General features: G+C 48.0%; 1 protein-coding gene across 1 annotated transcript; it reads right to left on the reverse strand.

Annotated features, from left to right (window-relative positions):
- Positions 1 to 1110: 1110 nt before the first annotated feature.
- On the reverse strand, positions 1111 to 49599 carry DGLUCY (D-glutamate cyclase). The gene is given in 15 exon segments (XM_060162564.1): positions 1111 to 1339; positions 2418 to 2591; positions 9634 to 9785; positions 23608 to 23730; positions 26766 to 27044; positions 27544 to 27578; positions 27756 to 27807; positions 32128 to 32388; positions 35939 to 36142; positions 38445 to 38567; positions 39712 to 39739; positions 39742 to 39864; positions 42581 to 42779; positions 44891 to 45044; positions 49497 to 49599. Coding segments are annotated over 14 exon segments (1986 nt in total). The 3' UTR covers positions 1111 to 1339; positions 2418 to 2441.
- Between the last annotated feature and the right edge of the window lie 13316 nt (positions 49600 to 62915).

Consider the following 62915-nt stretch of genomic DNA (forward strand, 5'->3'; position numbering starts at 1 on the left):
CAAATGACTTAAATCTCTCCCCATAAACTTCTGTCCACAGGGAAGATAACCTATCACAGTTATCTTCAGTAACTGAAGCCTATTACAGTCAGGCTTCAAACTTCTTCATGCCAGAATAGAATTCTGCTATTACTACTGCAAAACCAAAGGCCCGTTAGTGTGTATTCCCCAAAAATATGAGTCAGGGAAGTCCCGGGAGCCTTAGCAGATGATGTTTCATCTCTCTCTAGCCATCAAGATTTCAGCAATGCAGGATGCACTCTCAATCAGAGGCCCCCATTACATGGAGCTCTGCAGACCCAAATCAGGGACACGAATTGGAACTGGAGGAGACCTGGTCAGTGAGGCTTAGAGCTGAGGTGGGTTCACCGATCTGTGAGAAGTCACAAATGGAGAAGGACGGTGAGCACATTACAGTGGCCCTGATGCCACACCAGCAGGAGCACAGACACGTAGGTGGGGACTCTCCACCAGAATGACAAAGGGATGTCAGGACAGCACCCACCCCAGCTACTTCTGGCCAAAGGCTTCACCACACCGTGTGTAGGGAGCATTGGAAGTTAACCCCAGATCATTGAACTACACACTTAGGTTTTGCTGTTGAGTGTACAATTTAATTTCTATAGTATGTGTTCCACGCTTTACAACGTATGCCCCTAAAAGAATCAAACTTGACATGCTTAAGGAAATAAAACAGGCACAATAAACATTTGCGGCCATAGCTGGGAAGCAGGACAACTATTTCTTTTTTTTTTTTTTTTTTTGCAATACGCGGGCCTTTCACTGTTGCTGCCTCTCCCATTGCGGAGCACAGGCTCCGGACGCACAGGCTCAGCGGCCGTGGCTCACGGGCCCAGCCGCTCCGCAGCATGTGGGGTCCTCCCGGACCGGGGCACGAACCCACGTCCCCTGCATCGGAAACCACTGCACCACCAGGGAAGTCCATGGACTACTATTTCTGAACTCATGTCCAGCTGCTCGCTGCTCAAAAATCAATACTCGAGAGACAAGTGTTGGTAGAAATGGAAAATGTTGCTTTTAATCAGAAAGCCTGCAATCTGGGGAGAAGGTGGACTAGTGTCCCCAAAACCAGCACCAAAGATTCTGCTTGGCCTTGAAAGTTTTTAAAGGGAAAAGGGAAAGTCATCTCAGGTAATCATTGAGTTAGGGGATCAAACTCATTGACATCTCCCACTGCGTGAAAGGCTCGCTGACTCCTTGTCATCTTTCTTTAGATGCTACCTCGTTCACATAGTTTGTTCTTGAGATCACTGAAGGGGAAGCTAGAGAAGAGATCTGGTCGTCTGTTAATTATATTCTTCATTTTTACTTCTTTGATCTACAGAAAGAACCAACATCTTAGGCATGGTATTGTGTGAGCAAAAGATTTGAAAAGTGTGCTTGGGCCATAGATGAGTAGAGCAAGGGGGTGCCTGGTTTAAGTTAGTTACAATATAATTTTGCTAAAGTGACAAGACAAAAGCTCTTTCCTGCCAAAAGCTGCTTCCATCACCCCATCTAGATGATCCAGCACAAGATACTGTACTGGTTCAGTACGTGAATGTAACGGGACGTGGTCAGGGATTCTGCTTCGGATTTCGTTGGGGAACGTACAGTGGGAAGTTGTGAAGGAGATAAGGGCAAACCGATGAGTTGTCCAAGAGGACTCTGTGAGTGATCTAAGCCCTGGAAGGTCCTGACCCACCCCCGGGCTCCGGGAATGTGGCTGCCCTTTTATGCAAGGAGGGCAGAGTCTGGCTCTGGTGTGGGGGGTGAGCAGATGGGAAGGAGGTGGGAGAGGTGTCAGGCTCTGCGGCGGGGGATCAGGATGTAAGGGGGTAAGGGAGGGGGAGGGGCACAGGGGAAGTGATGGGTGGAGATAAATCTTTTGCCTAAATAAACAGGATGTTGTTTGTAAAAGAGAGCATTTCGAAGGTATAAATATTTTGTTGGTGGTGGTGATGAGTAAACCTTTAGTGAAGCCCCAGAGCTTCGTAATATACACTACACATTTGTACATTTTGCTGTTTCTTAATTAGCCTGGGGGGTTATTCAGGACCCTCTGTGTCTGCCTGGAAGTTCATTGCTCACTGGCGTCCCCGTTAGTGATTGGTCAGAAGACTCTCAGAGCAGACTGCGTGGGTAACCTGAAGAAGCCAGGGTGAGGAGGTTGAAATCAATGCCTCCTGGCACTTAGGAATAAAAGCCGAAACTGGGGACCCCAGAGGACTGTTTTACTCGGTCCACATCACCTGCATTACCCGCTGCCCCCAACCCCGACCCAGGAGGTGGGCACGCGTGACCCAGGCCAGTGTGGAGCACGTTGCTCACCCAGGGCCAGTGGTTATTTGCAAGGCTGTTGTAGAAGAAAGCCGGGGCCCTCAGGGAACTCCTCCCTAGATCCGTCTAGTACGCACCCCCCATGCCTGTAATTTGCATGGTCACCCTTGCGCCATGGTGACGTCTACCAGCTTCTGGATCATCTGGGCGTGAGTGCCATGGAAGGGCAGCCCGTCCACCTCCATGCCTAGGGTGCCCGAGACTCCGCTCCGGACTCCACGCTGCACCAGGATGCCCAACATTTTTTCTTCCTGGAGAGAAATGGGGCAGAGATAGAAGCAGTGGAGGGGGAGGAAAAAGAAAGAAATCCATACATTTATAAGTGGAAAAAGAACGTTTGACTTGACATAGTCTCTTTTTTAAAAATAAAATGTTTAAAAATACTAACGCCACTGGAAGACTCATAGTGAAAAGTAACAGTGTCCTACATCACACCTCATGGGCTCCCCAATCCACTCCCCGGAAGCTGCTACTTTGAACAGTTTGGGCTGTTTCTTCATGTAACTATATAGTATGTTTTTTATGGAAATCTGCATTTTCTTAACAGACGCTAAAGATTCACTTCTGCAGGGGCAGCTTGGCTACTTCCTGCCAACCTAGCCCTGCCCAGCTCTGCATTATCTGCCAATGGCCTTCGTGCCAGGAAGGCCCCTGTTCCTCCTGAGAGCTCCTCCTCGCTATCAGCCTCTGTTAGCCCTGCTTCAGTCACCTTCTAGACTTTACCCCTGGAGGGAGCAGAGCCACGGAGAAAATGCAACCCCATCCTGGGCCCAGCAGGCAGAGTGGTTTAGAATCAGACAGATCTGACTTGGGTCTTTCCTGGCAGGTGTGTTAAACCTCTCTGTGCCTCAGTGTCCCCATCTGTATAATGGGGAGGTGGATGATAATAGCAATGCCTCCTTAGAAGGTTGTTGTGAGGATTCAATGAGAAAATGCTGGACTTCCCTGGTGGTCCAGTGGGTAGGGCTCCACGCTCCCAATGCAGAGGGCCTGGGTTCAATCCCAGAACTAGATCCTGCATGCATGCTGCAGCTAAGAGTTCACATGCCACAACTAAGAAGTCCACATACCGCAACTAAGAAGACTACACACCACAACTAAGAGTCCGCATGACGCAACTAAAGATTCTGCATGCCGCAACTAAAGATCCCGCATGCCACAACTAAGACACAGCACGGCCAAAATTAATTAATTAATTTTTAAAAAAAGAGAAAATGCAAGTAAAGCACCTAGCACGGTCCTTGGCACACAGTAGGTGCTCATGAAATGAGGTGGATTATTATTGGCAGGGCTGGGTCCCCTGGTCTTTAGCCCAGAGCTTTCTTCCTTTGACTTGTTGATTTTTTTTAAAAAGTGATCTGATTTGCTTTCTTCCATCTCCCTCCAAAAACAAGGTGCCAAAGAACCACTTGTCTAAGCCACTAACGTGTCTGTCCCTTGTTGAGCAGTTCAGGTCCCCCTGAGGAAGTTGGGTCTTAGGTGAAGACACAGGAGAGAAGATGGTGCCTGAGGGGCAGAAGTCAAGCACAACCTCCTTCTTCTCCTCTACAGACAAAGGAAGGGGACAAAAGGATCTAGAGCAGGTGGATCATGACAGACCAGAGGAAGGTTCTCATCTTCCTGCTCAGGCATTTGCTCATTCATTCCATCACCCATCAAAGTTTTATTGAGCACCTGCTTTGTGCCAGGACCTGAACCAGGGATACAGTGGTGAATGTGATGTGGTCCCTGCCCCCCACACTCCCGGGGGCGTCACATTCTAGATGACTGATCAGGCAGGCACAGTCCATGGGGATCACGGCACAGAGCAGGGGCCCCCAACCCCATTTATTGAAGTGGCTCAAGAAGGACTTTCTGGAGGAGGGGCAACTAGGACCATAGGTGACAAGAGCAGGAGCGAGACAAGCCAGGGGCTGTGGGGAGCACTCACTGAAAACTTTTCAGAACAAGGGAGAAAGTGTTGGCAAATATCACCTAGGACCTGTCTCTACTCGCACTTGGCCTGAGAACCTGCATTTCCACTCTTCCCTGGGGCCCAAGGTAGGAGGGAGGCCCAGAGCATTTCCAGGCAAGCCCTTTGTCCAAGAGCCCCTTCCCAGGGGTACCCAGCCCAGAATGGCATCTTCCGTCAATTGTCTGGACTTTATTCTCCCATTTCTCTTCTCCATTGGGACATATCCTCTCTTTATGGGGCAAGGCTCCTGGGACCACAGGGCCATTTCCCCCTAGCACACTGCCTGCCCCCACCATTCACATCCTCCTGGGTCCCAGTAGAGCCCTGGGGGTCCTCAGGGTGCACGAGATCAGTCAACAGCTTAGGAACTGGCTGGCACTCAGCCTCCAAGAGCCACAGGGAGCAGCTGGGCCAACAGTGATTGCCGGCAAATTCCCAGGAACCCCTAAGCAACCAGACCATCTTCAAGGAGGCCCCACCAAGAGGAGGTGGTGGGGCGGGGAGGAGAGCTGACCAGGGAGTGGCTGGAGACACAGGGCCTGGGGGCTGCCACACCAGTCCAGGCTGAGACGGTGGGGCCGGAGGAGAGGGACAGAGGACTGAATTGGGCAGAGGGGGCGGGGCCTGGGGCCTAGTTCACTGTGGATGTGGAAAGAGGCCCCGGGATGAGTTCTGGATGTCAAGGTTGAGTGTGTGGGTGTCACTATTGATTCATGCTTGGAGCATAACGGGCTGATTTTTCAGGCGATGCTGCTGTTCAGAGTGGGGTGGGAGAAAGGGGCCTCCTGGGAAGTTGGAACTGCTCTGCACTGTGACCTTGGTGGTGGCTGCATGGATGTGTACGTGTGTAAAACTTCACCCACTGTACGCTGAAGCTTATGTGCTTTACTCTGTTAGTTGTACCTCAATTTAAAAAGTATAAAGAAAGTGGAGTGGGGTGAAAGTGCTGGAAGAGAATGTAGTCAGGATGAGGCAGAAGTCATGTTCCTGCCTCTCTGTATCATCCATCCAACCATTATCCATTGATCTATCATATCATTCATCCATCCAGCTAGCCAGCCTACCAGCAGTCTGTCCATCCATCCATCCATCCATCCATCCATCCATCCATCCATCCATCCTTAGTCCCTCCTGTAAGGTGTCATCAATCAGCTCTTGGCTCCTGATAAGCTCTAGGAAATGTCCTCCAACAATTTGTTTTGCCCTCAAGGAAAACCCCTGGGGCACAGCCAAGGGCCAGAGTGGGCAGGGCGTGCCCTGGATGGTGGTGGCCACCTTCCCTGGGCTCCTCAACATGGTGCCCACTCCTGCTACAGTCGTGATCACATCCGCGGAATATGGAAGGCCCTTCTTTTTTTCTTTTTTTTTTTTTTTTTTTTTTTGCGGTACGCGGGCCTCCCACTGTTGTGGCCTCTCCCGCTGCAGAGCACAGGCTCCGGACGCACAGGCTCAGCGGCCATGGCTCACGGACCCAGCCGCTCCGCGGTATGTGGGATCTTCCCGGACCGGGGCACGAACCCGTGTGCCCTGCATCGGCAGGCGGACTCTCAACCACTGCGCCACCAGGGAAGCCCCTGGAAGGCCCTTCTTATAAGCAACACACAGAACAGGGTTGAGGGACATTCCTCCGCTCCTAACCAGCCAAACTTCACCAAAACTCAGGCCACAGTTCTGTCCGGCATCTCTTGATGACCCAGGGGTCTCCATGGAGTGACCCACTGAACTCCAGTAGGACGACTCTAGTTATCCCCTGCACAACGCACTGCTTCATGTCTCTGCACCTTCACTTCTGTGAGTCCTGCTGTCTGGAAGGTCCTTCCCACGCTTTCTCACCTGGCTCCTTATATCCTACTCACCCTCCAAGACCCAGTTCAGTGCCACCTCTTCCAGGCAGCCTTCCTTGAGCTCTCTGAACGAGCTAAGCACCTGTTCTCTGTGTCCCCACAAGCAGTATTCACAGTTCTATCCCAGCTCCTGAAATTAGCCCCCCCCCGCCCCCGTGGACCCTGGGTTCTTTACCCCTCATCTCCCAGAACAAGCCTGGGCCTGGCCCAGAGGAGGGGCTATACAAAAATGTGTTTGTAATTTTGGTTTAATGATGTTCCCTTTTATTTTCTTTATAAGGGTGGTACATTATTAATATATTTATGAAGACTGGGTGGAAATGTGGAAGGAGAATTTCCATCCCCAGAGGGTAAGCGTGGGGCTGCATGAACTTGTTTGGCTGGGTTCAGCCTTTTGTGTCTGCATGAATCAGGAATCATGTGTGAGGCGGCCCTCTGAGTGTTTTTTTCCAATTCAGATCCAGGAAGTATAAAGAAAACATAGAAGGCTCTCTGGGCCCCTTTAGGGCAGACCATTTCCCCTGAAAATGTCACTTTAGCTGCGCGACTCCTCCTTTCCCCTCCTCTCCTGCACCCTGGCATTGCCGGAAACTAGGAAACTGCTGAGCCACATCAGGAAGAACTCAGAGTATGGAGTCAGAGAGCCTAGACTCAGCTCTGCCTCTTAGTTGTGTGGCTTTGGGCAAGCCACCTTCCCTCTCAGAGCCTCAGCCCCCTCCTCTGTAAAGTGGGGATAACAAACCAATCCGGGGAGGTGTTGGAGAGAAATGGGGGCGGGTGCAGGAGGGAGACAGACACAGAGGCAGAAAGAAAAAGGGAGCAGAAAGGGTGCAAGACAATGTAAAAGAAGGACAGGAAGGAGGCAGGGAGGGACTCTGGATGCAGATGCTTCGCACAAGTGAGGGGCCCCAGGACCTCAGCTGCTGGCTGGCTGGGGGACCTGCAAGCAGCCCCACCTCAGCTGCTGTCTCCAGGCTCAACGCTCAGGAACCTTCCTGTCTCCTGGATCGCCTTCCCATCTCCCCACACCAGCCTCTGCCACGACGCTGGGAACCCACCCTCTAGTCCAGGGTCTCAAATGTGGTCCCCGCAGCAGCAGCAGCAATATTGCCTGAGAAGTTGTCAGAGGTGCAGATTCTCTAACCCGTCTCAGACCTACTGAATCAGGAGCCCTGGGGTGGGCCCCACTGTGCGCTTTAAGATGCCCCTGAGGTGATTCCTGCTGTCTGGAAGGTCCCTTAGATGCCTCTAAACTTGGAAGAATCACTGCTTTAATAAGCACGGCATTCATTCATTCATTCATACACTCATTCATTCAACAAGGATTTACCAAGCACTGGGTTTCCCTCCACTAGTTGCTGGGAAAGCAGATACGAAAGACCTGGTCCCTGATTTCCAGAAGGTTTTTTTTGTTTTGTTTTTTCCTCATTTAGCAAATCTATTTGGGGAGAATAAGACTGGGGCAGCCTCAAGTTGCATGAGACTGTTTGGACTGTCTGGGAGTGGCCTTGTGGTCAGCCTGACGGAACTCGAGAAACTTCTCCCCTGACACTGACCCGCTCCCTGTGTCCGGGAGCTCCCTCCTCGCAGGCTTGGGCAGTAGCTCTGAGGAGAACAAGCTCTTCCTCACACTGAACCAGAACCTCTGTCTTCTGGCCTGCTTGTGTCTCTCACGCGGCCGAGGAGGGTATCTGTGCCCCTCCCCCAGGAAGCTGTTGCGATCTCAGGCCCCCCCAAATCCTCTCTCCAGAAGACCAGACACCCCAGCTCCCTCGGCTGTTCTCCAGGTGTCCCCAGCCCTCCCCCCCTCCTGCCTGCCTGCCCTCAGGCGAAGCTGTCCGCTCACAGGTGAAGTCACCTGTGACCTGGGATTTAGATGTAAAGTCTGGGCTTTGGCCCCAATTTCCCGTGATCCAGTTACTCTGGAGAATTCCCCTAGAAGGTGCCTGGTAGAGACTGACACGCCACCAGCTTCTCTCCGGGGTGGGCGGGTCCCAGCTCTGCGAGGGGCACCCGCTGGGGAGGGGGCTTGAGGCTGGAATCGGTGTCACGAGAGCCGTGGGAACTGAGGCCTGAGGTAGGAACAGCCGAGTCTCCAGGGGCCCATCTCGCTGCCCGGGGTCCAGGACCGGGAGCAGAATGCTGGAACCACTTAGAGGACTGGCTGGCCTTCTCTCTTTTTGTTTTCCCTGCACGTATATGTGAGTTCACGTAAGTCAGCCATGTATGTGCATGTGTGTGTGTGTGTACGTGTCCGTGTGTGTCCTGCCTCTGCACTGGTCTATGGGGAATGCCTGGAACTGCACACAGCCCTTCACAGTTGGCTCTGCAGTCAGAGGAGCTCACTCAAAGCCACCCAGTGGGACCCCGGTTCCTCGCTCAAAGCCCTCGCGTGGCTCCCTATTACTTCTCGGGTAGAAGCCTCAGTCAGGAGTCGGGTTTGCTTTGATCTGGCTCATGTGACCTCCCTCTGCCAGGGGTTCTTAATGGCCCCAGACTACTTGGAGACTCTGATGAAACCAGGGCTTCTTGCCCAGGAAAATCCATGTATGAAACAATTTTGCAAAATGTTTCGGAGGACTTGCGGGCCCCCTCTTTGGGGACCCTGGGGTCAGAAGCCCTCCTCTGCTCCTATCACACCCTGGCTTGCTGCTGCCAACCTCAAGAGTAGTCTCCCCAAACCAGCACTAAGCTGGTCCCCATCTCCCAGCTTCTGTTCCCTCCGGTCTTCCTGCCCAGATGCCTCCCCTTCCACTGGCTTTATCCCTCCCAGCCTTCAGCCCACAGGGTCCTCTTGCCACCCTGGGCCCTCACACCTTAGCACCGTGTAGGATGGCTGACGGCGCCAGCGGGGGTGTGCCCTTGCCGGGTTGTAAGCTCCTTGGAGGGAGATGCTAAGGACACCTCCAGCTACCGCTAGGAAGTGTCTACCATGGGCCAGGTATTCCGTCCTTCCCAGAATGCTGACTGCCCCTCTTTCACAGAGGAAGAAAATGAGGTTCAGAGAGGCTAAGCAACCTGCCTACAGTCAAATTAGAAGGAAAATGGTCATTTATATGAGATCTTTCATAGTGATTTAGAGTCCCTAGTAGGTCAAAGTCCAGTCCAGTGGTTGCCTGATGGGAGACTTTCAGTTTTTTTTTTTTTTTTTTTTGGCGGTACGCGGGCCTCTCACTGTTGTGGCCTCTCCCGTTGCGGAGCACAGGCTCCGGACGCGCAGGCTCAGCGGCCATGGCTCACGGGCCCAGCCGCTCCGCGGCATGTGGGATCTTCCCGGACCGGGACATGAACCCGTGTCCCCTGCGTCGGCAGGCGGACTCTCAACCACTACGCCACCAGGGAAGCCCGAGACCTTTGTTTTAAGGCAGGCTCTGCCTCTGGCTTCTGATGGGCAGCAGTGGTGCTGGCCCCTGGCTTATGGATTGAAATACCATGTCTACTCCTCATCCGGGGAAAAAGTTGCATCCGTGAGAGTTGCCTGCTGGGCTATGTTACCTTAGTGATGGATGGGAGGGCCTGAGTCCAGTTCTGTTCTCCAGGTGCTCTGAAGGGCCCAACTGCCTTCCTCAGATAACGTCTGTCGACCTCACATGAGTTCAGGATGTACAGAGCACAGGCCAAGGCATATCCTCCCCAGTTAGAAACGCCTGGAACAAATAAAAAACGATTCCATCATAGGATCGCAAAAGTCATGTCATTTGCCTGGGAGGAAGAAATTTTCCTCTACTTTTCTAGGTTCTTCTGGCTGGTCTAACAATTAAATTGACATGAGACAGATTAACAGGAGAAAGTCAAACAAAAGTTTAGTAACACGTATACACAGGAGAAACCCAGGAGAACAGAGAAACTCACCAAAATGGCTGAAGCCCTCACCTTAAATACCATCTTCAGCTAAAGAAAAAAGGATTTTAGGGGCATTGGTTTGGGACCAAACCAGTAATCAAAGACCTAATAAAAACAACATAGGAAATTATTTTGATAAAACATAAAATCCTTTCTCTATAGGCAGACTAATCAAAGGTAAAGAAAAACATTTTATAAATTATCAAGAGCAGACTTTTGTCTTCTTAACACAGAGAAAACAAGATTCTAATTTTGTATCAGCTTACTTTTAATATTAAAATTCATTCACTCAATTGAATGTATTCTAATCTTTGCCAGTCCTCACCGTACACAAAACTCTTTTCTCAGAGTTCCTTTTCCATAAACCTGCAAATCCTTTTCTTTTTCCACATTCAAACTTTGTCCTATGCTTTTCCTCTTTTTTTTAACTTTTTTTTTTTTTTTTTTTTTTGTGGTGCGCAGGCCTCTCACTGTTGTGGCCTCTCCCGTTGCGGAACACAGGCTCCGGACGCACAGGCTCAGCGGCCATGGCTCACGGGCCCAGGCGCTCCGCGGCATGTGGGATCTTCCCAGACCGGGGCACGAACCCACGTCCCCTGCATCGGCAGGCGGACTCTCAACCACTGCGCCACCAGGGAAGCCCTTTTTTAACTTTTTACTTTATTTTCCCTTAACAAAATGCATTCCCATTCCTTATACCTTTTAAACATTTTCCTTACATATGAAGATGTTTTCCTTATTTATTTTAGTAGTTTTATGGTATATTAATTAGAATTCTTAACCCTTAGAAAACTTAATTTCTAGTGAAAACTAAGAAGGAAGCAATTGTGAACTGTTTGTTATACCAGTATTTTTTAAAGACATTTCATAATGTGTAATGTATAATAGACCCAAACATCTTTAGGGGTTTTTTTTGTAATAAGAAGACAAAAGTAGGTAAACTTAGACTTGTTTAGCAATTAATATTTCAGTATTTTATCTTATTTGGAAATGATCTAGACATTCAATGAATTCCCATCATTTAACTTACCTTAGAAAAACTCTAAAGTTTTAAATTACCAAAAGATTTTCGAAGTTATTTTTCAGTCTTACCCCATTTATATCAATATTTATCTAAATAATTTGTTACCAACAATTATGTTTAGAGTACTCATGAAAACTTCATGAGACATTAAAGTCAACTATCATCCCAAGCCATTATTCTTGTTGATAAACTTCGTAACAGACATAACGTGAACTTATTTGATTAGTAAACCCAGGTGGAATAAAAGTTTTACATTTAATGCTGCTAACTCTAAAGATTGCCTATTTTAATTAAAGCAGTAACTTTAAATTTGGTTTTATTTACTAAAGGTTAATCTTAGATTATGTGAACTCGAAAAATATTTCGGTTAGTCTGTTATATTTAGAAATATTTAATTCAAAAGTGCTTACTTGGGACTTCCCTGGTGGTGCAGTGGTTAGGAATCCGCCTGCCAGTGCAGGGGACACGGGTTCGAGCCCTGCTCCGGGAAGATCCCACATGCCGCGGAGCAACTAATCCCATGTGCCACAACTACTGAGCCTGCGCTCTAGAGCCCGCAAGCCACAACTACTGAGCCCATCCGCTACAACTACTGAAGCCCGCACACCTAGAGCCCGTACTCCACAATGAGAGAAGCCACCGCAATGAGAAGCCTGTGCACCGCAATGAAGAGTAGCCCCCGCTCACCGCAACTAGAGAAAGCCCGCGCACAGCAACGAAAACCCAACACTGCCAAAAATAAATAAATAATAAAATAAATAAATTTTAAAAAAAAAGTGCTTACTTTTAAGCCAATTAGAGTTCTTCTACAAGTTACTTTTGGCAATACCATCAGAAGGTAGAAAAATACCCTATCTATAACATGCATGCATAGATATACAGACAGACACAACCAGAGACCTCATAGCTTTCATTTTAAGACTTTAGTCATGAATCAGGTATAACAATATAAACCTCACTAGTTCATAAACGTCAGTTGCAGTAAGTTAAGTTTATCCACTCAGATGGCAAAGGCTTTTTACTATATGTGGAAAAGACGTTTAAGATTTGTATTTGTCCTTGACAAATAATATTAATTAAAGAAGCTGTGAATTAGATTTTGGGTGAGGGAGCACTTCCAGCAGTTAGTAATTTGTTTTTTTTTGGCTGCGTTGGGTCTTCGTTGCTACGCTCAGGCTTTCTCTAGTAGAGGCGAGCGGGCTTTCTCTAGTTGAGGCAAGCAGGGGCTACTCTTCGTTGTGGTGCACAGGCTTCTCATTGTGGCGGCTTCTCGTTGTGGAGCATGGGCCCTACAGCGCGTGGGCTTCAGTAGTTCTGGTGCAGGGGCTCAGTAGTTGTGGCTCACGTGCTCAGTAGTTTTGGAGCACAGGCTTATTTGCTCCGCGGCATGTGGGATCTTCCTGGACCAGGGCTCGAACCCGTGTCCCCTGCACTGGCATGCAGATTCTTAACCACTGTGCCACCAGGTAAGTCCAGTTAGTACTTTTGAAAAGGTCTTTTTCCCTTTTTTTCCCCCCAGGTTCTACTGATTGATTCCCCAGGCTCAGTCTCAGGTGACTGTGGGCTGTGCTTACATTTCTGATTTTGTAGAGATTTACAAGACAAAGACAGTCGCTTTCAATTCCACAAAGAACTGGGCTACTGCCTAAATGATATCAAAAGGCTGATCTGCTCATCCAACTATATTTTCTTTAATTTGCTTCTTTATATCAGGGAGAAGATTTCCAATTAAAATGGAAATCAAAAGATTTCTATGTTTTAGAACTTCAGAGATCAATGCACCATGCCTTCAAAAAGTCTGCACAAGGTGTTCAGTAAAGGCCCTCTTTATGAGTGCTCAAGTCAACCCCAGACCAATTCACCCGAGGGGCAAAAAGCCTCCACCATTGCTCCTATCAGGCCCCAGTATCAGCCCCCAGTTTTCATCTCACATTGTGTGGGCCCAGGCAACCCTACTGACTCTCATTAGCATGTCTAATTAACATTGCCCAAAGGGTGTATTTATGTGCCCTGTTTTACAATACCAAGCAGTGGAAACATTCCCCAGGGAGAGGCAATGTCTACCCTGACAATACAATCAGGCAAAAGAGACATAACCACCTTACATAAAGTCCATTCAAACACTGCAATTTTCTTACAAGCTTTCACCTCAATTTCATCAACTCTTATACCTTTGACCATAGCCTCCATTAGGACCCCATCAATAAGTCTCAGTCTTACAATACTGGGTCGGAGAAGTGTTCCTGGCCATAACATCCATTACCATAAAGCATTCCAGCAACGTTGTTTAACCTCTTCATATAACACCCACTCAAACATTCCGACTTTTATAATCTTATCAACTCTTGCACTTTTTACTTTTCTCAATCTTGTTGTAGCCCAAGTCAGGGTTCCACTAATGGGTTTTGGTACCACAGCTTGTGAGGTTCTGGCATCAAGGAGTTCCAGAAACTTCTTTCCATCCCTCTGCCATCTCCCCACTCTTGTGTAAAAGGCTTTGGGTCTGCAGTGAGGGGTTGAGCTAAGGGACCCAGGCCCTTTTGTCAATCTTGAACTCAATTAATCGACCTAATTCTTGCCCCAAGTGATTGTTGGTTATGTTTCACATTGTAATTTTTGCCTTCCAGTTTAAAAAATTTCGCCAAACTGAAGTAAGTAGAGAGGACTTGTTTGGGGCCCTTTAATGTTTTGGGGATCAAAGAACGTCCCTTTGGCCCACCTAATCTTAGATAGTGCTGTATTAGAAACCTTTATTATAATCCCATCAATGTCCATTTTACTTATCCCATTTCTTAATAGCCATCTGAAGATTTCCATCCTGCTGGGACAAGTCCTGTGTCTTCTCTTTCTGATTCCTCTTCATTCTGCAACTTTCAATATTTGCTTTATTTACCTTCTTAATAACCCTTTAACACTTTCTACCTTTTGGGGAAGAGTACCTTGACTTTCCCCTTGGTTTCTTCCCATTCTCTTGTTAATTCACTGAATGCTTTTATTAGCATCTGTAAGACCCATGAGGAGAGGCTGAGACACCAGATTTGATAAGCTTTCCCAAATCTTTTTGTTTTGTTTTGTTTTTTAATTAAGGGAGTTCTTAGGGTTAGCCATTATATTTTTTTGTTTCCACCTTTTAATTTGGTCTTTCCACAGGTGCCAATAGAACAGCTGTTTACAATGAGAGTTCTCTAAAAAATTTACCAGTTTAGAAGTTTTTCCAATTCAAAGGATCCATCATCTGCTATTGACGAATAGTATCTTAATAGCAACACAAACCAATAAGTCTTTTTATGCCTTAACCGTGGATGAAAGAGGCATCCCACAAGCATGTAAAGGACACAGCCCTAACGAGATCCAGAAATTTCACTCCCCAAAATAGTCTAAGAAAGTGGAGACTTTTGTTGCATCACTAATCAAGCAACAAAGGTTGAACAACAAAGGCCCCTTACGGACTGGACCCTTTATGACAAACTCCCGTGAGAGCTGGCATGGCCACACAAAGAGACGCCAGTCAGAAGCCTGGGTTGTTACCTGGGCTTCTGACCAGTTGGCTACAGCTGCTTGGAATCCCAGTCTATCTGACTGCAAAATGCATACCAGTATGTGTACCCTTCTGATGGCAGGGACCAGAGAGAGTTTTCTCACTGGTCAGCAAACCAAGCTCTTCAGGATGTATGGTAAGATGGAAGGAAAAAACTCATCCAGTTTTTTTTTTTTTCTTATGAGACTAGCAAACTCACCAGCGTGCGGGGCCAGCCTGGACAACAAGCTTAATGGACCTATGCCTGCGTCCTACCCTATGGAATTTCCTTCTTATGACAAACAACACAATAGAGAGATAAAGAAGAACAATACCCATCTTTGGGAGGAAAAGGATCAACAAATCAAGAGTACTCTGCCAGTTTTCAAAACAAGAGTCTCTGGGTCCAAGGAACTAGGCTCCATAAATATTTCTCCTGTTAATCTAACTTTAGAAAAGCAATAAAGGGCTCTTACCACTCTCGCTTCCAATAGACGCTGCAAGCAGAGATGGGGAGACTGACTGACAGGCAAGAACTCTTACCGTCTGTGGCTTCTGTCAGTTGTCCCAGGATCTCTTAGCCGCAGCAGCTTCAGGGAGAGTAGTATCCAGCCAGTAAAGGGAAATCCTGCTGATTATGCCAACTGTCGGGGAGAAAGGAATTTTCCTCCATCTTTCTAGGTTCCTCTGGCTGGTATAAGAATTAAATTGACATGAGTTAGATAAACAGGAGAAAATAAAACAGGGGTTTAATAACATGTATACACGGGAGAGGCCCAGGAGAACCGAAAAATTCACCCAAATGGCCGAAGCCCTCATCTTAAATACCATCCTCAGCTAAAGACAAAAGAGGATGTTGGGGGATACTGGTTTGGGACTTCAAAGGGGAGGAAGGCAATGCACATGGAGATGGAAAAGCAAATGTTTGGCAAATAAATGTTTGCTGGGTCATGTAGAGACAACAGGACACAGGGTGGACTTTGATCTCTAGGCCATGCTGAGTTTCCCCCACTACACCTAGCCCGTATTCTCTGCAGATACCTCTGCTTATAGCTCTATTCTGGGAACAGGCCCTTTAACTAAATTCTTTATGCAGCTAAGGGGGAGCTAAAAAGAAAAACTTCCTGAGTCTTCCGTTTCTTAAAAATCATCATCCTCTGTACACCTGAAACTAACACAACATTGTAAATCAAATATGCGCCAATAAAAATTTTTTAAAGATCATCCTAAATTAATCCTTATGCCAAGAAGACAGATTTTTTAAAAAACTTTTAAAAAAAAATATATTTATTTATTTTTGGCTGCATTGGCTCTTTGTTGCTGCGTGCGGGCTTTCTCTAGTTGCAGTGAGCGGGGGCTACTCTGTTGCGGTGCGCAGGCTTCTCATTGTGGTGGCTTCTCTTTGTTACTGAGCACGGGGTCTAGGTGTGTGGGCTTCAGTAGTTGTGGTTCATGGGCTCTAGAGCACAGGCTCAGTAGTTGCGGCGCACAGTCTTAGCTGCTCCGTGGCATGTGGGATCTTCCCGGACCAGGGCTCAAACCCGTGTCCCCTGCACTGGCAGGCGGATTCTTAACCACTGTGCCACCAGGGAAGCCCCAAGGAGACAGATTTTGGGGTCACAAATTTTGCTCCCCAACAGGTTCATCACCCTGCCTCTAAGCAGCAGAACTCAAAGAATGGTCCCAAGACCAGTGGCAGTAGTACCTGGGAACTTGTTAGAAACACAAATTTTTGGGCCCCAGCCTAGACTGACTTAATCGAAACTCAGCAAGGGAATAGGGGAGCAAACTGAGTTTTAATAAGCTCTCCAAGTGATTCTGATTCAAGTTAAAGTTTGAGAACCATTGCTCTAAACCATCTGGGTTATGCACTGTTAGTGACCAGAAGAGAAGAACATTCAAGCTATAACCCTAGGAAGCCATTCCAGAACTCTCCCTTATGGCTAACCTGAATCCCTCACGCTGCATGGAAGCCCACCATCAGAGCGGTGAGGTAACAGCTCCATCATGCTGTGTTGCATCACTTCTTCTTGTGCTTAAAGATCACTCCTAGGTCAGTCAGAAGCCAAAAGTGGGTTTGTACTGAGTATAAGAATTAGAAGCCAACAGGCAAAATGAAAAAATGCTGATTGTGCTGTGATGAGATGATAGTATTTTTGTCCTCCGTCACCCTTCACTACCGCCTTCTGAGAATGCTATAGTATTGTTATGTCATCTTTTCAATTAAAAAAATGAAAGGTATGCTGTATTCAAGCATGGCTAGATCATGGGATACATACTGGAGATCAGGGAGATGAGGCTGAGAGGGTCCCCAAGACCAGGAAAAGGGATTAGACTTGAGCCTATATTCAGGAGCCTGTTCTGGGAGGCCCCCTGTGATGTCCCACTGCAAACTTTGATCTCTATAGGCACCAGATAGCACAGAAGAATACACCTTTAGGGCCAAGGCACCATTTGCTTGTGGACCCTGTCGTGGGTTTTTTCTCTTCTCACTTCCATCATACCTGTCTGACTATGGCTAGGCCTGACACCTTGCTGACCAGCCCTGGTGTCAAGAACCAAGGATGGAGTCAGCAGGGCTTCTGTGCCTCCTAATTCACTCTCCTTGGGAGATCCACTACCTGCCTACTGCCCCCTCTTGACTGCCCCTCCTGGAAGAAGAATAGCAAATTTGCTGTGACTACCCAGCCCAGGGCCAGCCTGGGTGACTTTGAAAAGGCTTTCTCTAATCCTCAAAGAGACTCACTTTCTGGGTGAGGCCAACGAAGCTTGGAGATAAGAGCTGCCATCTCCTTACTGATTCCAGAGCCCTTGATCTTTCTTGTCTTTGTTGAGCTGAAGGAGTAGACAAACTTCTCTGCTTTCAGGCCCCAGCAGCTCCCAACCCTAATTGGATGGGCCCGTTTCCATCTCTCTCAGCCCCAAACCACAGATTTTCATCTGAAACTCTCATTCCAGATAACAGCCCCTCTCTCCCCACTGCCAACTGGGATCACCTTTTCTCTTTGGGGAACTTCACCTGCTGCTAAAATCGCATCAGTGATGCAGTTGGCCAAGCGTTTGAGATTTGTTCAATTATACAGAGAAGCTACACTCTGGGTGGCAGATAAACAAGGAAATCTGGGGACTTCCAAAGAGATTCTCCAGAGGCTCCCTTCCACTGAGATCCAAGACCCCAGGATAAAGGGGACTAGTAAATAACAGACGTGCCGACAGCAAGCAAGCTCGGCACGCCTGAGGGGTAGGGTTTGTCTGGGTGTCCCAGCCGAAAAGCTAACCCAGGGTGGAGACCTGAGACATAAGATGTTGAACATCTTTTCATATCCTTACTTGCCAACTGTACGTCTTCTTTGGTGAGGTGTCTGTTCAGGTCTTTTGCCCATTTTTAAACTGGACTGTTTATTTTATTATTAGTGAGTTTTAAGAGTTCTTTGTATATTTTGGGTAACAGTCTTATCAGAAACGTCTTTTGTAAATGTTTTCTTCAAGTCTATGCCTTCTCATTCTCTGGGCATTGTCTTCTGCAGAGCAGAAGTTTTACATTTCCTTCTTTCAGTTTTATTGAGATATAATTGATATACAGCATTGTATAAGTTTAAGGTGTAAAGCACAGAGATTTGACTCACAGACATCATGAAAGGACGACCACAAGTTTCGTGAGCATCCATCAACTCAAATCATCTCCTATAGATACAAAGTTAAAGCAACAGAAAACAAGTCTTCCTCGTGATGAGAACTCTGAGGATTTACGGTCTTAACAACCTTCACTTATACAGCAGTGTTCATTATACTTATCATGTTGTCCATTACATCCCTAGTACTTATTATCTTACAGCTGGGACTTTGTGCCTTTTGACCACTTTTATCCAATTTCTCCTCCCCCCGCCCTTTTTCTCTGGTAACTACAAATCTGATCTCTTTTTCTGTCAGTTTGTTTGTTTGTTTTGCTTTTTTTTTTTTTTTGCGGTACGTGGGCCTCTCACTGTTGTGGCCTCTCCCGTTGCGGAGCACAGGCTCCGGATGCGCAGGCTCAGCGGCCATGGCTCACGGGCCCAGCCGCTCCGCGGCATGTGGGATCTTCCCAGACCGGGGCACGAACCCGTGTCCCCTGCATCGGCAGGCGGACTCTCAACCACTGCGCCACCAGGGAAGCCCCTGTTTGTTTGTTTTTGAAGTGTAATTGACCTACAACACTATGTTAGTTCCTGGTATACAACATAGAGATTCTGTATTTTTATACATTTCAAAATGATCACCACTGTAAGTCTGGCTAATATCTGTCACCATACAAAGATATTAGGTAATTATTGACTATATTCCTCAAACTGTACATTTCCTACCCATGACTCATTTATTTTGTAACTGGGAGTTTGTATTTCTTAATCTCCCTCAGCTATTTCTTTCCTGCCCAACCCCCTGGCAATCACCTATTTGTTCTCTGTATCTATGACTCTGTTTCTGTTCAGTTATGTGTGTTCATTTGTTTTGTTTTCTAGATTCCCCAAATAAGTGAAATCGTACAGTACTTGTCCTTCTCTGTCTGACTTATTTCACTTAGTGTAATCCCCTTTAAGTCCATCTGTGTTGGTGCAAATGGAAAGATTCCATTCTTCTTTATGGCTGAGTAATATTCCCTTAGATATATATACCACATCATCTTTATCCATTCATCTACTGATGGGCATTTAGGTTGCTTCCGTATCTTGATTAGTGAAAATAATGCTGCAGTGAACATGGGGGGGGGTGCATATACCTTTTCTAATTAGTGTTTTAATTTTCTTTGGCTAAATACCCAGGAGTGGAATTGCTGGATTGTATGGTAGTTCTATTTTTAAGTTTTTGAGGAATCTCCATACTGTTTTCATAGTGGCTGCACCAATTTACATTCCCACCAATAGTGTACAGGGTTCCCTTTTCTCCACATCCTCACCAACACTTATTGTCTGTTGTCTTTTGATAATAGCCACTCTGACAGGTGTGAGGTGATATCTCATTGTGGTTTTGATTTTCATTTCCCTGATGATTAGTGATGTTGAGCATCTTTTCATGTGCCTGTTAGCCATCTGTATATCTTCTTTTGAAAAACAAAATGTCTGTTCAGGTCCTCTGCCCATTTTTTTTTTTTTTGCAGTACGCGGGCCTCTCACTGTTGTGGCCTCTCCCGTTGCGGAGCACAGGCTCCGGACGCGCAGGCTCAGCGGCCATGGCTCACAGGCCCAGCTGCTCCGCGGCATGTGGGATCTTCCCAGACCAGGGCATGAACCCGTATCCCCTGCATGGGCAGGTGAATTCTCAACCACTGCGCCACCAGGGAAGCCCAGTATGCCATTTTTAATCAAGTTTATGGGCACAGAGTTGTTCATGGCATTCTTTTATTATTCTTTCAATTTCCATGGCATCTGTAGTGATGTGCCCTCCTTTATTTTTAGTAACTTGTGTCTTCTCTCTTTTTTTCTTAGTTAGTCTGGCTGGAGGCTTATCAATTTTGTTGATCTTTTCAAAGAACCAGCTTTTGGTTTCGTTAATTTTCTCTATTGATTTCCTGTTTTCAATTTCATTGATTTCTGCTTTAATTGATATTATTTATTTCCTTCTTTGGATTTAATTTTCTCTTCATTTCTTAGTTTCCTAAGGTGAACACTTAGATTACAGATTTTAATATACACATTCGATATAATAAATTTCCTTGCTTTCACTGCATTCCACAAATTTTGATAAATTGTATTTTCGAGTTCAAAATATTTTAAAATTTCTCTTCAGATTTCTTCTTTGACTCATGTATTATTTAGAAGAGTGCTGTTTAATCTCCAAGTATTTGGGGATTTTTCCAGCTATCCTTCTGTTACTGATTTCTAGTTTGATTCCATTGTGATCTGACAGCAGACATGTTATGATTTCTAGTCTTTAAAATTTGTTAAGGTGGTATTTATGGTCCGGAATGTAGTCTATCTTGGTGAATGTTCCATGTGAGCTTGAGAAGGATGCGTAGGCTATTGTTGTTGGATGAAGCAGGGCATAAGATGTCCATTATATACAGTGGATTGATGGTGTTGCTGAGTTCAACTATGCCCTTACGGATTTTCTGCCTGCTGGATTTGTCCATTTCTGATAGTGCTGTGTTAAAGTCTCCAATTATAATAGTGGATTCATCTATTCTTCCTTGCAGTTCTATCAGTGTTTGCCTGACACTTTAGGAGTATGCACATTAAGAATTGTTATGTCCTCTTGGAGTATTTACCCCTTTATCATTATGTAATGCCCCTTTTAACCCTGGTAACTTTCCTGAACTGTTCTGAAGTCTGCTCTGTCTGAAATTTATATAGCTACTCCTACTTTCTTTTGACTAGTGTTAACATGGTATATCTTTCTCCAAACCTTTACTGTTAATCTATACATTTCTTTATATTTGAAGTGGGTTTCTTGAGACAACCATATTTGGGTCTTGTTTTTTGATCCACTCTGACAATCTCTGTCTTTTAATTGGAATATTCAGACCATTGACATTTAAGGTGATCAATGATATGGTTAGATTACTATCTACCATACTTGTTGCTATTTTCTATTTGTTGCCCTTTTTCTTTTTCCTATTTTGTCTTTCACATTTTTTTGACTTTCATGGTTTTAATTGAACACTTTATATGATGCTATTTTCTCTCCTTTCTTAGCATATCAATGATAGTTCTTTTAAAAAAAATTTTTTTTTAGTGGTTGCCCTAGAGTTTGCAATATATGTTTACAATGAATCCAGGTCCACTTTCAAATAAGCACTTCACAGGTAGCTCAAGCATGTTATAATAACAAAATATTCCTAGTTCTTCCCTGTCATCCCTTGTATCATTGCTGTCATTCATTTCATGTATATATATATATATATATATATATATATTATATATGCCCATATATACACATAAGCACATATTATTGAACACATTGTTGCCATTATTATTTTGAACAAACTGTTATCCATTAGATCAATTAAGAATAAGAGAAATAAAAATTTTAATTTTACCTTCATTTATTCATTCTCCAATGCTCTTCCTTTCTTGTGTAGATCGAGTTTCTGACCAATATAATTTTCCTTCTCTCTTAGAATTTCTCTTTTTTTGTTGTTTTAAATATTTATTTGGTTGCACCAGGTCTTAGTTGCAGCAGGCGGGCTCCTTAGTTGTGGCATTCAAACTCTTAGTTGCGGCACTCAAACTCTTAGTTGCGGCATGCATGTGGGATCTAGTTCCCTGACCAGGGATCGAACCCAGACCCCTGCATTGGGAGCACAGAGTCTTATCCACTGCACCACCAAGGAAGCCCCTAGAATTTCTTTTAACATTTCCTACAAGATAGGTCTACTAGCAACAAATTCCCCCAATTTTTGTTTGTCTGAGAAATTTTTTATTTCTCCTTCACTTATAAAGGAAAAGTTTCCAAGATACATAATTCTAGGTTGGTGATTTTTCTCTATCAACACTTTAAATATTTCACTCCACTTTCTTCTTGCTTGTATGGTTTCTGAGGAGAAGTTGGATATAATTCTTATCTTTGCTCCTCTATTGGTAAAGAGTTTTTTTCCTCCAGCTTCTTTCCAGATATTTTCTTTATTGTTGATTTTCTGAAATTTGAACATATGTCTAGGTGTAATTTTTTTGGCATTTATCCTGCTTAGTATTCTCTGAGTTTCCTGGATCTATTGTTTGGTGTCTGACATCAATTTGGGAGAAAATTCTCAGTCATTATTTCTTCAAATATTTCTTTTCTCTTTCTCCTTCTGGATTCCTATTACAAATAGGTTACAGCTCTGTAGTTATCCCACAATTCTTGGGATATTTTTTTCTGTTCCTTTCAGTCTTTTTTCTCTTATCTTTTTAGTCTAGGGAGTTCCCATTGTCATATCGTCAAGGTCAGAGATTATTTTCTCAGCTGTATCTAATCTACTAATGGGCCCATCAAAGGCATTCTTCATTCTGTTACAAGTGTATTTTATCTCTAGCATTTCTTTTTGATTCTTTATTAGAATTTCCATTTCTCTGCTTACATTATCCATCTGTTATTGCATGTTATCTACTTTTGGGTATTTCTCTCCCCTAGGTAAGTTAGGCTCTGTTAAAACCCTAGCAGGCTAGGCTCTGGTATAATAGTTTCTTCTGAGGGCAGGCCTTGTTCAGAAGAACAGGTGCTCTGGTGTATTTCAAAAATGGCTCACTTTCCCCTCCCCTACCTAAAGCATGAGGGGATTTTTCTCTAATATTCAGTGTGGACCTGGTAGAACCTGTGAAGGTAAAGCTCACAGAAGGTGGGAGCCTCCTATGACTAGGTCCCTCTGGAGCTTCTAACTCAGACTTGTCCACACGAAGCTTCCAGCAACTTGTCAATTACAGTTCAAGTTTTCTTACCCAGGCACTGGTACCCTCAGATATTTCTGCTTATCTCCACGGCTGTTTTTGACTTTGACAATGAAAAGGGAGAGGGCCTTTCTCAGGTATGGGTCAAAATTCCTGAAACTTGTGATGAAGTCAAGGGAGGAAGGGTGGGGCCTGGAAGGACCCAGACACAGGAAAGGTTGGTCCTGATGGGAAGGGCAGCTGCAGGGATGGGCAGGGAAGCCTGGGGTAGAGGTAAGTGAAAGGAGAGCTGAAGCCTCCTGCATCTTCCAAACGTTTGCCAGATTGTACTCTTCCTTTCCACCCCACAGGAGGTACAGATAAAAGCAGAGATGACCCCTCTTCAGAGCACTGATCTAAAGTGGGCTGCCTGTCACTCTCTCTCATCTACCTGTAGCTCTTCTCACTGTTTAGCACCATCTGGTATATTTCTTTGTTAGGGCTCATTGTCCACCTCCCAACACTAGAGCAGGCACTCCGTGGAGCAGGGCCCTTGCTGCTCCAGCCTCAGTACACAGAGCAATCTCTGGCCCACAGCAAACGTTTGTTGAATGACTGAGAGGCCAGAGGCTAAGAACCAGGTCCCCTTCTTACCCTGGCGCCCTCTAGACTCCAGTCATGGAGGAGATGATTTTCTGGCTGGACAGGCTCCAAGCCAGGTCCCTCCCCCTTGCAGCCTTGCCTGATTGGCTGGCCGTCTGAGCACTCACCAGCAATGATGACCGCAAAGTCAGTCTCCACGTCACAGGCAATGACGTCCCCATTTCGTATGTGCCTCTTCACGGCCTCCTTGACTTTGCCCATCCCAAGCTCATTGCCTCCGTCACCGACCGCTGGAGGGAAGGGAACTGAGTCAGGGCACAGGATCAGGCAAAATGTGGCGTGGTTATGGGGCAGAGCAGCCCCTTCACATGTGCCTCAGGGTGGGGAAAGGGGTTGGCTCTGGATACATTTTCACACTACCAGGAGACGCTGGACTTCTTCAGGTATTCTAGAAACTTCTCCAGTTAAAAATGAGTCCAGGTTTGGAACTCAGCAGAGTGTGGCCGTGTCCACCGTTGGGTCACTTTCTCCAGTCACAGATGGGGCGCCAGGTCCACGAGAGATGGTGGCATCCAGGACTTCCTCTCCTTGCCAGTAGCTCCGGCTCAGGGAGGGGCCACAAGGCCCTGAGTCTCATTACTGTGACCGGACAGCATTCCATTGGCAGAAGGGAACGGGTATAGGTTTGTTAAAGTCAATTCTGTAATTTAAAGCCTTCTGTTTCAAGTATGTGAAATGTATGTGTGTCATTTTAGTTAATTTTAATCTACACCAGATAGGCGCCTGGTTAATATGTGAAGCAGCATAATGAGGAATTCACACCCCAGGGGTGGCCTGTTAGCATTTGAAAGAGACCACAGAATAAAGGCCAATCTGCTAGGCACCAGAAGGTTTGTTAATTATTGTAGCATAATAAATGCTAGAATAAATATGTTACAATAAGTAAATGTCAGAAATTTTCTTTTTTTTAAATTTTATTTTATTTATTTATTTTTGGCTATGTTGGGTCTTCGTTGCTGGGTGTGGGCTTTCTCTAGTTGCAGCGAGCAGGGGCTACTCTCCGTTGCGGTGTGTGGGCTTCTCATCGCGGTGGCTTCTCTTGTGGAGCACGGGCTCTAGGCACGCGGACTTCAGTAGTTGTGGCAAGTGGGCTCAGTAGTTGTGGCTCGCGGGCTCTAGAGCACAGGCTCAGTAGTTGTGGCACACGGGGTTAGTTGCTCCGCAGCATGTGGGATCTTCCCGGACCAGGGCTCGAACCCGTGTCCCCTGCATTGGCAGGCGGATTCTTAACCACTGCGCCACCAAGGAAGCCCTGTCAGATATTATTTAATTCATTGGTGAAATAAACGGTGTTCAAGAGAGGTGAACTGGCTAGAAGTAATTACCAGGTAACTCCACCCTTGTAGGAACAAGATGCAAAAAACTCTAACAAGCCCTGCAGCCTGTGCCCTTTGAGATGGTGCCCTAGGAACACCATTTGGTCCTGCGTCCAAGTGTTTCTGGAGGATTCTGTAGACTAGAGGTCAGCTGAATCTGCCTCTGGAAGATGGTTGCAGCTGCCTCAAGATAACCATTCACCAAGGGGATTATCCCAGTGCCCCAAGGACAGAGGGCTGGGCCCCTCAAGCCTACAGAATTGTTGTATGACTGTTTTTGTGTCTATTTCTACAAATATGCGGAAGAATTCCACCAGAGGCAAGCATTTATTGCGTGATGGTGGAGAGGGGCCTGGAGCTGACTCACCTTGGGCATCAGAGACCTGGTCTCGGCCAAAAGAATGCGATGATTGTGGATGACCAGACGCCCTAGGTCCTCACCCTGAGGATTTTTCTCAGAACAGTTTTCTAGATCCATGACAGGCCATTGAATGAAAGAAAATAACAACACCTAGCACTGATATCTTGTCTGTTTCTGTCTCTGCCCTTTAACATTTTATGAAGTTCATCTTGTTCGCTCCTCAGGTGTGTCCCGTCTGTGGACTTGACCTCACTTTACAGAGTCTCTGAGAGGGGCAGGACCCGGGGAGTGAGTGGGACATGGGTGTCTTGATTCTCAATTGAGTGTGATTCCCTGACAAGGCAGCTGCCTGTGGAACTGAGGAACAGGGGTGTTGATGGAGCAAAGGAGGGAAAGGAGGGTTTGGGGGGCAACTCTGTTGAGCAGGGGGCTGGTCAGCCACAGGAGGGGCTCAGGCTCCTGAAGCCAAGAGAAGGGTCCAGGGGTCCACAAAGGGGGCAGCTTGAAAGCACAGCCAGCTCCACCTGCTTCCTCTGGGATCTTGGGGGCATCGTTAGGGGGAAGAGCACAGATCGGGGGTCCATTCAGTGGGGGAAGAGTGTTTGCTCTACAGCTTCTTTGGACCCTGCTGGCCCGTGCAGACACAGAAAGCCCTTCCGCTCTATCCTGGGAGGCCTCCCCAGCCCAGAGAGGCAGGAAGCACGAAGCCAGCCGCACTGGGAGCACCACACCCAAGGCCTCTTCTGGGAAAGACCAGGGCGACTTGCGGAAATTTTCTACTCAGCCAGGAAGGCTTTCATTGTCTCATCAAAACCCCAAAAGCCAAAGGCAACTAATGGGCCTGGGAAACATTCTGAAGTGTTTGAATGGACAGAAAAAGTAAATATGGAACACGACAAACGTGCCTTCATTTCTCCACGCTCTGGTTCCCACCCCAGGGGAGGACTGCTGGCAGCCCAGTCACATCAAGCCTTTCAGAAATTCATAAAGGCAACACGGTCCCACGAAAAGCATAGTCGGTAGGGCCCTGGGAGTCTGGACTCTACTCCTAATTACCTCCCTAGGCCTCACCTTTGGAAACTATACCTGCCTTACCTGCAGGTTTTAAGAGAGGCTTAAACAATACAATGATTGTGAAACCTCTTTGAATACCATAAATTTCTCTACAAACATGAATGATCCCAATCAAAATATCACACTGATCATACATTCAAGATATATTTAAAAATGAATAAACTTCATAAGATGATGCAGAATACATATGGTACATTCACCCTGTATGACCAAAATAATATACCATGGCTTGAGCTTATTATTGTCATTATTTTATTATTAGTTTTGATGTTTTAGAGTTGGACAAATAGAATATGCTCAGTTAAGCGTCATTTCCCTTTCCTGCTCGTGGGAACACTGGATTTCTAAATGTCAGCATCGTTATTGTCTATACCAACCAGAATAAACAAAGACCAACTCTGAAGTGGAAAACAATGGTCCCATATAACTCCTTTTTGTCATGTGTTCAACAGTCAATAAAAAAGGTTTTTAGTGCTGACATGTTCTTGTCGCATTCTCAGCGCCCCTTGCTTACCAGTTGTTGAAATTCCAGAACTCTTCTGCACTGCAAGGAAAAGACCATCGATGGGGTCCACCAAGTACTTGATGTTCCTCTTCCTTGCGTTGTAGTAATCGCCATCGGCAGCCCCTCCCGTGCGCTCGATCGCCACCAGATGGTCAAACCTGCCGGGGTGAGGGCACAGGGTCCTTATGGAGAGCCAGGTGCCTGGCTGGCTCATGCCTTCCTGTGTTTGTGCGAAGGACCCTTCCGTCTTCGTTTCCTTCTTTCCTACAGAACTTGGTTCAAAATCCACTGTGTGCCAGAGCCTGTGCTGGGCGTTGGTCTCTCAGATCATTTTAAGAAACAGTGTCAGGGCTTCCCTGGTGGCGCAGTGGTTGAGGGTCCGCCTGCCGATGCAGGGGACGTGGGTTCGTGCCCCGGTCCGGGAAGATCCCACATGCCGCGGAGCGGCTGCGCCCGTGAGCCATGGCCGCTGAGCCTGCGCGTCCGGAGCCTGTGCTCCGCAACCGGAGAGGCCACGACAGTGAGAGGCCCGCGTACGCAAAAAAAAAAAAAAATAAAATAAAATAAAAAAGCACACTTTCTAATTATAATAATAATACATATTATTGTAGAATATGTGGAACACACACACAAATCCCATAATAAAACAAAATTGATTTGGTTTCCATTAACTAAACCCCCTCAGAGCCGTTTGAGGTAGAATCTTTGCATATTCGCTGGCCCAGGACGAAGTCTTATCCAGAGGCTAACAGAGGGCCTGGGACGGGGATGGTGACCCAGTACTCACGGTCCCGCTGGTTCTGCAGGAGCTCCTGGACTGCTCTGTGGCCCAGTAGCAGTATCAAGGGGCGGTTGGGGGAGCTTTGGTTACCCCCATAAGCTCCATCATCAGCCCCTCACCCCCTCACATAAAGCCAACCCAAATAAGCACCTTGTCTATGTTAAAACCATACGGCCTCGAGACAGCTGCTCCCCACCCCAGCCTCCCCATGTTGTCACCGCAAGCCCTTTGGGAGCTGTCGCAGCCCCCCCAGTGGGTCGATGGGGCGAGCTGAGGGCAAGGAGCCAGATCACTGTCAGAGCTCCTGAAGCGCCCCTACCGGGGCTCTCCCAACCCCCCTTCTCCAGTTCCACCCCCCGCCTAGGGGGAAAGACAAGTGGAGGGCAGTCGTCCATCAAGGGATACCCATGAGGCACAGTCTATGTGTGACGTGACACCCCAGGGAATGGGGGGCAGTCACGACAGGTCGAAAGACCCAGCCCCTCTGTGTGCTGTGAGGGGCAGGCTGTTGGCCCCGCAAGGGGGTTGAATAGAACCAAACAACAATTCCTGGCTGTGTGACCTCGGGCAAGCCACGGGACCTCTCTGAGCTTTGGCTTCCCCCTCTGCAGAATGGGGTTAATCAGGCCCTCTCCCAGGATTGCTGTGGACGCAATGGTGTGATGTTTGCCAGGCACCAAGCTGGGGGCCTGGCACAAAGCAGGCGCTGTGTAAAGGCTGGCTCTTTATTTCTTTGAAGTTGGATTGAGGATACAGGATACTAGTAAGACGGGGCAGCAGGGAGCCACACAGGGTGGGGAACATAGCATATCCCCAAGGGGGGCACACAGAGAGAAGGAAGCCCAGGCAAGGAAGGTCGGGGCGAGAGGAGACACTGCACCTAAGCTATAAAGAACCAGTTTATCAATTAATCTTCAAGACAGGGAATCAATGACTGAGCTTTCTTCTTTAAACATTTCCCAGGCTTTACTTATAAAAAAAGAACTGAAATCATTGTCATTAAAAGGCCAAATTGCTTCTACTTTCTTCATCCACATGTAACGAAAGTTCTGCAAAATCTAATACAGCGAATTCCAAATTCCAAGCCACTGTGTGGGCAAGACCCAGTTCTGAGCTGAGGTCCAGCATGGAGCCGGCGGTCAGGTGAACAGGAGGGCAGAGCGACTTCTGGGAAAGTGGGCAGGAAAAAACACCCAGCAGGGCGTGGCCAGATGGAAGAGACTGCCGGCCTGTGAAGCAGTGGGCACGGTTGGCTGTCCCTTCTCCTTGGTGACAACATGGTTCTTGGTTTTCCTCCTTCCTCAGTGCTGATCCTTCTTGGACAAAGGATCCTGCTCTTCCCCTTGACCTCTGGGCGTGGAGCGTCCCAGGGTGCAATCTGGGTCCTTCTCTCTGTCTCCACTTATTCCCTCCATGATGTCATCCAGTGTCTTGACTTTGAGGCCATCAACACGCCAACTGTTCTCCAGTTCCTCTTTCCAGCCCAGATGGCTCTCCTGAACTCGACTCGTGGATCTGATTGCCTGCTGTCTTCCCCACTTGCATGTCTAATAGGTACCCACACTTTCAGTTACCCAGGCTCAAACTTGCACTCTTATAAATTTTTTCAAATTGTAATTGTGGTAAAACACACCTAATGTAAAATTTACCATCTTATCCATCTTTAAGAGTACCGTTCTCTGGCATTAAGTGCATTCACGTCATTGTGCAAATATCCCCACCATCCATCCCCAGAACTACGGGCCTCTCACTGTTGTGGCCTCTCCCGTTGCGGAGCACAGGCTCCGGACGCGCAGGCTCAGCGGCCATGGCTCACGGGCCCAGCCGCTCCACGGCATGTGGGATCTTCCCGGACCGGGGCATGAACCCGTGTCCCCTGCATCGGCAGGCGGACTCTCATCCACTGGGCCACCAGGGAAGCCCCATCCCCAGAACTTTTACATCTTCCCAAACTGAAACCCTGTACCCATTAAACACTTACTCCCCCTTCCCCCGACCCCAGTCCCCAGCAACCACCATTCTACCCTTTGTCCCTAAGATTTTAATTACTCTGCCCACCTCATACAAGTGGAGTCATACAGGTTTGTCTTTTTGTGACTGGCTTATTTCACTCAGCATAATGTCCTCAGGGTTCATCTGTGTTGTAGCATGTGTCAGAATGTCCTTCTTTTTCAAGGCTGAGTAACATTCCACTGTATGTACAGACCACACTGTGTTTATCCAGTCATTCGTTAATGGACGCCTGGGTTGTTCCCACCTTTTGCCTACTGTGAACAGTGCTGCTGGGTGTGCAAACGGGTGTGGAAATATCTGTTTGAGTCCCTGCTTTCAGTTCTTTTGGGTACACGCCCAGAAGTGGAATTCCTGAATCATACGGTATTTTCTATTTTTAATTTTTTGAGGAACTGCCAGACTGTTTTCCACAGCGGCCGACCCATTTTACACCCTCACCAACAGGGTGCAAGGTCAGGCCTGCTCCACCATGGTCTTCCCTGAACCAGTCCACGCCAATTCCATCCTCTCAGTCCCCTGCCCCGAACATGAGAGCAGTCACGACTCTACCTTCGAGACATAGATCTGGCTGCTTCTCACAACCTCCATCTCTACCATTCATCCCTCTGGGGTCCCCTAAAACCAGAGTCTGAGACAAAGACTTGGGTGCAGGTGGTTTATTTGGGAAATGATCCCAGGAGGGAACAGGGACAATGAGGATGGGAAGGAGAAGCCAACAGGAGGGTTTGTGCATTTTCAAGGCAATGGGGTCTCTGTTCCTCCGGGACCTGCGTGTCTCCAAAAGAAAGGAGGCAAGGCAGCAGCTCCCACTCTCCACGGGTTGAGGGGCCCTGGAGGCATTAGTCCCCATACTTCCAGGCTGGGTGGTTTTGCAGGGGTTTTTGGAGAATTCCCCAGAGAGCACTGGCCTGGGCCGTCTGTGTGACTCAGAGCTTCCACCCCAGCTGTGGCTGAAATCACTGGGGGACAGAAGGACTCGCCACAGGGCAGCAGCCTCGTCTCCCGCCTGCCGTAACCTGGCCCATCTCCTTTCCCTATGCTTGTGCCTGTGGCTACCCGGGGGATCCGTTTGTTTTCTTTTTTAGCGGTACGCGGGCCTCTCACTGTTGTGGCCTCTCCCGTCGCGGAGCACAGGCTCCGGACGCGCAGGCTCAGCGGCCATGGCTCACGGGCCCAGCCGCTCTGCGGCATGTGGGATCTTCCCGGACCGGGGCACGAACCCGTGTCCCCTGCATCGGCAGGCGGACTCTCAACCACTGCGCCACCAGGGAAGCCCCTGGGGTATCCTTTAAAACCTAACCGTGACCTCTGTCCTCCATCCAGCTCCTCTTCTCCTTACCCGCTCCAGGCCGGTCAGCTGGCTGCTGCCCTGTCTTAAGCCTGCCGGGCCCCCACTCCACCTCATGGCCATTGTCACAGCCAGGGACACTCTTCCCGCAGCCAGTCCAGGCCTCACTCTTGCACCCGCTTCAAGCCTTGCTCACATGGCACCCTGTCCAGGAGGTCTTCCCTGACCCTCTTGTTTAAGAGAGCAGCCCACCCCTGCGCGCCCCCCTCACGCCTGGCCCGTCAGTCCCCGTTCCCTGGGTCCTGGGCCACTCTATTCCATAGCGTATCTCCTTCTAACACACTACACATGCACTGTATAATTTTCCTATGCTGTTTACCGTCTCCATTACTCCATGAGGGCAGGATGGCTATCAGTCTGGTTCACCGATGGATCCCAAAAGCCTTAAATAGCGCCTGGCACATATTAGGTACTCAATACACACTCATCGTGTGAAATGGATTCTGTATGTCCAGACACAGCCTTTCCACAACTTCTAATGTAGCAGGCGCTTTAGGATATGCCTTCCTGAGGTGGAAGCCCTTTTGAGAGGCTAAGAAGACAAACGTACTTCTCTGAAGAATGCATTTTGAGGGACACAGAGAGACAGGCAGTCAGAAGCGCGGTAGGCTCCCGGCTGATGCCTGAGTGACACCCACAGAACGACGAGAGATGAGTAGCAGCTGTTCACCCTGCACCCTAGGCCGGTCCTGACACACTGACAGCAGCGTCCCAGGCTCGCACGGTCAGCACTCTCGGCTCTGATGCCCATCTGGGTGTTCCAGGAACCTGGGAAGCGTGGGGCATCCTGCCCATTTGGGCTTTGTGGGACACGGCTGTCTCAGTCTCTCCACCACCCTATTCTCTACCATTCTACCCTCAACTTGGGGGTCCAGGCCTGTCCCGGCTGGCTCAGTGTCCTCTGCAGGTCACCCCTGCCTCTCACGGGGGGAAGCATGTGCACAGGTGGGATCGTGGGGCCTGGTGGACCCGGCTTCAAATTCCAGCTCATCATCCCCACCTGGTTAAATCACCTGGCCCTCTCACAGCCTCAGTCTCTTCATCTATAAAATGGGGATAATGCTGTTGATATCAAAGAGTTGTTCTGAGTGTTAGGGAAAACTCCCCGTGTCAGGTGCATAGCACTGTGCCTGGGCACCCGGAGGAAGTCCCACAAACGCTGACTCCCTCCACCCTCCGCCCACGAAGCCTCATCTGGCTAAAGGGACTCCCCTTCTCTCACTGCTCACCTCGCTGTACAGCCTCGTCAACAAGCTTCTTGTGCATATTCAAGGCTCTCTGGTCGACGACCATGGAGACCCCCTTCTCCCAGGCCTGCAGGAAGGCAGCCAGAGCTGCGGCTCCCGGCGGGCCGTCCGTCTCTTCCGGAGGCTCGTGGTTGAGGTGCGCGGGGAAGACGGTGGTGCGGAGCACGGAGCGGGTGTGGGACGGAGACAGGAAGGCCCGCAGCAGCTTGCCTGGACGGAGCAGGTGCCCGAGACCTCGGCTGCCTAAAATTAGGCAAAAACAAAATTAAATCACAAAATCACATAACTGTGTTCCAAGTAGCATCTTATGGAGACAGTAGCTTGTTTTTTTGTTCGTTTGCTTGTTTTTGTTTCAGAAGTAGATTTGAAGGTGTGGCAGACCCCTCCTGGGCCAGTCGAGAAGGGTCACTGGGTAAGGGGCCCACCAGCCTCTCTTTCAGTTAAGTGTGGCCTCGAGACCAGGTCCTCTCCATGTGACAATCGAAGAGCAGTGGAAAGAGAGTGGGAGTGGTGATATGGCCTCCCCCTGGCCTGGTCATACACTCCCAGGCTCTACTCCAAGCTCTTCCCTTCCTGGGAGCTGGGCTGTTGACAGCCAGCGCCCCCTGGGGGTCTCACGATGGGATGCGGAGCTGCTGGGTCCCTGAGTGACCGCGAGGGAGCAGATCCCCTTCCTGCAGAGCTAGAACACTCACCCTGGAGGACCCGCCCTGGACTGCTGTGTGAGAGAGGCACACATTTCTGCTGTATGTATTTGAGCAAAGCCTCTTGGGGGTCATTTGTTAGAGCAGTTTAGCAAGCTCTAACCAATACAGGGAATACAGAAGGAGGAAGGGAAACAGGGCTGTCTTAGCTGGGGATTCCCCCAAAGCAGACCCTAAGACAGGGGCTTGGGGGCAGGTATTTCAGTGGAGAGGGAGCCCAGGAAGGAAGTCAGAAGAGGGAGGAGGTGAAAAGCCACGAAAGGATGTGTGAGTGAGCAGGTTAACTCCAAAGGCAACGGCGGCTCAATCCTGCTTGAGATCCTCTAAGAAACCAAGCAGTAGCCCCTGGGGACTGTCCTGCCAGAGGACAGGGAGACTGAGCCGTACGCACCAGCTCTGCCCCCTACTGCGTGAAGGCTGCCCGTCGGGCGTTGACTCCCCGGCACTTCTGGGCTGCACCTGCTCTCCTGGAGAAACAGAGAGACCCGAGGCCCAGGTGGAAAGCTGATGTGCTGGGAACTGCCCACTGCAGCTGCAGTGAACCCGGGGGGTGGGGGGGTGGGGGGTTGGGCTGGGCACCAGCTGCATCTTACAGATGCCACCGTGGCTGCCAAGCCAGTCCCAGAAGGCTGCACAGCCTCCGGACTCCCATCACATACCATTGTGCCTTCGTCCATGCTCAGGCCACCTCGGGGCGTATCTGTGCCGTGCGACGGGGGGATGTGACTTAGAACTCCCACCCCAGCTGCGGCTGAAATGAGAGGGGGGGCCTAAGGGATGTGGGGGGCGTCAACTTGCATTCGAGATACCTGGACAACGTGGAGGGACACAGGGTGTGGATTCTGGTTATGGAGGAACAGCTCCAGATTCAGCATCTGGAAACGTACATTCAAGTCCAGGCACTGGCACGTCACAGCTATGTGACCTTGGCCTTGTCCCTTGATTGCTCTGAACATCAGTTTTCCTACATGGAGCTGGGGGTGGTCCAGGTGGAGGAAGGCTGTGAGGCAAGGGCCCCTCACGTACTGCCCGTGGGAGTAGAAACGGGAACATTTGTCTGGAGGGTGATTTGTACCTTAGATTTGTACACTCCACTGGAGCCAGCAATTCACTTCTAGGAATTTATCCTACTAAAGTGATCATGGGTATGTACACAAATGTAGTCATAAGGATGTTCAGTGCCGCATTGTTTGTGGTGTCAAATAATAGGCTATTAATAAAATGGTAGAACATTCATAAGATAGAATTCTATGCAAACACTATAAAGGATGTTGTGGTGATATTTAATGACATAGAAGGATGTTCACAATACATTTAAAAGGGAAAGAAGCAAGTCCTAAAATAGTATCACAGTATGATTCCTATATATATATATATATATATATATATATATATATACATTCAGTCTTATAGGTTCAAGACTGAAGAAAAAGACTTTAAGGGCAAACATAAAACTGTTAATAATGGTTAATTGTGATGGGAACCTGGTAATTTTTATTGCCTCTTTCATGTTTTCTGATGTTTGTACAATAAACATGAATTACTGTTGATAAGTGGGGAGAAGAATAACAACATCTTAAAAGAAAAAAATTGGAATGTAACCTATTTAATAGGATGTGGTGAGCCCCGATAGAGAGAAGAGGGGAGAGAGACCTTTGTCAACTTGAAAGCCGTCCATCCATCTATGATGATGTTATTATTAGCACAAACATTAACATTATAAACCTGCATTTCTTCGTCTTCTCCAGGCACCTCAAACGCCAGCCATGTGAGGTCCTCTCAAAAATGACTGAGTGACTCTATTATTATGCTCTGTGACTGGTGTTCACTATATGGCCATCAGTCTTATACCTGCTTATTTAATACAGTGGGAATCAGAAGCCTCTGTTGTTCTTGAGGGTTAAAGACGTTCCTTGATAAACAATATTGGCACCTCTGGACAGTCATAAATCTGCCTATCCCCCGAGCTTCATGCTTCAAGCCTTGACACACAGTTCATCCAAGCACTGAGGGTATTGCTGTGGACGACCTCCCAGATCATTTTGATTAAGCAACGGGAGCACCGTGTCTGCAGTAAATTTACTTCCCAGTTACTTTTTTATCTGAGCTAATGGCAGAGCTAACAATACATCTTCCCTCATGACGCTTGTACTGAGCAGGAGAGCCGTCAGCCTGAGTAAGAATGTTTGTGAGACAGAAAGTATTGCAGAATTTTTAAAAATATTCACCACGGAGACCAGCTATGTCAGAAACTCTGTGTATACACAGCCACGACTCTATGTATGTGTGTGTCCTGAAACGTGCATCTGTAATGAACAGATATCCCAAACTTACTATGTGTTTTCATGAAAAGGAAACTGTTTTCTGCAGCATGAATGAATGAATGAGTGAATGAACGAACAGACAAGCACCTTTCAGCAAACCTCCTCCTAACTGGAACCAGCAGACCCCTACTGGACCCCAGCAGCCCTGTCTCATGTCTAGAAAGTCAGCGGCTCTCAAACCACAGAAGGGCTATCCTCTGAGACGCCAAATACAATAAACATGTCGGCTGCAAACTGTTGTGAGGTTGTCTCTGCAGGGTCCTGCCCCACCAAGGATCCGCCAAGGAGGAGCAATCCAACACCCCCTCCTATCTCCGCTGCCCAGTGCACAAAATCTAGTCTACGTCCAACCCCAGGCAATGGCACAAAAGAAGACGATTTGGGACATTATTACGGAATGACGGATGACATTGGTTAAACAGTGGCAGTTGACTACCTAGGAACCATTCCTCTCCCTTTTTCTTCCCTACTCAACCCCAATTTAGTTCTGGATGGGAACGTGCCCACCTCCCAAACTCCCTCATACGTTTAGTGTTGAAAATTTGGGGGAAAAAAATGAAGAAAAAAAATCATCCAAAATCACGCTATCCAGAGATCATCACCGTTAGTATTTTGGTGCATTTACTTTTTTCCGGATTCATACACAGTATTAGCATTAAAAAAAAAATCATACTGTAGACACAGTTGGCATGCTGCTTTTCCCCCTGAACATTCATCAGTGATGAACTTCTCCAGGTCCTTGAGGTGTGACTGCTTGTTTCTTACCGGGGTCGATGGCAATTATCATCTCCAGTTCTCTGACCCTCTGAGCGACTGAAGCTGACGCCATGCTGCAGTGCAAAGGATCCTGGGAAATGTGATGGACCTCTGGCATTCCCTCAGGGGTGAGACATCTGGCCGGAGCCGCTGTACCCTTCAGGTCAGTCATAACTGTGCAAGCCGGTGCGCTGGTGAAAGCCAGTGGCATCTCTAAGGCACACAACAGGAGGGTCTGAGCCCAGCCCACTTCATCAAACCCCGTCCATGCCCGTCTAGCCCACCGTTAACGGGAAAGATGGCGCCCATGCCTTGGCTTAGCCGGCGGCGCTCCTTACCCATTTGTTGGCACCAGGCCAGGACGAGCTGGCTTACGACTAAATCAAGTTCCACATTAAGGGGGGCCCCTGATTTTTAGGAAGGTGAAGATGGGTTGAGTGTGGGCAAAGAAGTGAGGTGCCCACAGCTACAGTTGGGGCTCTAGGAGTTTCCATCAATGCAATCCCGTGGATATCAGAAAGTACTTACTAAACACTTGCAACGCATCAAGCCATCTTGCTTTACTTTGCAGCAGTTGTTAGATCTGCTAACAAATAGTTCTCTCTGAACATAGCTTCTATTTTTCTCATGTCCCCTATATTTTGCTTTGGTTTATGCTAATTTTGTTCTCCCCCACTAGATTCTGGGCAGCAGATGCACTGTAGCATAGTTATTAAGACATGACTTTGCATGGTGAACACACTTGAGCGTGAGATGTGACTTTATCCTCTCTAAACCTGTTTCTTCAACTGTAAAATAATGATAATGCCTCATCTGGTTGTTGTCAGAAGTGAACTGGAAAATGCACATAAAAGTGTTTAGCAAAGTGCCTGGTCCAGTGTAAGCCCTCGGTATAGGTGATGCTTTGCATTATTGAACCAGGTGCTATATCTTATCCATTCTCATGTCCTTGTGCCTGGCCTGTTAGGTGCTTAATCCTCACTATAACTTAATTTAGACCTTCTGCTTTCTTCAGTGTCATTATGATCCTTGAGTACTTTAACCCCACTCAGCTGTATATTCCCAGAGAAGAGGGACCATTGCTTATCCATCTCACAAGTGTACACAATAAGTGCTCAATAAATGTAGACATGAATTGAGTAAGTAACGTCTTGGATTTCACAGGAAACTATAAAATTTCTCAGATCTAACAGAAAGCCAAAGTCAGCCAACACTTCAGAAGGAAAACCTACTGACAGATGCGTCAAGCATTCTAACTTAACTTACAGCTGTGATAAAAAGTGGAAGAACGAAGGATTTCGATGAATGCAATTTCTGTGTTTGGGGCAGAACCTAAAATTGGTCACTCTAAAGCCATCACACACTAGAACAGTCAGCTCGAAGTGTGACATGGGGTTTTGGCCCATCTGTTGTGAGATGTGCAGCAATTAATCTATTGCTAACAGAAGTTTAAATATTGAAGTTTGAGCATGATTTTTATAAATTAGAAAGATTCAAGGTGATCCCTGACCAATGATGTCATTTGTTCTCATTTACAATCAAACATGCTATCGCAAGTCAGAACTGAAGGGCTATCGTGTGCTGGGATCCCAGCTGCAGTGAGAGCTCTTCTGCAGGGCATCCCTCTGGCAGGGGACAGGAGAGGGCTGAGACCATCGTGCTGGAGGATATTTACTGTGGGTGTGTGGATGTGTGTACACACGTGAGCACACACACACTTGTAAATGACCACAAGCTCCCTGAGAACTGTATCTTGTCTCCTGCAGCATTTTATTCCTAAGATCTGGGCACAGAGTAGGCTCCCAATACATTTGTGTGAATAAACGAATAGAATCCCCTATCACCATATTACAGATAATCTTCCCCTATCATGAGGCCATTCTAATAGCTAAGCGTCCATGAATGCTTTAAAAATAAATTGAAAGTAGCACTAAATTCTATTATTTGTAGTGCAAGCCGGGCTGACCTGGCTAGAATCTTCCTCTGTCTACAACAATGGGCTGCAACAGTTATTTTTAATGTCTCTGTCACATCCTTACCTTACTGTGTGCTAGTTAGGGGGCCCTCGTGTGTCGCTTCAGTGTAATGTCACCCTTGGCTTTTGAAAAAAAGGAACGACAGTATTGCTTTCAAACACCCAGCAAATACCACGTGAAATGCTTTGCTTAATTGAGTTGCTTGCCTTCACCTTTGCTTTCAAAGCCCCACTAACCTCCAAGATGTCTCAAAATATCAAGCAAAACTGGCACCTCTGTTAGACTGGACTGTGAGCCTTCCGCTGATAGAAATATATTTAATCAAAACATATTTGAGCTGAAAGACAAGCTGCTCTGGTGAGACCCAGCACTGGGATGAAAAGAAAGCAGTCAGCGGGATCTTTGCTGTGGGCTATAGGCCTGTGTTTTATGACTTTATTCCTTAAGTCATTGCACCATAAACCTATGCATTCAGGAACTGGAAACCCACCCAATTCCCTCCTAGGTCAGAGTAACAGTGCCCTTAAGCCCAGACATACTGCAGGTGCTGACAGCTTTGAGACTGGCCAGCTGAGAAGGCCAGAACACTGGAACGTGCCTTGGCTGACACACCACAGGCTCCCCGTGGTCAGGTTTGGAAAGATCTTTGATACCCAACAGTTCTGCAGATGGAAGAAGAAAGTGAATTCCACTGGGTCCTGTACTGGCTGGTACTATCTGATTTGAACATGTTGAGTAGTTTATGGTTCTTTCTCCAAGAGCAACTCTAGTCACAGAACCACTGTAAATTGGAGAAGTCCAGGGAGGACACCAGGAATCCGGACTTTACCAACCCAGAATACTTGCTGACTTCTAGTGCATTTTGAGGGGCATAGTTTCAGAGCATGGAATCTTAAATGCGTGGTGTGATTGCTGGAGGAGACAAGGGGGGCATTTAGTCCAACACTGTCATCATACAGATTGCGATTTTGAGTTTATCTTGGTGCAGACCGAGTCACATAACCTAGACAGAAACTCTGTTGCTTGACGACCAACAGCATCCCTACCCCTGGCCGGATATCAGAGTGCTCACGAAGACAGCAAAGATGGATGTATTGGGTTCAATTCATCCCACTAATAATAAAACTGCCGACACGCTGCTTTGGGTGGTCCTGAGACCATCTTTCTGTGAGGGAGGTGACAGGTGCTGGTTGCATTTTTGCAGAAGGCCGGGCTTTGTCTGATTTTGTTTGTTAAGCAGCTGAGTGAGTTCAATTACTCTGAACTCTGACTCTCACCCAAGACCCAATCCCAAGCTCTCATCAGGACCTCTGAGAGCCTCCAAGAGGCCTGGGAAGCTTCCACGCTTGGATCTGCTCACTTGCCAGCAGATTGAGTTAATACACTGGGGATCAATGGCTTTCGGCTCAAGTTAACATTTGGAAGGAAGCTGTCCCCTGCCCAGATATGCCACTGAACAATAGCCTAGATTAGCGGTTACTATGATTTCAAATTTCAAGGCAAATAGCTCTGCTGACATCCTCCACCACCTGCTTCCCCAACCCCTGGTTCACTTGAAGTTCACAGGGACCAATGGATTAGGCTGGCTATTCTGCCAGGGGCGTCACCTTCAAACCTGAAGGGCACCTGCAAACCCAGCCCTGGTGCTACTGCAGGAATCTGGGTCTTGTCCAGGGCCTTAACCCCCAGGACCGCTGGGAAAGATGAGGACACGTCAGGGGAACTCAGGAACACAGCAAGTTCCCGTCTTCTCAGGCAGAAGTCCACGTGCAGCTGTCAGAATCATGAAAGAGAGTGGACACTGACCTGGGTCGCCAGTGTGAACCGGTTGTCCATATGCTCACCCCCCACGGAGCAACAGGCCTGTACCAGCTGTTCCAGTTTGTCCTTGGGAACGGGCCTCACTGTGACCACCAGAGGGCAGCAAAAGCCAGCAATGGTGGCACAAGGCACCTCTGTCTGCCAAGAAATCAAGTGAAAAAATGTTAAAAAATAGAATCAGCACAGATGAAAGCCCTCAGAACCAAGAGTTCAAAGCAGCTCAGTGAAGGAGGAGGTCCAAGTAGCCATCATAAAAATATAGCTTCTACTTTTTTTGGTGGTACGCGGCCTCTCACTGTTGTGGCCTCTCCCGTTGCAGAGCACAGGCTCCGGACGCGCAGGCTCAGCGGCCATGGCTCATGGGCCCAGCCGCTCCGCGGCACGTGGGATCTTCCCGGACCGGGGCACGAACCCGTGTCCCCTGCATCGGCAGGCAGACTCTCAACCACTGCGCCACCAGGGAAGCCCCCTAGCTTCTACTTTTATGTGACATAGAGATGAGGAAGATTGCTGGTAATTATTGGTCTAAAACAGAGAATCTTAATTTTGTACTCACCCTGGACCCCTTTGGAAGTCTGGTGCAGCTATGGACCTGCGTCGAAGTAGTATTTTTAACTGTGAAAAAGGAAATGCATAGGATTACAAAGGAAACCCATTATGCTGCAAATGCAGTTAGCAAATTATGAAAAAACTATGATACGGCGATAGGTTTGCTTCTTCATTAGCAACTCAAGCAAGGAACAAGATGGGAGACCTACCCTTGGAAGTGTGAAGTAGCGATCAATATACGAGATATTTCTGAGGTGTCAGGAAGGACTGTAGTGTGACATGGGCACGTCTGTGACTTCTTTGGGCAGCCACCAAATCACAGGGGCTGCTGACGTGGTGTCGTTTTTTTCTTTCATTACAATCATAACGGAAGGAAACACTCCATTTCAGTTTGAGGCTATGAAAAAAATGCAAATTTTTTCCCACCCAATTTCATAGACCCTCTGAATTTTCTCCTCAGACCTCAAGGGGCCCATGAACACAAATGCAGACCTCTAGGAGAATCAGAGGCAGAGGGTCCCCAGGAAGCGGGAGCCTCGAAGGAGGCCCCAGGGTCTCCTCTGCCCCATGAGTCCACAGACCCCACTGAGCCCTGCTCACTCCTCCTGCCTCAGTGGAAGCTGCCCAGGATGACCTGTGTGACTTGCCCTGCTTATGTTGGTTTTTTTCCCCCCGAATGTTTTCTGGTCCCTGTAGTGGGGCTTATGAAAGCTTCAGGCCACGGCCAGGAGGATACACCACTGGGACAGTCTTGGTAGCTGCTTGAAGGACATGCTGTTAGCACCCTGGCAGTAGCAGGATGAAACCTTGGTGTGCCTGCCAGGTTGATGTCTGCAGAACAGCACTCAGGAGGGAGCACATGCCAGGGACACTCACAAGAGACCGGCAGCACTCCTCAAGGCCAAGGAGCCTCCTTCTGGGGGACTCCCTGCATCCCCTCAAGGCCGCCAACCAAATCCATGATGGCAGCCTGGCCATTTCTCCCAGCAGCCAACGGGCAGAGGCATCGATGTTAAACAGAAAGCTATCTGGTATCCACTGGGATGGTGAGGTGTGGCTAGACCGTGGCTCTGCAGAGCACGTCCTCTGGGCAGCAATGGGCACCTCTGTGCAAAGCATCTTATAATTGGCACACCTCCACTATGGGCATTTTACAGATGGGAACCAGGAGTCCTGGGTTCCAGCCTGGCTTTGGGATTTAGGCAAGTCCCTTTCTCTCTCGAGCCTGAGCTTCTGCATCTAAAATGAAAGGCTGGCCAGGATGAGCCGCGAGGCCCTCCCGGCTCCTACCTGCCACAGACAGCGGTGTGTTCCAGGGCCAGCCCTGCAGGGGCCCAGCCAGCAGCTGCGGTTCTGCAACCCCCCTTCCCAACCGTCAAGAAAACCGCTCAGACACATATTTCACACATGAAAAGCAGCACGCACTGTGGGCAGCCTTGTTTCTCATCAGAGGCAGCCTGGGCCCCTCTGGCAGGAGCCCAAACCAGGCAAGTTTTAATAAACGTCTCAGACCCAAGATGAAATCTCCAATCTGCGTCCTCCGTAAAGAAACCTGGGGCTGGCTGTGGACACTGGCTGCCCATCCATCCAGCAGAGTATGTTCTCAGACTTCACACAAGTGTCCAGAAGGGGTCAGGGGAACGAGCGATCTGGTTCTCCACTCCCCCCATCTCCCTACCCCAAGGGACAAGCAGTGGCTGGAATAAAACCTCAGAAACACTGCAGAAGGCGGCCCCGTGGCGGGCACGTCCTCCGAGAGGCAGCCACTCTGCATCAGTGGCCACCAGCGGCCGAGGCAGCCACTCCTCTGCATCAGTGGCCACCAGCGGCCGCCTCTGGCCAAGAACATGACCCAGCTTTCCTGACAGAGACGTGACCTAGCAGCTAACAGCCTGGCCAAGGCTCTGCCACAAATCCCTGGGCATTTACCCAGCCAGGCGCGCTCTCCCCTCTGCCAGGGAGCTTTTTCAAAAATCTCACTGCGGTGCCCGAAGTTAAAGGAGCCAGACAAATTCCAAACAGGTTGGGTTTACCCAGCACAGTGATCTGCCCGGAAGGGCTTGGCTCGCACGCCCAAGGGCATGCTGGGTGCTCACAGAGGTAGGCAGGGGAGAGGCTGGTGGTCCCATTTTCCAGATGAGGAAAAAAAGCCCAGAGAGGTTAACCGCTTGTCCTGGATTGCCCAGCTAGAAAGTGGCCAGAGCTTAGGTCTCTTGCCTCCTGCACCATTGTTCTCCCCACTGCAGGAAAATACAAGATGACCCACGTTCTCAAGTCATTCTGCCCCTGTGGATTGCGTCCCTACCTTGTATGCACCCATGTGGCCGTGGCCTGCTGAGTCCCTTCTGGGGAGTCCCCCCTTCTCCCAGGCCCCTTCCAGGGAGAAGCTGCTGCCCAGGAGGAAGGCCATCATGTCCTTCAGCTGCCCCGAGGACTCCTCCAGCGAGGTCAGGCTGCCCGTGCAGGTGCCGAACTCATACTTCCAGAACTGGGGACAGCCCGTCCTGGAGACACAAGGGAAAGCTCATAGGCCCCCAGACTCGGTATGGACTCTGACAATGCATTTTTAAAAAGGACTGGGGAGGGAGAAGAGGACACCTGGGGCTGAAATTTCAGACACCAGCACCAAGGTGGTGAGCACAGTTTTGGGCAGGGGGCCTTGCTGGCATCCTTCAACATCCTTCATCCTTTCCAGACTGGAATATACTGTAGCCCCTGCCTCTACCCTATTATATTTCCTGTAACCTCAACTGGAAACCAGCCAAACCAGCAAGAAAAGGACAATGGTGCCCTCTCTGCCATCGAGACGAGGCCCGCAGACCAAAGGGACAAGGAAGCTCTCAGTGCTAGCAGTGGAAAGGCCTTTCTCTGCTCTCTTAGAGAAACTCCTCCACAGGGTTGAAAGTCTTTAGTCATAAGCCTATTCTTCATTCACTCCAAAACCATTTTGCTGAGTCGCTCCTCCATGCCAGGCACAGGCCAGGTGATGGGCTATAGTGATGGAGAGGATAACGGCCAGCCTTTAAGAAGCCTGAAATCCCACACTGGCAGGCGAGGCTCCATTGACATCAGATGCTAGCAATACAGAGCAGTGAGTGCTAACTGCCTAGATAGAGGAGTGACTCAGAGAAGGGGGAAATCCATTCTCTCCCACAAATGGGGAGATGCTGGAGCTGGGTCCTAAAGGCTGAATAGGAGTTCACCAGTTGGACAAGGGAGAAAGCGCATCCTAGGCAGAGGGAGCGGCATGTGAACAGCATGGAGGCATCAAGGCCCTAAAAGCCGCTGAGATGGCAGCATGGGAGGGGCTCGCAAAGGAGTTGACCTCGGACCCAGGTGGGGCTCTGAAGGCCCCTCCCACCCCTGGAGTCCACAAATGATAAGAGAAGAATGTTCCTGGGAACTTTTTCTCTGAGGAGATGGTTGGGGATGACTGGACTGTCGGAGGGGGGTAGGTACTGAGCCAGGGCCTGGTCACTACAGGCCTGATATCAACTAAGGTACAAGCCACAGGAAGGCACCAAAGAACTGTATTTAAAAAAAAATATTTTATTTATGTACGTATGTATGTATTTGGTTGTGCTGGGCCTTAGGAGCTCCTTAGTTGTGGCATGTGGGCTCCTTAGTTGCGGCACGTGGGCTCCTTAGTTGCGGCATGCATGTGGGATCTAGTTCCCTGACGAGGGATCGAACCCGGGTCCCCTGCATTGGATGCGCGAAATCTTAACCATTGCGCCACCAGTGAAGTCCCTACACTGAAGAACTTTAAACGAGGGAGTCACATGATCAGATGTAGAAAAAGTCACTCCAGTGGGAGAGAAGACGGGGATGGGTTGGGAGAATAGGAGAGGGAAAGAGTGGGACAAGGAGAACAGTTAAGACGTCACAGGATTTTCGGAGAGAGATGTGAGCCTGAGCTAGGAGGGCAGGAGAAATGTGGGCTCCCCAAGTGCTACTATGGAAGCAGAATCAGTAGGGCCATTTATTCCATATGTTGTATTTTAAAAGTCTGGGAGGGCTTCCCTGGTGGCGCAGTGGTTGAGAGTCCGCCTGCCGATGCAGGGGACACGGGTTCGTGACCTGGTCCGGGAGGATCCCACGTGCCGCGGAGCGGCTGGGCCTGTGAGCCATGGCCGCTGAGCCTGCGCGTCCGGAGCCTGTGCTCCACAATGGGAGAGGCCATGACAGTGAGAGGCCTGCGTACCGCAAAAAAAAAAAAAAAAAAAAAAAAAGTCTGGGAGAACATTCATGACAGTATTAACAACGTCTGTCTCTGGATTTAATTGCAGGTGGTTTTATATCCTTCTTAATCCTGTGGAGTCAGGTTTCTAGCTTGGGTAATGAAGTGGACGGATGGCAGTGCCACCTGTCCAGGGCTGGACTTTCTTGGTAGTCCCAAAGATTTTTCCCAGGGCAGGGGTAGGGGCAGGGGACAGGGGTAGGAGTGGACATGCGAAGACGGCAGCCCCTTCCAAAGCAACAGTCATGAGTTAGGCTCCATGCCAGGCACCATGGGGTCCCCGAGGCTGGACAGAGAGGTTCCTGGTGACAGACACACCTGGCTGCAGCATCTGGCCACTCCCAAGCTTTAACCCCGAAAGCTCAGGTTTTTTACCTGGTACCTGGGACAGCACCCAGGGCAGGCAACGTCCACTTGCCTGGCTCACTTTGGCCCAGCAGCGGCAGAGGGCCACTGTTGACCTGGCAGAACTTTTCAAAGGCCGGAGCAAGGGACCTGGGCAGGGCCACCACACTGGCTGGCTGGAGCCCTGGGTTTGGTGAGAGAAGGGAAGAATGCAGTCAGTTCCTTCTTGTAGAGGCTTTTTAACTTAACTTTTTTTGAAGCGTAACATACACACAGAAAAACGCACGTACGTGTACAGCTTGATAACTTTCACAAAATGAACCCATCCATGGAACCGGCATCCTGGTCAAGACACAGAGTGTTACCAGCATCCCAGGACCCCCTATGCCCCTCCTGGTCATCATCCTCCACACGCCCCCCACAGGGATAGCCACTGCCCTGACTTCTAACGCCACAGATTCCTTTTGCCTGTCCTTCATACATGTTCTTCCTAGAACGGAATCATACAGTGTGTGTCTTTTGAGTCTACCTTCCTTCACTCACCAATAGTGGGTTCATTCTCATTGCTCTGTGGTGTATTCATTACTACAGTGCATTTACCTAAAACTATTGCTGATGGATAGTTGAATCGTTTCCGGTGTCAGGTTATTACAAATGGTGCCTCCGTGAACACTTTAGTACATGCATTTTGGGCACACGTGTGCACGGTCCTGTTTGGCACATACCTACGGTTGTAGGAAATATAATTGCTCAGCTTTAGTAGATGCTGCCAAGCAGGTTCCAAAGTGGTTGTGATATTGACCAGGGCTCTTGGCCTTCCGCAATCAATAGAAATTGATAAGAGGTCAATCGAGAAATTCTGGGTTTGGTGATCGGCCCCTTTATTGGGGCCCCTGCGGCCGCAGGAGGGAATGACAATAAGTAACAGGTTCCCTTGCTCGCTTCCCGACGCAGGGTAAGCTGGTTCCTTACATGGGGTGAGGGTAGGGGTGTGTCTAAGGGCTGGGCCGGAGCGGTGGCTTAGGTGTTTTGCCCACCCTTTTGGTGGCGTTGAGTGCAGGGGTCATGCACAGTACCCTGCTTTTGCTCCTGACTCCCTGTTTTTGCTCCCAGCTCTTGAGAAGTGGCAGTTGGGTTTTTCGGTCTTTTTGCTATCTTTTGTCCAGAATTTGCCCCAACTGCGCATGTACACAGTTTTTTTAGTCTTTGCATTTTGTAGCTCGAGGAGACGTTTGTCCAGGTGCAAGCATTGCAGCACTGCAGCAAATGGTCCCAGGTCCCAGCCGATCCCAGTTGTACCGATTTATACTCCCACCAGGGGGCGCGTGAGTTCCTGGTTGCTCCATACCCGCTTCAACGCTTGGTGTTGCCTCTGCCTTTTTCATCCCAGCCTTTCCAGTGGCATCGAACTGTGGTTTTGATTTGCATCCCCCTGTTGAGTAATGCAGATGAGTGCCTTTTTGTATGCTTTATTGGCCGTTTGGGTATCCTTTTTGGGCAAGAGACCGTTCCCTTCTTTTGTCTGGGCAGGTTCTTAACTGGGCAGGCTCAGAATCCTCGACTCTCCTCCAAAGAGATAGTCTTACTGGAGTTTTAGAGGAAGACCCCCACGTGCACGCCACAGTCTCCCCCGGGGGCAACCAGCCCACCCCTGGAATGGGAAGTCCTTTGGCTTTGGAGGCAAACAAACCCGAGTTTGAATCCTGATTCTGCCTCAGGCCAGTGCTGTGACCCTGGGCTTGGTTTTCCCATGGATAAGATGGCAGTAATCATACCTACCTCAAAGAGAACTCCTTGAGTCCTTTCCTGTGTGTAAATTACCTAACACACCGGTATTCGGGAAGTAGGGGTTGGAGTTACATTCATTCAGTGAATCTTGTATAGACATTTACAATTATGGTACAGAAGAAATATTTAAAGATATTAGAAGATATTTGGGATGTACCATTAAAGGTACATTACTAGGTAACAAAACATTATGTTCAGCATATTCTCCTTTTTAAAGGAGATGAGAGAAAGAACTAGAAGGAAACACATCTTCATGTTAATCACAGCTATCTCCACTGACAAGATGGTAGGTGATTTTAATTTTCTCCTTTGTGCTTTCCTCAATATTCTAGAATTTATGCAATAAATAGGTATCTGGAGGAAAACTGTAACTGGAGGAAAAACAAACAAGAAAAGTTATGTTTCAAAAAAAAGGACTATTTCCTTAAAAAAAAAGATCATCCCAAAGAAACATATACTCTTTTGGAGAAATAACCTTGGTGACAAATCTCCTAAATGCCAGGTATGCTCTATCAACAAGTGGACATTTCTTTTCTGCAATAATATCTGTCAGCTAGTATTTTCTGAGTGCTTATTATGTACCAGGATCTCTGTGCTAAGTAATTTACATGTGTAATCAATCATCTGTATTTTATACAAGAGGAGAGTAAGGCTCAGAGAGATAGAGTGACTTTCCCAGGGTTACACAGCTGGTATGTGGCACAGCCAGGATTCAAGCCTCAGACAGATGACCCCTGTGTCCCTCTGAGGTCACCACTGGGCTGCGGGCACGGGCCTCCCCGGGATGGGTCCACCATCACCTCCAGCATCTTCCTCCTTGGGCATGGGGTAGTGAAGCAGATGTGACCCTCTGCAGGGAAAGTCTGGGACTGGCTCCTGCTCTAACTGCCTGGAACTCATTACCTCAAACCCTACAGAGCCTGCCAATGCTACAGACTTTGCAAAGGAGGTCAAACTGAACACGCCCCGCTGCCGAAAGCTCAAGGAAGCTGGCTGCACGGCTCAAGCAAGCCTAGCGTGCTCCAAAAATAATCTGGAGTGAGGGGAGGGAATTCAGCCAGCCTAGAGGCCGCCCATCCCCTCCCCACACCTTTCTTACCTCCGAAGCCTGTTTCAAGAGCAAACTGGATTAATACCATAAATCACGAGGTATTATGTGCACAAAGCTTCTCTGTTTCCTTTTTAACTAAATGTACTTCAGAAGGCGCTGTGTTTCGGTTTTGCTCATCTCTACTGCTGGTCATAGCAAGTCCCCGCGTCGTCCCCATTAGTAACAGGACATGGGATAGAAGGCTCCGTGGTGCCTTTTTGGAGGGGCGGTGGACACACGAGCTGGGGCTACTTTATGGTCTGCTGTCTAGGGCTCCATCTAAGGTCACGACAGCTTTTTCTTTGTGGCGAGAAATGAAGTGTGTCCTCTGAGTCCTTTTACCCAAAAATCAATGTTTTTATTTTTTTTTAAAAAACTTAATAACAAGAGAAACAAAAAAGAAGAAGCAGCAGCAGAAGCCTTTTAATGTTCCTAATCTGATCTAAAGCCCTGGAAGACGTAGTCCCAAGCTGGAGAGCACCAGCTGTTCCACAAAATGGACTGCTTTCCTTGTGGAGAATCCACGACAGACAGCAACTAACGTGGGTCCCGCATCTTATGTACATCAGCTCTGTGGGGAAGATTCTGTGGTTACTTTCAGTAATAGATGAGGCTCAGAGAGGTCACACAGTCTGCCCACGGCAACAGCCAGTAAGGAGCCACCTGTGCCCTTGGCCCCCCAAGGTTCTAGTGAGCAGGGTCGACCTGGTTGAGCTAGGGTTTGCTGGTCCATCATGTGTACGAAGGGTTGTGGTCCACTGTTCCTTGCTGACTCTGTAAAGCACACTTCCTGGTATTCACATCATTAGGAGCCCCCTCCCCCTTGACACTGGCCTGGGCCACATGACTTGCTGTGCTAACGGGACATTAGGAGGTGTGATGCAAGCAGAGGCTTGATATGTGCTTGTGCATTAGGGCTTGTCCTCTTGGAATATCTCCCACGGAGGCCTGAGCTACTCCGTAAAGAAGTTTGGCTTCCACTGCTAGAGGGGCTTCCTAGAGAGAGAAATGAGACGCTAGTCCCAGTGGTTCCAGCCATCCCAGTGGACCCTCCAGACATGTGAGGAAGAAGCCATCTTGGTTGTCTAGCCCAGTGGACACCCGTGGAGCCCAGCCTCAGGGCAGAATTATGGTTTAAACCACTAAGTTTGGGGTGGTTTGTTAGGCAAGACTAGATAATTGTTGGCCCACAAATAGCGACAGAGGCCGGACGTGTCCATAAACAAGGAAAATTGTCCTGCTTTAGTATTTTAATCTGTGTTGCTGGTGACTCCACCAGAACCAGAAAAGTCTTTCCCGTTGTGAAATTTTGCTGGGATCCAGGTCAGTGACAATTTGGATATCTGTTTTCTCTTGCAGGACCTTTTAGAGCCTTGGGCGTCACTCCTGGGATGTAGTAGGGAGATGGGTGCCACCAGTCCAAGGAGGGAGACTTGGTCTGAATCGAAAGCAGATTAAAATGCGGCGTAACATGGGGGCACTTTTCCCAGAAGGGAAAACCTTTCCATCACCGGAGGTCGTTGGCGGTTCTCCCTATGGAGCTTGGGGACCAAGCAGAGCTGGTTGGTGATAGCCTTCGCACCTGAGTCTGGTCCAAGGTGCCCGCTCCTTCTGGGAAGTTAATTAGTGACCAGCGAGAATCTCCTTCTGCTCTGACTTTCCGTCTCCCGTGCAGAAGCTAGGCGTCTCAGGAGTTCCTGGGCCCTACGTGGCTGGTATTTCCAGGGAATATTTTTTTAACATCTTAGCACCACTCACCCCTAGCCATGCTGGACATGTTTCTGAGGTTTGGTTTCTTCTGTAGAATCAAACTCCTCACAGCAGAGGGAAGGTGGGACTTCAGGGGGAGTGGGAATGTCATCCCTGGATGGGCCACAGAGGATCCGGGTTATGGGACAGGGAGGGACAGATGAGAAAGCACAGCTCCCTGGAAGGCAGCAGATGCAGCATCAGGACTGCCTCCCGACCTGCCCAGGGCTGCTCCTGGCCCTGTCCTGGGGTGGTTGTTATTTGGAGCAAGTTCTCGCCCAGCCCCATCCCCTTCATGTCTCAGTTTCTAATGAGAAATTCCTGACACTTCAAGATGCTCTTTCTCTGGCCTGGAATGTCCTCCCTGCCTCCCTCCCAGAAGGCCTTTCCATTCCTCAGAACTGGTTCAGAATCTTCTACCTCCAAGATGTATCCAACAGGCTCGTGCTGGCTGGCGCTGAGCTGCCTTGCCCCCAAAGCATTCTTTGAGCCACTGATTTGGGCCTGGAGTTGCAGTCAGCCTGATGTTCTACTTGACCCTGAACCCCCTTTCTCTCTCCCAGAGAGACCCCGAGTGCCTAGAGGGTAAGTCCATAACTTAGGGCTCTTCCTCAGCCCCCAGAGCACTTATCACAGCCTAAGTACGTAGCACACACCAAACCTACTTACGGGTAAGTGAAGAAACGAATGCATACCACATGAGCTCACAAAGGAATTAATAGGCTAGATTTTCTGTCTACGTATGACTTCTGTTATTTAGATTTAGGACCTAGAAGGTAGAGATTTTATGTTTTCTTCTTTATATCCCCTCCTCTCACCACTACTATAGGCACAGTGTCTTATACAGATTTTTGGTGAATGAATAAAAACTGTAAATTTTAAAATATAGAGATAGTCTCAAAGCTCTAGGAAAATATGCTCAAAAAGTAATCCTATAAATTGACTTCTTATACTCTAGAAAGAGAGGCATCAACATGTCAGCAAAATCTAGGGCTAGATAGCCACGTTGTGTTGGCCTCCAAGGCACAGCCCATGTCCTCCTCATCTAAATATACCACGTGCCTAGCATAGTGCCTGACATGAAAGTGGGAGTTCATACGTGTCTGTTGAATGACTGACTGCAGGCTGGTTGAAAGCAGGATTCAAGGGCAGTGTCCATAGCGAAGATTCTGGACAAGCCTGATTTTCCACAGTTCTTTCTATCTACAGAGATGAGCCCAATGGAATTCCAATTCACCAATGTGTGTTTTCAACTCTCATCTCCCAGACAGAAGATCATGTAAACCTCATGGCTATTTTCATGAAGAATTTGAGATTGTATAAAATCTCTAACACAAAAAATATAAAGATACTCTCCTGGAAGGGGTAGAGATACATTTGAAACTGACTGCAGGTGCTTTCATAGCTGCAGGAACAAAGGGCCGTGGAGGCACAGAGGAGAGGACAGTCGGTTCCCATGGGCTGGGGTAGGGGTGCCGGGAGGGTCAGGTGAGATTGGATTCCATACCCCAGCTGAAGATACTGAGGCTTAAAGCAGCTGCTTTGGCAGGTCAAGCCTGTGCTTGCCTGCCAGACTGAGCAAGCCCCCGCTGGGCCTGGCAAGCCTGTCCTTTTAGCCCAGCATCCAAGGTACCAGCTAACGTCCTGGATGTCTGTGGCTCCCTTGAGGTTTGTGGAGGGCTTAGCACCTCAGCCAGGCATTCAGCAAAGTTTGAAGAGAGAACCACTCCATAACCATGTGGGTCAGTGGCCAGAGCCCTCTGATAACTGACCTCACTTCACATCCGGAGGAGAGAGTGGAGTTTACCCCGAACCCGACGAAATGCGACACCCCACAGGTATCTGTGAGCCCTCGCTCCCCATTATTGCTCTATAAGGCAGCAGATGCAAGCTGGGTGCTGTTTTGCAAATAGTAGCCAGAAGACCCAAATCTGAGGGTAATTGCCTTTTCTTTCCTTTATTTATTGTTTTAATATAAATGTAAGTGGATCTAGGTAATTCCTATAATAATGTTACTTCCCTAGCCTGGAGATAGATGAGTGTAGGTAGAAATCCTGCCCTGTGCAATGCATGCGGGGAGCGTGCCAGGCACTTAATGTCACTGGCTGTGCATGCTGGGAGGGAAAGAAGGTCGAGGACCCCCACTCAACAGGGTCGTTCCCTTGAAGGCAGGGGCCAAACAGAGCGTGAAGTACATGTTCATTGGCTCCTGCCAAAGAAATGCCCTCAGTAACCAACCAGAGCAAGTCAGTCATAAAATAAATGATAGGGAGAGCACTGTGGGCCAGGCACTGTGCTGGGCCCTTCACCCTCATTGGTTTACAACCACTGGCTCCCCACCACTGCCCCACAAAGAAGACATTCCCACTATAGGCAAGGAAACTGGGGCTCAGGGAAGTCAAAGAGGTTCCATAAATAGGAAGTAGCAGAGCCCAAATTCAAAAGCAAGTCTAAGTTCATGCTTGCTTGATCAATACCTATTTATCTATGGATATTTTCTATCTATCTATGTATCCATCCAACCTTACATCCACCCACCCACCCATCCATCATCTATCCTGTGGTGCTAATAGGAATCACATCCTCAGGAACATCAGAGGCCTTGTCCCTTTCCCCACAAGGTGATTCTGGGGCCAGGGTTCAAACATGTTTCTTTGTGGACTGATCCCTGGACTCAGGCTTCTCAGGACCTCCGTGAACTCACTGCTGAGTGGCCCAGGTGTTGCGTTGTCCTGCTAGGTCTTACTCTAGAAGTAAGGTCAGATGGGATCCAGTCAGTAAGACTTGGTCAGACTCCAAGAAGCCACCTTTCTGCTGTGAGGTCTCTCTTTTCTCCTTAGAGAATAACAAACTATCAAACCCACAAATATCATTCCCCAGTATCGAATATGCCAGAGAGGAGGACCCATGGCCAATCAATTCCTTAGCAGGATCTGAAACACCCAAAGCCTCAGTGTAAACATATCTTATCTGTGCCTCTCACAGATGACTGAAATTCTACCATTAGAAAGTCATTCCTCTGCTTTACCCAAGCAATCCAATTCTGGGAATATAACCTCCAGATGTGTTCAAAAGTGGATGAGATAATGCCAGCACAGAGGCAGCACTGTTTATAATAGAAACAATTTAGAAACAACCTAATAGAGGCTGCTTAAATACATGGAGGACTGGTTAAGTAGAGGAGAAGCTAAACTATGGTACATCCCTACCGTCCATCTAAACCATACATAGATGATATGTAACCATTAAAAGAATAAGCCTACTCTATACGCCTCAAATGCAAAAACTCCCAAAGATGTAAAGTGAACAAGGCAAGGTGAAGACTTCTGTATTGAATAACACACACACAACCGATCAGTTCAAATGCACAGAGACCTGCTCTGGAAGGATGGAGAAGAGCTTGGCACCAGTGATGGCTGTAGAAAGGGAAACTGAGCAGATGGGGGCTTGATCAGGAGCAGTGGCTGCTACACGATTTTATGTGAATGGTACCCTCTGGAGTTGTGCCACAGGGTGACCCTGGTGGAAGAGGGACTCTCTGCAACTTTGAATAGCACAACATGTAAGTATTACCTAATAAAAAAATGGAATTTAAACACACATTAGGAAGGTAGAATCAGGTCATTATGATAAAATAAGTTACTCCTTATACTTCTGAGGATCTGGGTCACTTGGTTTTCACTCTTTCAGGAAATATTTATTTAGTCCCAACCGTGTGGGGTATGCTGAGTATACGGAGGTGAGTAAAACAGATCCTATTCCCGTTCGAGAGGCGTGGATGCCTGGGAGTGTGAACACCACAGTGATAATAACAACAGCTGTCATTCACCAAGTGCTTGCTCGATGCCCAGGGTCCAGGCACCATCCACCACCCATCCATGCAACAGGCACTGTGGTCCAGAGCACAGTTTTGGGGCAAACTGTCTGAATTCTAAGCGTGCCTCTACACTTAAGAGGGAATCATTAACTGCTCTGTGCCTATTTTCTCACCTGTAAACAGGGGCTAATAACCGTTTGCTCCTCATTGAGTTGTGGTGAGGATTTTAGCGACGCTTGTGAGGTTCTTAGAACAATTCCTGGCCGGGCCCACAGGTAGCAAGGTGCAAGCACTGTGTATGTTTATTCCTCCTTGCCCAGCTGAGCGTGCTGCAGATACAGTGGGAATGAGACAGACACAGCCCACGCACACAGAGGGTTTACCATCCCCCAGAGACAGACATTAAACACGTAATTACCATTGTGTCGTCTCCCAGGGAGAGACAGAAAAATAAATAGGTAACTATAACTGCATGTGCTGAGCGCTCCTGGGCCACATGGACTGCAGGTGGAGGAGAAAAAGGGGCTGAGTCTAGAACGAAGAGTAGGGGTCAGACTAGCAGAAGTGTGGGGAGAGAGGGTGCTCTAGGCCAGGGCACAGCACGAGCGAGGGCAAGGAGGTACGTGCAGGGAACCAGCTTCCGGTGCCGTTGGAGTATACACTGCACGGGAGGAGGTGAACGGAGCAGGGGCTGGGAGGGTAAGCAGAGGCCAGCTCCCGAAGGAATTTGGATTTGTCCCCAGAGCAATGGGAAATCACGAAGGTTTTCAGCAATAGAGTGACTTGGTAAGATGTGCCCTTTATGAAGATGGCTCTGGCTACGGGTAGCAGACGGACTGCAGGGCAGGCAAAGCAGGAAGCTGGCAGATGAGATAGGAGGCCAAGCCAGAAAGATGAGCATCTAGAAAGCCTCCCTCCCAAAAAAGAACCTGGCAGGAGAGAGGCTGCCTTAACCCTTCACGTGCCCTGCTGGACCAGCCAGTGCTCAGCGGAAGTTGCTCCTGTGAAGTGGGACCACGGGATCACACACACACAAGGGAGCAGGTTTTCTGTTTCCCTTCAGTTCTGCCAGGACAGGCCTTTTGGTCTGTTTTACTCCTTGCAGTATCTCCAGCACCTGTAATAATGCCTGGCACATGGAAGGCACCCAATAAGTGTGCTCTGTCGGAGAGGCGGGGGATGGGCAGAGCAAATAGGATGTATCAGTACAAAGGCAACTAAGACGAGGCAGCCAGGGAGGTAGGAGATGTGGCTCAGCAGCCAAAGAAGCAAGTGTCTTAAAGAACAATTTGTGATCACGGAGGTCAAGGAGGATAAAGCCCAACAGGCGTCCGTCAGATCTTGTAACTCACGCTCTCTCTCCCTCACTACCATGAGGAAGCCGTCACAGCTCTGTCGGCCAGCAAGCCCGGGAGGCATCACATATGTACGTACACAGATCATACTTAGGACCTGACCTTGAGGGGTACAAAAAATAGTAGAAGACACAGCCCATTTCCTTGATATTCACAGTCTAGCCAGGAAGATCTCATTATTCACTACAAGGCAGTTCACAGTGTTACAAAACTCCATTTCTGGTTTCTGTAGCTGTCCCTGGATCACCTCCCCAGAGTCCTATAATTTGATAATGGAAGCATGGAATTAAGTAGGTGTACAGACCTTGTCTTCACTCATTAATTTTTGTGGTGGGAGTTGCTCAATGTTTGCCAAGAAGGTTGCTGGTGGCAGCCTAAACACAACTGCGAATTTGCAAAGTAGATGTGGCTGTAAGGAAGACGGCATCCTGGCTGTATAAATATTTCATAAAATTTTTTCATTACAATAACAGAGACAAAAGATTGGAGAAATGCTGGCAGTCATGATTAGAATTGTCTATTTAATAGGTCAGACACAAGTGTTCCCAATATGCAAAGGATTGTTAGCAATACAATTACTTTCAACCAAAGTCAGTGGTGGTCCCTTCCACTTCCTCTTCCTAAACAATTTGGTCCTAAAGTCATTAGGTGGAGTGGAGAGGTAGGAGTCCATGGCGGGGATGGAGGGCAGGAAGCCATGAAGGCCCAAGGTGGGGGTCAGGGCCAAGTAATGAGGAGGACATCCCCACGGAGGGTGGCCTGGCCTGTGGTGTCACAGCCCGATCAGGGTAAGGGGGGATTCTTCAGAGTGTTGGGGAATGGCAGCCTGGCAAATGGTATCAGAGGGTAAGGAGTGTATCTGTGTATGTGTGTGTTTGCAGAGAAACATATATTCCTTAGCCCTGCCTGGGAGCAGCAACAGCTCAATAGGAATGAGCACATCTACTGCCCAGATCTTGGATTCTAAATACCATTTTCCATTAAAATGAATTAAGACTCCTTGGAGAAGAGGCTGATTTCCAGAACTGAGACAAGAACAGAAGATAAGCCTTGAACATCTTGTCATGCCAGAAAGCACATGGATGTGCTCAAAGAATGATGGGCCCATACAGAAAGGACACAGATCGAAGGGGCTCTCACTGGTCAAGCTGGGGCCAAGGTGCACTTTAAATAATGATGGGAATGGAGTATAACTCACTAATACAGGAATTCATAAGTCTATACGGATATAAAAAATAATTAAAGTTGATGAGGCATGTGATATTTACCTAGTTTCAAAGTACCTCCCCAGGGACTTCCCTGGTGGTCCAGTGGGTAAGACTCCTTGCTCCCCATGCAGGAGGCCCAGGTTCAATCCCTGGCTGGGGAACTAGATCCCACATGCATGCCGCAACTAAGAGTCTACATGACGCAACTAAAAGATCCTGCATGCTGCAATGAAGATCCCGTGTGCCACAACTAAGACCCAGTGCAGCCTAAATAAATAAATAAAGTACCTCCCCATAAAATACCTATTAATCAGAAAGGAGGAAAAGACTAACTTTATAGTGGTGAAACCTGGTAGACACCACCTTAATCATGGGATCAAAGTGCACATCATTAGTATAGAAACAAATCACAATGGTGAACCCCTTGGCAGGGTGCAAGAAGAGCACAGTGTCACTGCTGTGATTTTTCTGCCAGAGATGCATCACCTGAATCTGACCATGAGGAAACCTTAGACAGACATTCTACAAAGTCTGTGATCTTCAAAAGTGTCAAGGTCGTAAAAGTCAAGGAGAGACTGACGAGGTGTTCTAGCCTGCAGGAGACAAAAAGACATCCGTACATGCCAGAGAGATTCTGAGCTGGACCCTTTTGTGATAAAAGACACTATCGCAATGCTTGACAAACCTTGGACAGAGTCTGAACATTCCATGGTGGTTATGAATCTGTGTCAGATTTCTGGTGTTGGTGGTTGGATTGTGGTGAGGTAAGAAAGTGTCTTTGTTTATAGAAAAACACAGGAAAGTATGGGAAAATGGTGAGGATCAGGGCATCTTATCCTCAAAGGGTTCAAGAAAAAAAGAGGTGTTTTTTTTTTTTTTTGGTACTGCCCTTGCAATTTTTCTGTCACTTTGTGATTGTTTCAAAATTTTAAAATGATAAGAAATAGGGCTTCCCTGGTGGCGCAGTGGTTGAGAGTCCACCTGCCGATGCAGGGGGCACAGGTTCGTGCCCCGGTCCGGGAAGATCCCACATGCCGCGGAGCAGCATGGCCCGTGAGCCATGGCCGCTGAGCCTGCGCGTCCGGAGCCTGTGCTCCGCAACGGGAGAGGCCACAACAGTGAGAGGCCTGCATATCACAAAAAACAAAAACAAAAAAAATGATAAGAAATAAACTATAGAAAAGTTAAATGTTCGATAAAATGTGGTATATACAAACAATGGAATATTATTTAGCCTTTAAAAGGAAGGAAATTCTGTCACATGTGACAGCATGGATGAACTTTGAGGACATTATGCTAAGTGAAATAAGTCAGCCACAAAAGGACAAATACCATATGATTATATTTATATGAGATACTAGAAGAGCCAAACTCATAGAGACAGAAAATATTAATAGAACAATGCTTGCCAAGGGCTGGGGGTGGGGGAATAGGGAGCTAGTGCTTAATGGGGACAGATTTTAAGGTAAGGATGAAGAAAAAGATCTGGAGGTGGATGGTGGTGACGGCTGCACAACAATGTGTGTGTATTCAATGCCACTGGACCGTACACTTAAAACTGGTTAGCGTGGTAAATTTTGTGTTGTACATATTTTCCCATGATAAAAATTTTAAATTAAAATTAAAAAAGGAAACTGTGATTGTTAAGGTGCATTCACATTAAATGTTTAGTTACAAACTGTTGGGAAAAGTGACACAAGGGTTTGTGTGTCTCTTGAATTAAATATCAACTATTCTCTAACTCAGGCTTCCTGTTCCAACTCCATGGAAAGGAGCTTATCTACGAAAGGAAGGTTTCTTTGTTTATGCTTCACATGGCCAAACATTAACTTTATGACTCTATGAAAATCTGGGAAAACTCTGTCTGCCAAACATAACTGTGAATGTCCATTCTTAGAGAGTTATAGAAGATTTGTTCTTCAAAGCAAATCTGCTTTTAGTTACTAGGCCAAATAAAGCAATCCAACCAAGTGGCAAAACTCCAAGGTATGACAGTGCTATGGGCAAGAAAGGCAAGCCCTCTGTTTCATAGTTTGCTTCGCCTGTAAAACTAGAGCACACGTGTTTGCTTATTTAATTCAGAGGCTCTGCAATGCTTGGTCACACCAAATTCCTGTAACCACAAAACACGATATACAGAACCCAGATGCAGGTTACGTGTATGATGCTACGAACAGTAAATGTGGAGTGACATGGTTTCACGGATGAGTCCTAGGGACAAACCAGGAAGTTGCTTTAATGTCTGGCTACCCTTCTACTGCGCAGCTCCACCAATGGCATGACCTACAGGCCTACTTCAAGGTCACTGTGAGCACCACTCGCTAGTTGGAGGGGTGGGAGACTCCATGCATTTCCACTGCTGGGACAGGGCTGGCCGTGTGGTAATGACCTGACACACCACCTGCATACACAGAAGATATGCTGAGCTAAACAGCAAAGCACCTCGACTCTTTGGGGCTCAGTGTCTTCATGTCAAATGCCAGATATGCCAGGATAGACATTACTTTTAGCGCCTTCCAATGCTATGATTTTCACAATCTGTAACTACCTGGGCAATAATTCATGAGTTGATGGTGGTATGGATTATTAATTGTTTTTAAAAAAATTCCTTTGTTAAGGGTATGTGTGTATGTGTTTCTTTAATTGAGAGTAAAATTAACTTCAATTGGTCAATGCTTAGAATTACTGGTCTGAGGACCATACTTTAGTCCAGAATTATACTTCCGCTGCCCTGAAGGATGTATGCCATCTGATGGTATAAATGTATGGAAACAAGTATATGTAATAGAGCCCCATTGCAGAAGGAAATATGATGGAACAGATATTATAACATATGTCCTTTCAACGTAACCCTCTTATGCCAGGCCTAATATAAGACAGTTAGGTTTAAAGGGCGTGTGTACACATGGCTTCTATTTCAGAAGACGTGTAATTGGTCTAAATCCAAATAAAAACAAGCTAAGCTCCACCAGGATCATTTACATACATCTACAGACAGCGATGCTGAGATGGTTATATAAATGCTATGGCACAGCTCGAGCAGTTGTTTCAAAGGGTCTTTCAGTGCATTAACGCTGCATCCGGAAGCAGCTGTGAGGCTGGGCCTGAGTCTGCACTGTCCGAGGTTCACAGACTGAAAGCACGACCTCAGACGTGACTGATGATGCCCCTTCCTGCTCTGCTTTCAGGTCGAGATCCTCTGAGATTTCATTTTATGAGTGTTCCTGGTTACCAAATGTCTGGGACTCAATCCTAGTGGTAAAAGCTCTTTATTACCATTGCATAAAACCAGTGACAGTTCCACATCTAGTCAGGATGGGGACAGGGTGTTCCCAGCAGTGGGGACAGGAACGCTGGCAGTGTTAGAGGCCACTTTTGGCCCGCATGGGCAAAGCCAAAGCTCCCTAAGACAGTGTCTGGTATGACTCAGAGAGCAGCTCCCATGGGTGCCCTCGGAGGGAGGGTGTGCTATCAGGGACCTTGGACAAACTTGGTGAGAAAGTTGGAAGCCTCGAGGGGCCATCCTAAAGCAGTGTCACGTGGTTGACTGGAGCCGGGCCCTTCGGGGAGCCTGCTGTGCGCTGCAGCCAGAGCACAGCAGAACCCTGGGCTCTTCCCAGGGCTCGGTGCATTTCCATGGGAACGGCTGGCTCGGCAGCCCCGCGCTGGGCGGTGCTCCATCTATTTCTATGGTACCTGTCACCATGGCACCTACTTGCTCTGAAAAACACAGGCTAAAAACAGAACACAAGGAAAAGGGGGGCAATCCACTTCCCTGCAGTCACCTTCTCCCGCAGCTGCTGTTATACCTTCTGATTGCTCACGTGGACCTTGCTCATTCCCAGTTTCCATGTTTTTGTTGTAGTTGGCCTTAAAAAATAAAAGGCTTACTATCAGCACCAGCATCATCTTGGGGGTGATGTGTCCCGAGGCTCCGGGAAGTCTGCACTCTACTTGCTGCAGATAGAAAATTCCTGGGGCGGAGGGAGCCCGCACGGGAAGTGACTCCTCTGGGGCTTGTTCAGGTATTGGGGGAGGGGGGAAGAAGTGGAGAGTAGGGGAGAGGGATGGTGACATCAGTGAACACAGGTGCCCCAAGAAAGGATCTGTCCTTATTCCAACAAAGTGGATCAGACGCTCTCCAGGGAGCACGTGACGTTCTCTTTGGGGAGGGATCCACAAGGCCAAACAGCTTCGCTGAAGGTTTTCCCTAAGTTCAAGGTCACCCTTCACAGCAGAGCACTTAATCCAGTCTCTGGAGTCAGACAGAACTTGAGTTCAAATTCCAACTCAGTCACCTGCCAGCCACGTGAGATCGGTGGGCAACCTCCCAGAGGTTAACATACTCATCTGTAAAATGGGGATGAGAAGACACACCCACAGGCACAAGCCGCTTGCTGTGACCTCAGCTGTCATGGCCATTCCTTGGTTTGCTCATCTAGGAAAATTTGTGATGTTCGAGCAGACACTGTACATAGAGCAGCGAGCAGAGCACTCACAGCTGCCGGAGGGGAGGGTGTGAGGAGGACAGTTATGACTTCCGGAGACAGTTATGACTTCCGGAAAGGAAGCTCAGCAGCCCCTCTGCCCCCGGTTCTCCTGGGCCTGACTTCCCGTCCTCGGTCCGGTGGGGAAGGTACAGAGTCCCTGTTCATGAGTAGCCCCCCGCCTCCAGACTCCCACATTCAGTAGGGTCCTCGGGCACAACCAGTGTAGCCGAGGACAAGCTTGTGCTCTGAGGCAGGTGTCACCATGCAAAAGGGTCATCAGCCCAGGCGCTGCTGTGATACAGGACAGCGGAATTCTCAGGAACTGGAGAAAATCCCAGCCTGGTGCCCTGCTGTGGGCTTGGGAGTCAAGCAGCCTTGGGGACTCCAGGTTCCCCACTGCCATCTCTTAGCTGAGTGACTCAGGACAGGTCACTTCCCTTCCCTTTCCCATCTGCGAATGCTGTAAAGCCTCCTGTCCCAGAGGGAGGTTGGGAGCATTATTAAAGGAGAAAACACAGGAAACTCCTCTACCCAGAGTTAGCATGTAGTGGGCTCCCTCTTCTAATCCCAACACTGAACGTTTTCAGGTGGAGTGAATACTCTGTTTCATGAGTAAAGGATCAGCCTTTATAATAGAAGGAAACAGGCTCGTTTCCTGAATTGGCTGGTGGTGCCGGTATACGCTACAGTAAAACTCCCAGGCTCACACAAGGCTGGCATGGCCTCCTGCAGGGCCCCCACTTCCCTCTCAAATGCTCCATTTCTCACAACTCCCTCTGGAGAATGCACTGCTCCCCGCAACAAGTCTGTGGGTTCACTCTATCCACAGCTCCCTCGATCCTTTTTACTTTATAAAAGCAATTTCCCTGTGGAGGGCATTGTGTCTCTCCCTGCCAAATCCCACCTCTCAACAGTGCCCAATTTCCATTTGAGGAGCCATGTACTTCCAAGGAACTGGTCCCTACTGCAAGGCTCTGGGGATGGAGCATGTGACCTAAGCTGAGCCAATCACATAATCCCAACCTCCTGTGTGCAGGGATTGGTTCATGTGGTCTAGATTGGTCCAATCAGAATGGCTCTTGGGACTCTTCTTGAGAATGGAGGACAGAAGGTCCTCAGGGGCTGTAGATGCGAGGCTTGGACTGTTTCTCCAGTCACTTGACTATCATAAGTAAAGTCAGACTCTAGGTAAAACTGCACATGAAGAGTACCAACAAAAGCACTGCCAAGAACTATAGCTGCAACCGTGATGATATTATCAACACCTAGAGCATCTCAAACTTGCCCTATCTCTGAATTTCTTAGTTCTATGAGTCAATCAATTCCACTTGTGTTTAAACCAATTTCAGTTAGATTTTCTATAACATGAGGATAAAAAGCACCTGGAACATTACTTCCTCTCTCTAGTTTCAGGGCCTTCACCTCATTCAGAGCTCAATTCCAAAGTCAGATCTTGAAGGAAGTCCACCTAATTCTATTTCCTCCTTTATCTCCAGACCCTGTGTACTGTTTATTAAGTATTGACCGTATATGTGCCCCAACAGTAAAATCCTTTGAGATTGGTAGTGTCTCCATTTTTCCAGAGAGGACCCTGAGGTCCAAAAGGATGTGAAATCATTTTCTCCAAGGCTACACATCCAGGAGTGAGTAAGATCCCAACTAGAAATGAGAACCCTGTATGATATGTAAACTATGAATAAGTTCTGAGGTTTTTTTCTAAATATTCAATTCTTTCAATACCCCAGTTAGATTACAAAGGTCTTAAGTCCAAGGCTATTTTTTCTTCCTATTTTGACCATCCATTGTAGTTACTTGAGAAGCGTTCGTTACCAAATGGTCAAGGGAACCTCCTGCAGCCTGGAACACACCTGACTCAGGCCTGACAATGCCCGGAGGTCTGCTGAGTACTTTAAAAAGTATCAGGCACTGGGCTAAGTGCTTTACATACGGAATCTCATTTTAAAAAAAAGGTTCATTGTATTAATGTTATTCTTGGACCCAAGGGCGAGTGGCCTTTCGCCAAGGCCTGTGAGTGGAACCTGTTTAGATTGGAAGTAGAGGATCTATTTTGAGGGATAAACACAGAGGGCAGTGGTGCCTTACAGTGGCACGTGGCTAGGTGAAAAGGACAGGACTATGGGTTTGATTCCTGGTTCTACTTCTTGCTATCTGAGTGGCGTTGGGCAAGTTACTTTGAGTTTTGTGCTTCTGTTTTCTCATTTGTCAAATGAAGATACTGATATAATCCCAACACCTCGCCGGGCTGTTGGCAGATTAAATCATATCAGTCAAACACCCAGCAAAATTCCTTGCATAGTTTTTCTCTTTCCCCCAGTATATTTCTTCTTCACTGGGCACTAACTAGTGGCTGGCCCTCATAGCCATGTGTACCCCCAACCTCTGCTCTGTGGATGGTGTCCAACCCCACCCAGGATCCAAAGAGATATAGAAGTTCAAGAAAACACTGGCCACGAGGTGGGGAGAAGTTTCCATCCCATTCCTTGCCAAACATAGATTTGCTGCTAGAAAACCAGGGCATGCCCAGGAATGGTTGTAGC

The sequence above is a fragment of the Lagenorhynchus albirostris genome, chromosome 1, assembly GCF_949774975.1.
Source record: "Lagenorhynchus albirostris chromosome 1, mLagAlb1.1, whole genome shotgun sequence".
NCBI classification, from domain to species: domain Eukaryota; kingdom Metazoa; phylum Chordata; class Mammalia; order Artiodactyla; family Delphinidae; genus Lagenorhynchus; species Lagenorhynchus albirostris.